Source organism: Oncorhynchus kisutch, linkage group LG21 (genome assembly GCF_002021735.2).
Source record: "Oncorhynchus kisutch isolate 150728-3 linkage group LG21, Okis_V2, whole genome shotgun sequence".
In the NCBI taxonomy this organism is placed as follows: Eukaryota; Metazoa; Chordata; class Actinopteri; order Salmoniformes; family Salmonidae; genus Oncorhynchus; species Oncorhynchus kisutch.
The window spans coordinates 1,086,128-1,158,216 of NC_034194.2; the positions used below are offsets into that span (position 1 = coordinate 1,086,128).

The 72,089-nt window shown below is 43.8% G+C and overlaps 1 long non-coding RNA gene across 2 annotated transcripts; it reads left to right on the top strand.

Moving 5' to 3' along the window:
- The first annotated feature begins 24,426 nt into the window (after window positions 1-24,426).
- LOC109876063 (uncharacterized) lies at window positions 24,427-51,697 on the top strand. Of its 2 annotated transcripts, none has more exons than XR_004204737.1 (4): window positions 24,427-24,733; window positions 25,505-25,616; window positions 25,738-25,794; window positions 50,687-51,697. It is a non-coding gene; the product is annotated as an uncharacterized LOC109876063 (long non-coding RNA). The 2 variants fall into 2 exon arrangements; XR_004204736.1 differs by lacking the exon at window positions 24,427-24,733 and adding an exon at window positions 25,022-25,226.
- Window positions 51,698-72,089: the final 20,392 nt, after the last annotated feature.

The following is a 72,089-nucleotide window of genomic DNA, read 5'->3' on the forward strand; positions in this document are numbered from 1 at the left end:
CAGTGCCATCCGTTTTGTCACTAAAGCACCTTATACTACCCACCACTGCGACTTGTATGCTCTAGTCGGCTGGCCCTCGCTACATATTCGTCGCCAGACCCACTGGCTCCAGGTCATCTACAAGTCTATGCTAGGTAAAGCTCCGCCTTATCTCAGCTCACTGGTCACGATGGCAACACCCATCCGTAGCACGCGCTCCAGCAGGTGTATCTCACTGATCATCCCTAAAGCCAACACCTCATTTGGCCGCCTTTCGTTCCAGTACTCTGCTGCCTGTGACTGGAACGAATTGCAAAAATCGCTGAAGTTGGAGACTTTTATCTCCCTCACCAACTTCAAACATCAGCTATCTGAGCAGCTAACCGATCGCTGCAGCTGTACATAGTCTATTGGTAAATAGTCCACCCTTTTCACCTACCTCATCCCCGTACTGTTTCTATTTATTTACTTTTCTGCTCTTCTGCACACCAATATCTCTACCTGTACATGACCATCTGATCTTTTATCACTCCAGTGTTAATCTGCAAAATTGTAATTATTTGCCTACCTCCTCATGCCTTTTGCACACATTGTATATAGACCCCCCCCTTCGTTTTCTACTGTGTTATTGACTTGTTAATTGTTTACTCCATGTGTAACTCTTTGTTGTATGCTCACACTGCTATGCTTTATCTTGGCCAGGTCGCAGTTGCAAATGAGAACTTGTTCTCAACTAGCCTACCTGGTTAAATAAAGGTGAAATAAATAAAATTAAAAAAATACCTGTATTTGTGGAGTTTCTCCCATTCTTCTCTGCAGATCCTTTCAAGCTCTGTCAGGTTGGATGGGTAGCGTCGCTGCACAGCTACTTTCAGGTCTCTCTAGAGATGTTTTCATCGAGGTCAAGTCCGGGCCCTGGCTGCCACTCCTGCGTTGTCTTGGCTGTGTGCTTAGGGTCGTTGTCCTATTGGAAGGTGAACCTTCACTCCAGTGTGAGGTCATGAGTGCTCTGGAGCAGGTTTTCATCAAGGATCTCTCTGTACTTTACTCTGTTCATTTTTTCCTCGATCCTGACGAGTCTCCCAGTCCCTGCCGCTGAAAAACATCACCACAGCCTGATGCTGCCACCACCATAATTCACAGTAGCGATGGTGCCAGGTTTCCTCCAGACTTGATGCTTGGCATTCAGGCCAAAGGCTTCAATCTTGGTTTCATCAGACCAGAGAATATTGTTTCTCATGGTCTGAGAGTCCTTTAGGTTCCTTTTGGCAAACTCCAAGCGAGCTATCATGTGCATTGTACTGAGGAGTGGGTTCTGTCTGACCACTCTACCATAATGGCCTGATTGGTGGAGTGCTGCAGAGATGGTTGTCCTTCTGTAAGGTTCTCCCACCTCAACAGAGGAACTCTGAAGCTCTGTCAGAGTGCCCATCGAGCTCTCCTGCCTAACCAAGCCCCTTCTTCCCCGATTGCTCCATTTGGCCGAGCAGCGAGCTCTTGGAAGAGTCTTGGTGATTCCAAACTTCTTCCATTTAAGAATGATGGAGGCCTCTGTGTTCTTGGGGACCTTCAATGCTGCAGAAATGTTTTGGTACCCTTCCCCAGATCTTTGCCTCTACACAATCCTGTCTCGGAGCTCTGCGGACAATAAGAGAGAGAGAGAGCGAGAAAGAAAATAAGTGGATGAGGGGCAAAATGATCTCCAATCTATCCACAATCTATTCGTTTTTAACATGAGAATGATTCAAGTAGAACCTTTAAAGAGGTGTCCGCTCTCCCAGGAAGGAAACATTATACCTTAGCACAGATCTAGAGTGACACATGGCGACATCAAAGGAGGGGGAAAGAGTGACAGACAATCCTTTTAAAACTGAAAATTAGCCAGCGTAGGGGTTATGATTTGGCTGTTAATGGGCACCGTTTTCATTGCAGCACAATGTGTGTGTGTGTGTGTGTGTGTGTGTGTGTTTGGAACAGGGTGGAACTAGACAAGCTTTATCAGAATCTACGTTTCAGGGCTACAGTGGCAAATGCTTCTGGGGGACAGACAGGTAGACCAGTGGAGGCTCTTCAGAGGAGAAAGGGGAGGACCATCCTGAGTGAATTTCATAAAAATGTTAATTGTAAAAACACTTAAAAAGTTATCCTTTTCTGATAAAACTATACTAAATATAATCACATCACCAAATAACTGATTAAAACAAACTATTTGGCAATGAAGGTCTACAGTAGCCTCAGCAGCACCCTGTAGGGTAGCACCATGGTGTAGCCGGTAGGACAGCTACTGTAGTTTCTGTCTTCATCTGGGTACATTAACTTCAATACAAACCTAGGATGCTCATGGATCTCACCCCCCTCCATAGACAGAAATTATGACAACTTCCAGAGGAAGTTAATTCAACCTATCAGAGCTCTTGCAGCATGAACATGTTGGACATGTTGCCTACCCAATTAAAGGATCAGAGAATTCATTTAGTACTGAAAACATAAGCTACAGCTAGCTAGCACTGCAATGCATGAAATGTGGTGAGTAGTTGACTCAAAGAGAGAGAAAGACAATAGTTGAACAGTTTTGAATAAATACATTTCTTCCAAAATGAAGGAGATGCAAGAGAGAAATAGAGAGAGAGATTTCGCTTATTTATCTAGCAAATGCTGCTAGTTAGTTTAGCCTACTAAAACACCCTGCTCAAACAGAGGGGATGCTCTGACTATCCAACACACTGGAACTCTTCCAAGTCAAGGTAAGCTTTTGGTTGTATTAATGTATTGCCACCGGGGAACAGTATAAAACGAAATCAATAAACCGACTAAAGTGTCTCCTGTGTAGTCAAGTTGTGGGAGATGGCATTTTTCCACCCCTCTCTCTTTCTCCCTGTCTCTCTGTCTCTCTGTCTTGCTCTTTCTCTCTCTCTCTCTCTCTCTCTCTCTCTCTCTCTCTCTCTCTCTCTCTCTCTCTCTCTCTCTCTCTGGCTATCACAGAAACAAATGACCGTGGTGTACAAATCAGAGACAGAACAGAAAGGGACTTTCGTGCAGGTTGAAGTTAACCCTAGATGCTGATATTGGTTCATTTCCCCCACTAATGTTTAAGGCTGGGATTGGGGGAGGGGAAGCTGCTCCTAGATCTATATCTAAGGGACTGTATCCCGGAGTCTTTCACAGCATCAGTCAGTCAGACACAGATTTACTTCTCTCACATATGATTCACGGTATGTTGCCTTTAAAAACAATTGGGAGATGTTTATAGGATACCGTTTCAAACAGATCCATTTACAACTTTCTTGTCAGAATTGACCTTTTTGTATAGCCATTGCTTAGCGGCAAATAAGCAAGGGACATTCAACTTTGATCCTGTTGTTGCAACTGTTGTCAGATGTGACAGCAAGCAGCATTGATCAAGTTCCAAATTCCAGAACAGAATACACAGCATTCAATCTTCAACATTCAACAGTAAGTTAGCAGCTCGTAATTTTGTACAGTATAATCACCTTTGTAATGGGTTCATTTTCCTGCTTTGTTGAATAAAAAGTTGGCTACAGTTAAACTCAAAACGAATGTCATGATAGCAAGCTAGTTAGCTAGAAATTAAGCAAAATATTGTCTAGAAAGTTGTCTCACTAGATTGACATATCCTAAATAGATTTTGAGACTGATGTTTTAGAACAGGTACCATTGCTATTTAGACCAGGCTGTTGCATGCAGACGTAATTCGTAATGACAAGATTGATAATACAATGTTCATGTTTTAATGCGTGCAAAAGCCAGTAAGATGAAAGGGGACATTTATATTGAGGGGTTGGGAGGGATCTTTAAACACATTGCCGCAATCAATACTCGGTTGGTTGGCGGGAAAAAAACGACAGGCTTTGTTGCCAGCAATGCCTTTTAGATATAAAGAAAAGTAAGCAAAAAGTTCACTGCTTCTCAAATGGTTTGTTGGCCTTACGATTACATGGTCCATACAAATATGTCTCACCATGGGGACTCGATCCCAGGTGGAGTTTCCTCTGGGTAAATATTTAGGATCAGCCTCCCCTCCCCCCTCTGCACACTGCTACTCCTTGAGGCATGAGATTGCAAAGAGGTGGTCTTCTGCCAAGAGTTTACATGTTAAATGACGTGAAAAGTCCTTCCATGAATTATAAATGGTTGGAATTCTGGATGGACTTCCGTCAATAATGTAGAGATCACAGAGAGAATGAATTATTTATTCTAATTCATACACATTCAGTTGTTGTTTTGTGATTTTGCAAATAGTGGCTCTTTCGACAAAGGTTTAACTTGCAATGATTGCAAAATATGCGCATGTTTTACCTAGAGTACCTTAGTAGAATGCAATATAAGACATTATGTACTGTTCCTTCAGAATGTATTCATACCCTCGACTTACTTCACATTTTGTGTTTTACCTAGAGTACCTTAGTAGAATGCAATATAAGACATTATGTACAGTTCCTTCAGAATGTATTCATACCCTCGACTTATTTCACATTTTGTTGTGTTACAATCTGACTTCAAAATGGATAAAATATATATTTTTTCTCATAAGTATTCACACCCTTGAGTTAATTCTTTGTAGAAGCACTTTTGGCAGCGACTACAGTCTTTCTGGGTAAGTCTCTCAGAGCTTTCCACACCTGGATTGTGCAACATGTAACTATTATCCTTGGTTGTTGATAATTTTTGGACAACCATTTTCAGGTCTTGACAGAGATTTTCAAGTAGATTTAAGTCAAACTGTAACTCAGACACTCGGGAACATACACTAACATCTTGTTAAGCAACTACAGCATACATTTGGCATTGTGTGTCACGGCGGTTAAAAGAAGAGGACCAAGGTGCGGCGTGGTTAGCGTACATCTTCTCTTTATTTGGAAAATGACACCGAACAAAACAATAAACACTACAAAAACAAACCGTGACGCTACAGGCTATGTGCCCTAAACAAAGTCCACTTCCCACAAAGAAAGGAGGGAAAAAGGGCAGCCTAAGTATGGTTCTCAATCAGAGACAACGATGGACAGCTGTCCCTGATTGAGAACCCTACCTGGCCAAAACATAGAGATAGAAATCATAGAATACCCACCCCAACTCACGCCCTGACCAAACCAAAATAGAGACATAAAAAGGATCTCTAAGGTCAGGGCGTGACATTTTGTTTTTGGTTATTGTCCTGCTGAAAGGTGAATTCATCTCCCAGTGTCTGTTGGAAAGCAGACTGAACCAGGTTTTCCTCTAGGATTTTGCCTGTGCTTAGCTTCATACAGTTAATTTTTTATCTTGAAAAACTCCCCTGTCCTTAACGATTCCAAGCATACACATAAAAACTAAATTCCACGTTGCCATTATGGGGTATTGTGTGTAGGCCAGTGACAAAAGACATCTACATTTAATCCATTTTAAATTCAGGCTGTAACACAACAACATGTGCAAAAAGTCAAGGGATTTGAATACTTTCTGAAGGCTCTGTATGATCAGGGTGTGTGTGTGTGTGTGTGTTCATGCGCGTGTGTATGTGTTCTCGTTCCGTCGAGGTTATCTAACATCTAACTTGCATATCAAGACAAAATTACTGATACTTCTTAATGGCGAGTGAAGCGAGACCACTCAAGTCCATCGTTCAACATGAAGGGAGGGAGGCATAGTAGGAAAAGGAATATGCAATAATGCTAAAGCTAAATATGCTAAAGTCAGAAACAATATGGAGGCAGAAAGGAATTGCCCCACGCACCCCAAGCATTTATGTTGATCAGTTATCACATTCCTACTATAGTAACCTGTGTGGTTTTGTGTGTGTGTGTTTGTGCGTGTGTGTGTGCTGTGTGAGTGTGTGTGTGCGCATGTGCGTGTACGTGTTTTTGTCTGTGTACATACAAGCATGTATTTGTGTTAGGCCTATGCATAACAGCTCTTGCTACCCTGTCACTCTTCAGCCTATATCTGCTTGAACTCACACACACTCAGTCACATACTCCTCAACCTTCATCGGCCCTCTTCCATTTTGTAACATTCTAGATAAGATAACCTTCCTTGGTTACTTAACCAACCCCTCACCCCCCCCCACCCCCCTGGGTGGCCGCTCATTGACCCCCTTTGACAAAGGATGAAAGTGTCCCATGCGGCGATAGGGGTGGGGGGGGAGAAGAGCTCTGCGTCCCTCCTTCGGGGTCAGATTAGAATACCTAGCAGGCCTTTCTTCACACTAATAGGCATGACCTTTGAACCCCAGCACAAAAAACATCACTTCAGGACCCATGAGCACTCATAGAGCGAGAAGGCCGGAGGGTGAGAGCGTTCCAGTGGGAACGTTAGGAGAGCCGGACCGGGAGCAACTGACAAGAAACAAGAGGAGGAGGAGGAGTAAGAGGAGAAATAAGAAGAAAAGATAGAAGGAGAAAGGAAAAAAGAGATGAGGAGAATAATTTGTATTTTTGCTTTGGAGAAGGCTTGTTGTGAAAAGTTCAAAGGGCTTCTGTCAATATATGGCTTTTCTCTTTCTCTTTCTCATTTGTTCTCTCCTTTTCTCTCCTCCCTCTCTCGCTTTCTGAAAGGTTGGAGACAGAATGCAGGACTACCTGGTGTTTTAGAAACCTGTTTAATTGCTGTGTGTATGTGCCTGCATGTGTGTGTGATTGTGTGTCCATTTCTGTCTTAATGGACTATCTTCCTTTGAAGCCTAGCGAAGCTTACTGTATCTGTTTTCCAATGAGACTGTGCTCTTATATATACCTGAGGAGGGCAAGCGTCCTACGGTTTCTTCTTTTTTTATGACTAATCATTTTGACTTTGTTTGCTCAGAATGTTTGCTCTCACCCGGAAGCAGTCTATATTGTTGTGGGTGAATATAGCGAAGCCCGTCTAAAATGTTCCCAAAATATCACCAACCTGTATCCTGCTCCACAAGAGGATTCAGCGTGCTTGACCATGCATACACAAACATCCCTGACGCGTATGAAATCATTCCCCGCCCCCACTTCGACCAATCAGATCAAATCTTTCTGGTCCTACTCCCCGCCAACAGGCAATAACTCAAGAGACAGCAACCAACACAGAGAGTAGGTGCTGGACAGAGGAGGCAGACTCAGTGCTACAGGATTGATTTTACTGATTAGAATATGTTCAAAGATTCATCCACCCAGGACTCATCCAGGAATATAGGAATATACATTGTCAGTTACAGGCTTCATTAGGAAATGTGTTGATGATGTTGTACCCACAATAATAATCTGGACATACCCCAACCAAAAACCCTGGATGAACAGAGATATCCGTACCATGAGAGCCCGTACTGCAGCATTCAATGTCAGCAGAACGAAGCCTGATGACTCGGTGGCACGCGACGCATACAAGGCAAGCAGGTACGAGCACTACAAATCCATCAGGGACACAAAAAGACAACACAGACTCAAACTTGAATTGATGTTTGACAACTCAGACTCGTGTCGCATGTGGCAAGGACTACAGACTATCACAGACAAAGGCAAATCTAGCTGTGCGGTGCCCACCAGACAAATTCTCTGTTTGCTTTGAGGCAGACAATACCGAGCCATCCAGGAAGACTCTCTCTGCTCCGGATGACCAGGTGATTTCAACTCTCTGAGGCTGACTTGAGGAAAACTCTCAAAAGAGTGATTACTCACAAAGGCGCCGGCCCAGATGTCATTTATGTCTCTTTGTGTGCTGACCAGCTGGTAGGCTTCTTCTCGGACATCTTCAACCTGTCCCTTTCCCAGGCTGTAGTCGCCACCTGCTTTAAGGAGACCACCACCGTCCTAGTGCCCAAGAAAAACAAGGTGACATCTCCAAATGCCTATCACCCTGTCGTGCTCTTCTAGAGGCTGGTCATATCCCACATCAAGGCCAGGCTGCCAGGCACACTGGACCCACTCCAATTTGCATACTGCTCCAACAGATCCACGGAAGATGTCATTTCTATCGTTACTCACATGGCCATAACACATCTGAACAAGAGGAACACTTATGTGAGAATGCTGTTCATTAATTACAGTTCAGCATTCAACACTATTGTTCCCTCCATATCTGAACTAAATGACTATTGCCCCTTAGCACTCACTTCTGTCATCATGAAGTGCTTTGAGAGACTAGTCAAGGATCATGTCACCTCCACCTTACCTGCCACCATAGACCCACTTCAGTTTGCATACCGCCCCAACAGGTCCACAAACAATGCAATCGCCTACACTCTGCGCACTGCCCTATCCCATCTGGACAAGAGGAATACCTATGTAAGAATGCTGTTAATTGACTACAGCTCAGCATTCAACACCATAATACCCTCCGAGCTCATCATTAAGCTTGAGGCCCTGTGCAACTGGGTCCTGGACTTTCTGACGGGCCGGCCCCAGGTGGTGAAGGTAGGAAACAACATCTCCACTTCGCTGACCCTACACACTGGGGCCCTACAAGGGTGCATTCTCAGCCCTCTCCTGTACTCCCTGTTCACCCATGACTGCATGGCCATGCATGCCTCCAACTCAGTAATCAAGCTTGGAGGCAACACAACAATAGTGGGCTTGATGACCAAAAACAACGAGACAGCCTACAGGGAGGAGGTGAGGGCATTCAGAGGGGGGGGGGGGTGTCAGGTAAACAACCTCTCACTCAATGTCAACAAAACAGCAGAGGGAGCAAGTGGACAAAGTACACATTTTAAGTTCCTCGTGTATACATCACGGACAAACTGAAATGGTCCACCCACACAGACAGTGTGGTGAAGAAGGTGCAACAATGCCTCTTCAACCTCAGGAGGCTGAAGAAATTTGGCTTGTCACCTAAAACCCTCACAAACTTTTACAGATGCACAGTTGAGAGCATCCTGTGGGGCTGTATTACCGCCTGGTACAGCAACTGCACCGCCCTCAACCGCAAGGCTCTCCAGAAGGTGGTGCAGTCTGCACAACACATCACTGGGGGCAAACAACGTGCCCTCCAGGACACCTACAGCACCCGATGTCACACAAAGGCCAAAAAGATAATCAAGGACAACAACCACCCGAGCCACTGCCTGTTCACCCCGCTATCATCCAGAAGGCGAGGTCAGTACAGGTGCATCAAAGCTGGGACCGAGAGACTGAAAACAGCTTCTATCTCAAGGCCATCAGACTGTTAAACAGTTGTCACTAACACAGAGAGGCTGCTGCCTACGTACAGACTCAAATCATTGGCCACTTTAATAAATGGATTACTAGTCACTTTAAATAATGGCACTTTAATAATGCTTACATCACTCATATCACATTTATATACAGTATTTTCTACCATCTATTGCACCTTGCCTATGCCACACTGTCATCGCTCATCCATATATTTATATATACATATTATTTTTCCAATTCTTTAGATCTGTGTGTATTAGGTAGTTGTTGTGAAATTGTGAGATTACTTGTTAGATATTACTTCACTGTCGGAACTAGAAGCACAAGCATTTCGCTACACTCGCATTAACATCTGCTAACCATGTGTATGTGACCAATACAATTTGATTTGATTTACATTAGGCCCGGTGTCTTTGTTCCTAGTGCGTCACCTGTGGAGCTGATTAATGCCATTAAGAAAGATTAACAAAGATTAGTCCTCCAAATAACAATACCCTATGTCATTACCCTGAGATTGAAACACTTCATTCAGCTTGGAATGACTCTTTGCTGTTGGACACTTTTCCTTCAAGTATTAAATTGCTCAGGAGCGTGTCCAGTAGGCACCAAATGGAAGAAACTTGAATGAAACGGGCAGGGACTACCTGGACTTGTCCAATGAGAAATACTCATTTTCGTTTTCTGTTGCAAAATGTTTTAGAATGTTTTCCATTACGCGCCCTTAATGACCACGACTCCGGTGTGAGAACTCCACCAGGGAATCTCCCAAAGTGTTATCTGTCTTACAGAGGAAGTGCGTTGCAAGTCCTCAAAATCAACTCTCTGATTAAGAATGTTTAATAAGTCTACATTTTTATCATATTAACATATCCCCCCCTTTCTTAAACCCCTCACCGCCTCACCTCCTCAGGCCCCCTTCCCAAACATGGCCTGGAAGAGTGTTATGTCAAGTACCTCCCATCAGGCTTTGTTCTTGGCTGGTGAAGTGAGTTGAAGCGAGCGGCGATTCCTCATTCTCACCCCCAATCTCCTCTGTTCCCCCCCCCCCCCCCTCATTCCCTCTCTTTCTCTCACTCTCTCTCCCTCCTTCTTACTGTGAAGCCACGCTAATCCACATTGAGAGCAAGACCCCCCTCACTCATCACTGCCTGACTGAGATTTTTCTTCCTTCACCTTTTTTAACTACCTCTCCCTCGCTTCTTTTGGGCCACACACATTTGCTTTTTTCAGGCCTTTTTTTTTACTCCTTCCTCTCCTCCAAAATGTCAAATATTGTTGTCATCTGGTTAATTTCCTTTTCCACTTCCTCTCTCTAACTATGAATGGTCTTCCGGTACCCACCTCTCTCTCCCTAATATTTCTCTCCCTCTATCTCTCTCTCTCTTCTAGTAACCTCTCTCTTTATTATTTTTCTGGTACCTCTCACTCTCTACTCTTTCTCTCTCTCTTCTGGTACTCCTCTAGTTCTCTCGCACTCCCACTCTTCTGGTATCCCTCTCTTAACTCTTTCTCTCTACTCTTTCTCACTTCTAGTAGCTCTCTCTCAACTCGTTTTTCTACTTTCTCTCTTCTGGTACTCCTCTAGTTCTCTCGCACTCCCACTCTTCTGGTATCCCTCTCTTAACTCTTTCTCTCTACTCTTTCTCACTTCTAGTAGCTCTCTCTCAACTCGTTTTTCTACTTTCTCTCTTCTGGTACTCTCTTTCTCTCCCCCATCTCTCTCTTCCTCTATCTATTCCTCTTTTCGTCTGTCTACAGATGTAAGATCTTAATTTGATCACTCTTTTGTTGTTGAGAATTTTCCTTCACGGCAGGAAATGCAAACTTGCAGTGTATTTGAGTTTTGAAAAGGCTTCTAAAGTTTGTAATTTCCACATGCCACCCCTTAAAAAAAGTCCATTCATTATAATCCAAATGTTTACATATTTTGCATTACTCATCTCAAATGTATTCTATTCTGTATTCTATTCTGTATTCTATTCTGTATTCTATTCTGTATTCTGTTTTGTATTCTATTCTGTATTCTATTCTGTATTCTGTTTTGTATTCTATTCTGTATTCTATTCTGTATTCTATTCTGTATTCTGTTTTGTATTCTATTCTGTATTCTATTCTGTATTCTGTTTTGTATTCTATTCTGTATTCTGTTTTGTATTCTATTCTGTATTCTATTCTGTATTCTATTCTGTATTCTGTTTTGTATTCTATTCTGTATTCTATTCTGTATTCTATTCTGTATTCTGTTCTGTATTCTATTCTGTATTCTATTCTGTATTCTATTCTGTATTCTGTTCTGTATTCTATTCTGTATTCTATTCTGTATTCTATTCTGTATTCTATTCTGTATTCTATTCTGTATTCTATTCTGTATTCTGTTCTGTATTCTATTCCATTCTACTGTATTTTAGTCTATGCTGCTCTGACATTGCTCATCCAAAAATGTATATATTCTTTATTCCATTCCTTACTTTAGAGTTGTGTGTATTGTGTGTATTGTTGTGAAATTGTTAAATATTACCTGTTAGATATTACTTCACTGCACAAGCATTTCGCTACACCCGCAATAACATCTGATAAACATGTGTATGTGACCAATAACATATGATTTGATACACATAATAATTCACATTTCCTGTTTCTGCAGGATTATGTTCCTGCTCTATCAAACTGTCTCACATTAAGAGCCTACATCTGTATCGCTGTCTCTCTCTCACTGATAAGATATTGCTCTACCCTCCATAATGTTCCCCCACCTCTCAACTCTCTTCCTCTCTCTCTCTCAGTTTCAAACTGGGCTTGCCTGGTTAATCTTCCCAAGGCGTTCAGTGTGTAACTGGCCCCTCATGCCTCGGAGACAAAGAAGGACTCCCTCATACATCACCCGTCCTCCCCCCATGGTCCATCCATTCCACAGGGCCCCAGTGGAATGCTTTGAAGAAAGGGGGTACACCCCCCTGCCCCAACAAAAAAAGTTCCTCCAAAAGGGAAGCCTGTCAGGGTGGCCCTTTTCTACTCTTTTTCCATCTATCTCTCTCTCTCTAGCCCTTATTCTCCTAGGCTGGGGGCTTTTGTGGGCTCCTGTGTACCCCACTTTACATCCCCCCCACCCTCCCAAACCATTCCCCAAGGCCCTCCAAGCAATGAAAGAGGTGACCTGCCGAAGAATGTTGTTTTGGGGTTTCTTCCTATTCTCGTTGAGGGATTGATTGGTGATGTGGGCCAGGGTGAGTTTCTGTTGCTGCTATCAATGGTGCCACTTGATAACAATTTGGCGGGCGAGACGGCCATTTTTAATCGGGACGTTAATTTATTGCTCAAACCGCTCGCTGTCTTGACTCCCGGCCAAAGGAATGAGTAGGGTGTTGTGTTGTTTTTTGTTCCTGGTATTGTTGGGGAGTGTGGTTAACATTATTAGCGTGTTGCTATAGTGCTTCTCGCTCTTTATAGACCTGTAGTGTCATTGGGCCCTTGGCTATAGAATGCATTAAAGCATGCATTAACTCAGCCTGCATTCTCAAGACCTTCTGAAACAATTAGTTTCAATCAGTAGAAGTGGAAGGTAGTTTCACTGTCCAGTGATCTGAAATGGAAGGAAATACTCTAACGAAAATCAATGAACTGAAACGGTGGCAACCTTCCAAATGAATTCTACAACTTTGCGAACAGATAATCTGACGTAACGCAACAAACAACACAGCTAGACTCAATTAAACTAGTTGTATTTGTGCTATTATATGCTTGAAAAGTTAAATAAACCATACAACTCTATGTACAAGGAATACTTCAACCAAAAACACATTTACTTAAAGAACTGTGCAAATACAAAGTTTGGTAACAGAATGACGATTTGTACTTTTTGTCTGTCTGTGTGATGTCTTTATATCCAACAGTTTTCCATATATACTAAACAAAAATATATATACGACATACAACAATTTTAACAATTTTGCTGGGTTAAAGTTCATATTAGGAAACCAGTCAATTGAAATAAATACATTTGGCCCAAATCTATGGATTTCACATGACTAGATAGTAATGGCGCCAAAGGGGATGGCTGAGGTTTTAAGGGGCACCTGACCAATTGTGCTATTCTGTGTGTTTTTTCACATTGTTTGTAACTTTTTTTGTACATAATGTTTCTGCCATCGTCTCTTATGACCGAAAAGAGCTTCTGGACAGAACAGCGATTACTCACCTCAGACTGGACAAAGATATTTTCTGTCCAGTCTGATTTTTTTTTTTTATGAATCGGGGACGAAAGATTTACGTCTCCTCCCGGACCAGGCCCAAATCCCAGTCCTTCACATGAAGAGGCGACGCCAATACATTAGGCGCAGATCCGGGTGCTTGGTGAGTGCGAGTGGATAACCTGCCTTTACCATCTGTTCTACTGGCGAATGTGCTGTTCACTGAAGAATAAACTAATGAGCTCCGTTTGAGAAACTCCTACCAATGGGACATTAAATACTGTAATATCTTATGTTTCACCAAGTCATGGCTGAATGAGGACATTGATACTATTTGGTTGGGATTTTCGTGCATTGGCAGGACAGAACAGCAACCTGACGAGGGGACGAGGGGTGGTGGTATGTGTCTATTTGTCAACAAAAGCTGGTGCACAAGCTCTATTTTTTATTTTATTGAACCTTTATTTAACTAGGCATGTCAGATGAGAAGAAATTCTTATTTACAATGCCGGCCTATCCCGGCCAAACCCGGATGACGCTGGACCAATTGTGCGCTGCCCTATGGGACTCCCATTTACGGCCGGTTGTGATACAGCCTAGAATCGAACCAGGGTCTGTAGTGACGCCTCTAGCACTGAGGTGCAGTGCCATAGACCGCTACTCCAGCCGGGAGCAATTAAATAATATTAAGGAAGTCTCAAGGTTTTGCTCTCCTGAGGTAGAGTACCCCATGATAAGCTGTAGACCACACTATTTACCCAGAGAGTTTTCATCCATATTTTTCATAGCTGTCTATTTACCACCACAAACCGACAAAGGCACTGAGACCGTACTCAACGAGCTGTATAATGCCATAAGCAAACAAGAGAATGCTCACATAGAAGCGACGCTTTTCACAAGTGCGTTCCAAAAATCAGTAAAGGTCGACCCAGCATGAGATTTTCCACATTTTCCAAATTGTGATTGTTACGGACAGTAAACCCACATTGCCCTCAAACCAAGACACACACTGCCTGCTAATTATCAATAGGCTATATTCCAAGTTATCAATTTGAAATTATTATCTAACAAGTTTATTTTCTAACAGGTGAATTGAGGTCTGTTCCCCCTCTTCATTAATTGACATAGAAGTAGTCCATTTCACTATTGCAGACAATTTGTGTTTGAGGCTTTACTGAACCGGACAAACAAACTTCTCTCATCGATGAGAGCCCTTGCACCTTCCTAGTGTTTCCCCAGATCAAGTATGCAGACATTTTCTCAGTCTAGCACATACTTTTTCCCAATGGCACATGTTTATGGCTGGCGCTCGCATTAACTTCATTGTTGTTTTCCTTACATATAATAACTTTGGACATGTGTGCATTCAAATTAAAGTAAGTGTCGTATTTTCTATATATCGTGTTGTAATTTCTACTGTAGTATACCGTATGTGTGTATCAAGCACAGTGTATTTAATGTTTTATTCACGTTTTCAAGGTCTGGTAACAAATCATGCATTCCGATTCTTGCCTAGATTGTAATGGACACATACACTACACTATACAAAAGTATGTGGACACCCCTTCAAATGAGTAGATTAGGCTATTTCAGCCACACCTACAACAGGTGTATAAAATCAAGCACACGGCCATGCAAACTCCATAGACAAACACTGGCGGGACAATGGCCGTACTGAAGAGCTCATTGACATTCAAAGTGTCATAGGATGCCACCTTTCCAACAAGTCAGTTCGTCAAATTCCTGCCCTGCTAGAGCTGCCCCCGGAAACTGTAAGTGTTTATTGTAAGAGCATGTCACATGTGCAACAAGAGGAAACCAAACTCTAGACCAAATTTACTGTCACTCTCGCTATCCTCAAACTCCCTGTCATAAATCGACCAAGGCGCAGCGTGCATGTAGTTCCACATCTTTTAATGAAAGTGAAACCGAAACAACCAAAAAACAAACAGGTAAACAGCAAAGAACATGACGCGACGGAGGTGCACACAAACACACACAGAAAAATAATTACCCACAAAACACAGATGGGAAAAGGCTACCTTAGTATGGTTCTCAGTCAGAGACAATGATTGACTGCTGCCTCTGATTGGGAACCATACCAGGCCAAACCCATAGAAATGGAAAACATAGAAAAAACACAGAATGCCCACCCCAACTCATGCCCTCACCAAACCAAAATAGAGTCAGGACATGACATTTACTCCACACACAGGGACCGTAAAAAGCTCTCCCTTGCCCTCCATTTGGCAACTCTAACCATAATAATATCCTCCTAATTATTGCTTACATGCAAAAACTCCAGTAGGAAGTACCATTGACTCACTCAATACAGGATTCATCTGATGGCATTGAGGACTATACCACATCAGTCACCGACTTCATCAATAAGTTACTCTACGACGTCGTCCCCACAGTAACCATACGTACATATCCCAACCAGAAGCCATGGATTACAGGCAATGTCCACACTGAGCTAAAGGCTAGAGCTGACACTTTCAAGGAGCGGGACACAAATCTGGAACCTTATAAGAAATCCCGCTCTGCCCTCAGACGAACCATCAAACAGGCAAAGCTTCAATACAGGACTAAGACTGAATCCTACTACACCGGCTTTGACACATCGTCGAATGTGGCAGGGCTTGAAACGTATTATGGATTACAAAGGATAACCCAACCAGTGATGCGAACCTACCAGACAAGCTAAATGCCTTCTATGCTCGCTTTGAGGCAAGCAACACTGAACCATGCATGAGAGCACCAGATGTTCCGGATGACTGTGTGATAAAAGAGTAAGATCTTTAAACAGGTCAACATTCACAAGGCCGCAGGGCCAGACGGATTATCAGGATGCTTACTCGGAGCGTGCGCTGACCAACTGGTAAGTGTCTTCACTGACATGTTCAAAGTCTCCCTGACAGAATCTGTAATAACCAAACTGTTTCAAGCAGACCACCATAGCTCCTGTCCCCAGGAACGCCAAGGTAACCTGCCTAAATGACTACCGCCCTGTAGCACTTACGTCTGTAGCCATGAAGGGCTTTGAAAGGCTGGTCATGGATCACATCAACACCATCATCCCAGAAACTCTAGACACACTACAATTTGCATACCGTTCTAATAGATCCACAGATGACGCAATCTCCATTGTGCTCCACACTGCCCTTACACAAAAGGAACACCTAACTGAGAATGCTGGTTGTTGACTAAAGCTCAGCGTTCAACACCATAGTGTCCTATTAGCTCATCACTAAGCTAAGGACCCTGGGACTGGCCACCTCCCTCTGCAACTGGATCCTGGACTTCCTGAGGGTCTGCCCCCAGGTGGTAAGGGTAGGCAACAACACAGCTGTCACGTTGACCCAAACTGCTACAGACCTATATCTATCCTACCGTGCCTTTCTAAGGTCTTCGAAAGCCAAGTCAACAAACAGATTAGCGATCATTTCGAATCTCACCATACCTTCTCTGCTATGCAATCTGGTTTCAGAGCTGGTCATGGGTGCACCTCAGCCACGCTCAAGGTCCTAAACGATATCTTAACCGCCATCGATAAGAAACATTACTCTGCAGCCGTATTCATTGATCTGGCCAAGGCTTTCGACTCTGTCAATCACCATATCCTCATCGGCAGACTCGACAGCCTTGGTTTCTCAAATGATTGCCTCGCCTGGTTCACCAACTACTTCTCTGATAGAGTTCAGTGTGTCAAATCGGAGGGTCTGCTGTCCGGACCTCTGGCAGTCTCTATGGGGGTGCCACAGGGTTCAATTCTTGGACCGACTCTCTTCTCTGTATACATCAATGAGGTCGCTCTTGCTGCTGGTGAGTCCCTGATCCACCTCTACGCAGACGACACCATTCTGTATACTTCCGGCCCTTCTTTGGACACTGTGTTAATAAATCCTGTTAAGGCTATGGCAGAATACTGCCCCCGTTGGAGAAATGCGTGCCCATAGTAAACTGACAAAAAATCTGTACAAAATTGCTAATATATGCATATAATAAATATTATTGAATAGAAAACACTCTAAAGCTTCTAAAACCATTCGAATTATGTCTCTATGTAAAGCAGAACTCAGGCATCCATTCTTCCAAACTCTTTCTGTCATCAGAAAAGTTGGCCCAACTTTGACGTCATCGCCCCCACCCTTCCCAACCAGCTACAGATCTGGAAACAGTTTCTATCTCTTCAGCGCGATGTCCTCTTTCAATGGGGCGCGTCATTGTGAAGATTGCGCGCTCCCTCACCCTTTGGCGGGGCGAAACCCTCCGGTCACGCAATAATACGTACGCGCGTCTGCAATTTCTCTCTCTTTGTTCCAAGATCCACCAAATGACGTAGGCTTCTCCTTTCGAGCTTATATCTTTTATATATGATTAAAACATGTTTTAGCTCGAATCTGAACTTAGTTTGACCAGTTTAGTCGACATATAATATGTAGTTTTGAAGTTTCGATGCGCAACCCATAGATTTTTGAGTGCTTTTCAGCCGAAATTAGTCTCGTTTGATAACCCAAAGACACACATTTGAAAGGCAAACGCTGGTTTTGGTAAGTATGACTTCTTCCACGACTTCTGATCGAACAACGGCTAAGGTAAGGGAATATTTATGTGCTTATTATGTGTTTCTGTGGACTCCGAAATAGCGAAGCCATATTGCTAATCTATGAGCGCCGTCTCATATTATTGACAAGTGAACGAATTCTGTAACGTTAAAAATAAATGTAACACAGCTGTTTTATTAAGAAGAAGTGTATCTTTCTAACTATATGTAGAACATGTATATTTAGTCAACGTTTATGATGTGTATTTCTGTTATCTGGCAGAGTTATCATAATTTCTTCGGGCATTGTTGTAGCATTTTTTGACCATGACCTTCTATGTAAACCGTGATTTATGGATATAATTTGCATATTATTGAAAAAAACATAAATGAACTGTATAACATGTCCTATTCCTGTCATCTGATGAAGATTTTCAAAATGTCAGTGAATTATTTTTCTTTTAATCCTGCTTTTGTGGTTGCATCTATTGTTCTACAAAATGGCTATGTAAATTAGCCTATCTTTGGTGGTGGTTTGACATAAATATGTGCTATGTTTTCGCCGTAAAACATTTTAGAAATCTGACTTGGTGGCTAGATGAACAAGGTGTTTATCTTTCATTTGAGCTATTGGACTTGTTAATGTGTGGAGGTTAAATATTTCTAAGAATATTTTTGCGTTCTGTGCGCCACTGTGTCAGTTGAGCAGTGGGGGAGGGTACCCCTAGAGGTACGTGTGGGGCCATGTATTAACAACCCTCCAGGCAAGCTTCAATGCCATACAACTCTCCTTCCGTGGCCTCCAATTGCTCTTAAATACAAGTAAAACTAAATGCATGCTCTTCAACCGATCGCTACCTGCACCTACCCGCCTGTCCAACATCACTACTCTGGACGGCTCTGACTTAGAATACGTGGACAACTACAAATACTTAGGTGTCTGGTTAGACTGTAAACTCTCCTTCCAGACCCATATCAAACATCTCCAATCCAAAGTTAAATCTAGAATTGGCTTCCTATTTCGCAACAAAGCATCCTTCACTCATGCTGCCAAACATACCCTTGTAAAACTGACCATCCTACCAATCCTCGACTTTGGCGATGTCATTTACAAAATAGCCTCCAATACCCTACTCAACCAATTGGATGCAGTCTATCACAGTGCAATCCGTTTTATCACCAAAGCCCCATATACTACCCACCATTGTGACCTATACGCTCTCGTTGGCTGGCCCTCGCTTCATACTCGTCGCCAAACCCACTGGCTCCATGTCATCTACAAGACCCTGCTAGGTAAAGTCCCCCCTTATCTCAGCTCGCTGGTCACCATAGCATCTCCCACCTGTAGCACACGCTCCAGCAGGTATATCTCTCTAGTCACCCCCAAAACCAATTCTTTCTTTGGCCGCCTCTCCTTCCAGTTCTCTGCTGCCAATGACTGGAACGAACTACAAAAATCTCTGAAACTGGAAACACTTATCTCCCTCACTAGCTTTAAGCACCAACTGTCAGAGCAGCTCACAGATTACTGCACCTGTACATAGCCCACCTATAATTTAGCCCAAACAACTACCTCTTTCCCAACTGTATTCAATTTTTATTTATTTATTTATTTTGCTCCTTTGCACCCCATTATTTTTATTTCTACTTTGCACATTCTTCCATTGCAAAACTACCATTCCAGTATTTTACTTGCTATATTGTATTTACTTTGCCATCATGGCCTTTTTTTGCCTTTACCTCCCTTCTCACCTCATTTGCTCACATTGTATATAGACTTGTTTATACTGCATTATTGACTGTATGTTTGTTTTTACTCCATGTGTAACTCTGTGTCGTTTTATCTGTCGAACTGCTTTGCTTTATCTTGGCCAGGTCGCAATTGTAAATGAGAACTTGTTCTCAACTTGCCTACCTGGTTAAATAAAGGTAAAATAAATAAATAAATAAAAACAAGGGGGTGCCTCAGGGTGGAGTGCTTAGTTCCCTCCTGTACTCCCTGTTCACCCACAACTGCGTGGCCAACACACGACTCCAACACCATTATTAAGTTTGCAGACTACCCAACGGTGGTAGGCCTGATCACTGACAACAATGAGACAGCCTACAGGGAGGAGGTCAGAGACCTGACAGTGTGGTGCCAGGACAACAACCTCTTTCTCAACTTGTGCAAGACAAAACATCTGATCATGGACTACAGGAAAACGGGAGCCGAGCACGCCCCCATTCACAGCAAAAGGGCTGTAGTGGAGCGGGTCGAGAGCTTCAAGTTCCTTGGAGTCCACATGACTAAGAAATGATCATGGTCCAAACACACCAAGACAGTCGTAAAGAGGGCATGACAACACCTATTCCCCCTCAGGAGATTGAAAAGATTTGGGATAGGTCCTCAGATCCTCAAAACGTTCTACAGCTGCTCCATTGAGAGCATCCTGACTGGTTGCATCACCGCTTGGCGTGGCAACTGCTCTGCATCCGACTGCACGGTGTTACAGAGGGTATTGTGTACGACCCAGTACTTCACTGGGGCCAAGCTTTCTGCCATCCAGGAACTCTATACCAGGCGGTGTCAGAGGAAGGTCCTAAAAATTGTCAAAGACCCCACCCACCCAATTCATAGACTGTTTTCTCTGCTGCCGCACGGCCAGTGGTAACGGAGAGTCAAGTCTAAGTCCAATAGGCTCCTCAACGACTTCTACCCCCAAGCCATTGGACTGCTGAACAGTTAGTCAAACGGCTGCCTGGACTATTTGCATTGATCTCCTTTTTTACGCTGCTGTGACAAATGCAATTTGATTCGAAATGAATACAGATATGCATCTGTTGGTCACAGATACCTTTTAAAACAAGTAGGGGCTTGGATCAGAAACATCTCCTTCACATAGAGTTGATCAGACAGTTGATTGTGTCCTGTGGAATTTTGTTCCACTCTTCCATCACCGTGAAAAGTGAATGGAACTGGAACATGCTGTTGTATACATTAAGCCAGAGCATGGCAACCATGCTCAATGGGTGACCTGTCTGATGACTATGCAGGAAGAACTTGGACATTTTCAGCTTCCAGGAATTATGTGCAGATCCTTGCGACATGGGGCTGTGCATTATCATGCTGAAACATGAGGTGATGGCGACGGATGAATGGCACAACGATGGGCCTCAGGATCACGTCACTGTATCTCTGCATTCAAATTGCCATCGAAAAAATGCAATTGTCTTTGTTGTCCGTAGTTTATGCCTGCTCATACCATAACCCCACCGCCTCCATAGGGCACTCTGTTCCCAACGTTGACATCAGCAAACTGCTCACACCACACAACGCCATACATGTGGTCTGCAGTGTCTCTGGTGGACATTCAGGCAGGCAGCATGCCAATTGCACGCCCCCTCAAAACTTTGTGTTGTCTGACAGAATTGTACATTATAGAGTGGCCTTTTATTGTCCCCAGCACAAGGTAAACCTGTGTAATGATCACGCTGTTTAATCAGCTTCCTGATATGTCACACCTGTCAGGTGCATGAATTATCTCGTCAAAGGAGAAATGCTCACTAACAGGGATGTAAGCAAATGTGCGCACAAAATTTGAGAGAAATAAGCTTTTGTTCAACATTTCTGGTATAATTTATATCAGCTCATGAAACATTGGAGCAACACTTTACGTGTTGCTTTTATATATTTGTTCAGTATAGCTGGAATCAAAAGTTGAACTGCAGATCAATGTAATGTTCTGTGTCTGTGCTATAAGCAAATCAACGCTTGAACCTGGCCATCACGGTCATCTAATCATCCCCAGCTTCCAATTGGCTCAGTCATCCCCTGTAACTATTCCCCAGGTCATTGCTGTAAATGAGAAACTTACCTGATAAAATAAGTATTTGGAGGACAAATATCTTCGTTTTTTTGCAGCTTTTTCGCTACATATACGTACATACAGTGCCTTGCGAAAGTATTCGGCCCCCTTGAACTTTGCGACCTTTTGCCACATTTCAGGCTTCAAACATAAACATATAAAACTGTATTTTTTTGTGAAGAATCAACAACAAGTGGGACACAATCATGAAGTGGAACAACATTTATTGGATATTTCAAACTTTTTTAACAAATCAAAAACTGAAAAATTGGGCGTGCAAAATTATTCAGCCCCTTTACTTTCAGTGCAGCAAACTCTCTCCAGAAGTTCAGTGAGGATCTCTGAATGATCCAATGTTGACCTAAATGACTAATGATGATAAATACAATCCACCTGTGTGTAATCAAGTCTCCGTATAAATGCACCTGCACTGTGATAGTCTCAGAGGTCTGTTAAATGTTACATTAACATTTTAGAAATATGTACGTTACATTAACATTTTATATATATATATATGTTACATTAACATTTTACATATTACATAAAAATGTACCTACACATTTGACATACATGGTACTTTTATACAAAGTAGTCACATAAAATAATACATTACCAAACATAAACTCTTAAATCCCACCCCTCAGCCACTCTCAGCCCATCCCACCTATCACTATAGACCTCAGCTCTTTAATCCCACCCCTCAGCCACTCTCAGCCCATCCCACCTATCACTATAGACCTCAGCTCTTTAATCCCACCCCTCAGCCACTCTCAGCCCATCCCACCTATCACTATAGACCTCAGCTCTTTAATCCCACCCCTCAGCCACTCTCAGCCCATCCCACCTATCACTATAGACCTCAGCTCTTTAATCCCACCCCTCAGCCACTCTCAGCCCATCCCACCTATCACCATAGATCACCCTCATTGGGTTTCTATGTGCCATATATTTTTCAACTGTGCTGTGATGTTTTACAAAATGTTTGAATCTTTCTCATCGTATACTATCCACAGATTGTGAGCTAAAAATGAAAACCTTTCCTATGAGTATTATTTAATTATTTATTGACTTCGTTATTGTTATTCATTATTCACTGATTATTTATTCCTCGTGTCACTATTACATTTTTCCTCTTTGTCTTTAACTCTGCAAATCTGGAAGAAGGATCCGTAAGTGAGCATTTCACTGTCGTCTACACCTGCTGTTTATGAAACATGTGACAAATACAATTATATTTTATTGATTTGATTTGAAGATAGCAGTAGCCTAAATATGAATTATTTCATAGAACAAAATACACAGACTATTATGTGACTAAAATGGCTAAAGAAAAAGACTGTCCAGAGTTTTAGTCGACTGATAAAAACTAAATCTAACGAAGGATGAAATGACTAAAATGGGACTAAGACTAAAATATATTTTAAGACTAAAACTAAGACTAAAATGAAATCTAAAATAGCTACCAAAATGAACATGAACAGATGAGGGGCCTGAGGTGGCGCCTCATCTGGATGGCCCCCTGAAAACAAGGGCCCACGTTCATGCGTCCGTTCAGATCCATCACGGGTTTGGGTTTTGGGGGAAGCGGGGCGGTGGGGGAGCAGAAAGGAGGGGATAGCAGAGGTCTTTGTCCCGCGGACACGCATTCTTTCAGCCCCTATTGTGCGCCACGCCGCAAACATTTAAGGATTTTTAAAAGGCCTGTTCGCACAATTCCTTTTGTCAGCGACCCTCTTTGCAGAAAAGTAGGGGATGGAGTCGAGGGCTAGAGAGGAGGGGGAGGCAATGTTTCTCAATGATAAAAAAATAAGAAAAATATATTGGGATGGGAATCAAAAGGAGGAAGAAAATGGTAAAAAGGGGTAAAAAAATATATTTTTTAATTACATGGGGTGGCCATATTGTAAATAATATCCTTAGGCATCCCTGCATACAGGACTCTGTAAGGAATGTGTATAAAAAGCCTTGCTTTTCTTTTTGTCTTTGAGGGTGAATTATTGTCCAGACAATCACATATTCTCATAGATATCGAGAATAATAAATGGTAGGCATTACAAAATATCCAACAAAAAAAAAACACTGTGTTATCAAAGAGGACTATATTCCTTGTTTCTGTACATTTCTGTGAACTGGACATAGCCTTGGTCGGAGAATGTGTGTGTTTTGACTATGATGACTCGTTGTGTGTCATCTGTGTGTGTGTGTGTGTGTGTGTGTGTGTGTGTGTGTGTGTGTGTGTGTGTGTGTGTGTGTGTGTGTGTGTGTGTGTGTGTGTGTGTACGTGAGTGTTTATGCATGCCTGTGTCTGTGTGTGCGTGATCTGGCATTGTTACATAAGTTTTCCAACCCGGCCATTATGCGTACTAATGAGGAACCCTTGGAGAGCAAATACGTTTCAAGAGGATCGGTGTGAGGTAATTACTTTAATTGATATTGAAATACAGTAGACCAAAACACACACACAAACCAACACAGGGTTAATCAAGTGTTTTGTTCTGACAGTTTAAAGGGATCCTTTGGGATTTTGGCAATGAGTCCCTTTATCTACTTCCCCAAAGTTAGCATTGGTTCACGAAACTAGCCACAAGAGACTTATAATATGGTATCGACAAGTTCATCTGACTAAGGGGAAGTAGATAAAGTGTCTCCATGCCAAAATTCTGAATTATCCCTTTAAAACAATTTGGTATTAATTGCTTGTGTGTGTGCGCCTGCCTGCCTGCCTGCCTGCCTATGTGTGTGTGTGTGTGTGTGTGTGTTGACATCTCCAGCAATATCAAACACTTTCCCACGGGTGCACACACACACAGTGAAAATTCCATCGCTTTTTCCCAAGCACCAGACAACAGACTAAATTAAGCCCCCATATATTAACTTGATTGATTGACATGTGTAATTGGTTGATTGATTGACTAGCTGATAGCATGGCTGAGCAATTCAGGAACGCCTTAAGGCAGTGGTTCCCAACCCCAGTCCTCGAGTACCCGGACAAGCACACCTGATTCAGCTTGTCAACTAATCATCGGGCTCTCAATGAGTTGCAGTGGAAATATGGTAAGTATACAAAAATAAACTGTATTTTAGAGCTGGATTGCTGTAAGGGACAGTATGCTGTTGCATACTGTTTACTTGGACATGAACCTCATTTTAGGGTGCCACGTAGAACCCTTTGATTTATTCCTGTAGGGCATGGGTGTCAAACTCATTCCACGGACGGCCGAGTGTCTGCAGGTTTTAGTTTTTTCCATTATATTAAGACCTAGACAATCAGGTGAGGGGAGATCCTTACTAATTAGTGACCTTAATTAATCAATTATGTGCAAGGGTGGAGCGAAACCCTGCAGACACTCGGCCCTCTGTGGAATGAGTTTGACACGTGCCTTAGGCAGGGTTTCCTAAAGGTTTTGCACGTTTTAGTTTTTTGCTCTAGCATTCCACAGCTGATACAAATAACCAACTCATCGTCAAGCTTTGATTATTTGTGCAAAAACCAAAACATGTACCCAGGGGGCCCCAGGACCGAGTTAGAGAAACCCTGCCTTAGCGGGTCAGTGAGTCTGAGGGGTTGTGTGTGTTTTGGTCCAGGATTGATTCCATAAAGGACCTAAATTAAGTCCTCTCCAAAGCTATCTGCTTTCCTGTGTGTGTGTTTGTGGCACCTCATTGCATATGACTGAGTTACCTCCCCAGGAGATGGCAACAGGCTAATCTGATAGCATGTGGAAGATACTTAAGGACTCTTTTAGTCCTTTAAAACACATTGTTTCTTCCTGGTGAGATGCACGACCTGTGGAGACACCAATGCATTCTTGTGTTTCCTCTAAGGAGAAAATCTGGGTAGAAACAAAAGACACTGACCATCAATGACCATCGCAATGTGGGGCTATTGTTGCTCATGCAATGACCCACAGAGATGCAAGAGTCAGTTAGAACTAAGGTAGAAGGTCCCTTTTCACTGTAACACATTACTTGGTCTTGTGAATGTTGAAATAACGTCTTTTGGTGTCATTTTCAACGTTCTTAAAACATTCTTTCAACACCATGTCTCTCTCTTTCAGGTTGTGGGATCGTAACTCTGAGACAAGGAATCTGAATGAAGAAATGAGGCATACAAGGTAGGAAATCACATTTATTTAAAGCTTAGGGTTGCTATGGGTTGCTCAGGCAGATGGCTCAAGAGTGACTTTAAAATTGCACGTCTATCAATGTACTGAGGATGTTGGGAATTGCCTACAAGACTGGCCACTAGGGGTAACAGTGAGCGCTATTACCTTAAAGTAGGCTAGGGTGTTGCAGACAGGCATAATCCCATGACTGGATCAGAAGGTTACTTGTTTGATCCCACACTTTTATTTACATATTTTATTATTTCTTTCCCTATCCCAAACCTTAACCATTCATAATGTGCCTAAACGTTTTGTTTTTACCCTATCCAAAACCTTATCCCTTAACCTTCTAAATTTGACATTTGAGACAACTTTGAAATTTGACCGTTGGAGAAACAGAACGATACTGAGCAGGAGGAGTCAACTCAGGGTGTCAAAAACACTTCTAAATTAGACGTTTAGAGAATTGTAGATCAAATTCTTCAGTGACTGTGAGAGCTTGATGGGGTTACTTTGAGTAGAGCCAATGAGATTCAAATGAAAAGAATCAGCATTCTTTGAAAACGAGTCATCCGTATAAAAGTACACTTCAAAATGACCATCATAAGATAGAATAGGAAACTTGTCGTGAAATGTTTGTGCAAATTGTTCAAACAAAAACATGTATTTGTCTCTTGAGGTGATTTCTTACAGATGATATTGACAGAAGCAGATATACTTTGATCTGCGCTATCCTTTTAACTTCGTAGATTGTTAACTACCTTGTAGAATTCAGCAAGTATGTGTCACCTGCACAGGCATGTTGTAATGAAAGTCTATTTGGATCAGGCATGGAGAAGCAAGGAAAGCTCAGTCGTTTACACTGGCAGGATGAAGACATTCTCACAAAGACAGGGGTCAAGTGTGTCTGACATGCGCACACACACACACGCACACATTCACGCGCAGCGTCTTCGACTAAATCCCTTTTAATAATTTCCCGCTTCTTTTACTACCAGACCTCAACACCACCTCAACCCCCTCTATCCCCTTTTCTCTCCTCTTCTCAGCTGTTCCTTTGCATATGCTTCTGTTTTGTGTTGAGAAAGAGGGAGCTGCCCCCTTTTCACCGGCTACCCACAGGAAGTCACTCACTTCCTCATTATCGGCACATCAAACGGGGTTGTTGCGGAGACCCAGACCGTAAATCCAGCCCTCTACAGCCATACTGCAATACCACAGCAACAGCTGCTTCTAATTGATGTTGTATGTTCAAACTGCTAACACATGACTATGCCCCCCCCTCCCCAATCCAACTCAACCAACAACACACTATATACAGTGCCTTGCGAAAGTATTCGGCCCCCTTGAACTTTGCGAACTTTTGCCACATTTTCAGGCTTCAAAGATAAAGATATAAAACGCCCAATTTTTCAGTTTTTGATTTGTTAAAAAAGTTTGAAATATCCAATAAATGTCGTTCCACTTCATGATTGTGTCCCACTTGTTGTTGATTCTTCACAAAAAAATACAGTTTAATATCTTTATGTTTGAAGCCTGAAATGTGGCAAAAGGTCGCAAAGTTCAAGGGGGCCGAATACTTTCGCAAGGCACTGTACCATACTTCAAGGATACCCAAATACATTCAGCCATTGGCCGATTTCTATTTTTTTTTTTTCTTTTTTTTCCTGGAGCGAATGGTTGGGGGGCCAGAACATAATTACAAATAATTTGTAGACTCCAAATTGACCGCAAGAATCCCAAACAGATATGGAATAATTTCAAACCTTGATTATATATTGGGATACGATCACATACAGTATGTCTCTCTATGAGTGGGAATACTTGGGAACCGATTTACTCAATTAAAATCAGTAATCTAACAATTCCAAAACTACTACCTTATACACACAAGTGTAGAGGGATCCAAAGTGTTGTAGCCTGGCTCACAGTAGCACGTTCACTTGACCTAGTGGGAGAAGGGATAAGGTCAGAGGGATGGGGGGAGAGATTTGCAGGTATACCCCTCAGAGGGATGGGGGAGAGATTTGCAGGTATACCCCTCAGAGGGATGGGGGATGGGGGATTTGCAGGTATACCCCTCAGAGGGATGGGGGATGGGGGATTTGCAGGTATACCCCTCAGAGGGATGGGGGGAGAGATTTGCAGGTATACCCCTCAGAGGGATGGGGGGAGAGATTTGCAGGTATACCCCTCAGAGGGATGGGGGGAGAGATTTGCAGGTATACCCCTCAGAGGGATGGGGGGAGAGATTTGCAGGTATACCCCTCAGAGGGATGGGGGGAGAGATTTGCAGGTATACCCCTCAGAGGGATGGGGGGAGAGATTTGCAGGTATACCCCTCAGAGGGATGGGGGATGGGGGGAGAGATTTGCAGGTATACCCCTCAGAGGGATGGGGGGAGAGATTTGCAGGTATACCCCTCAGAGGGATGGGGGGAGAGATTTGCAGGTATACCCCTCAGAGGGATGGGGGGAGAGATTTGCAGGTATACCCCTCAGAGGGATGGGGGGAGAGATTTGCAGGTATACCCCTCAGAGGGATGGGGGGAGAGATTTGCAGGTATACCCCTTTTATTTATATAAGTTGGCAACTGGCAAATTAGGAAGGTAGGTTGGTGTTGTTAAACCATGGAGGCTGTTTGCATTTCAAATTAGGAAGGTAGGTTGGTGTTGTTAAACCATGGAGGCTGTTTGCATTTCAAATTAGGAAGGTAGGTTGGTGTTGTTAAACCATGGAGGCTGTTTGCATTTCAAATTAGGAAGGTAGGTTGGTGTTGTTAAACCATGGAGGCTGTTTGCATTTCAAATTAGGAAGGTAGGTTGGTGTTGTTAAACCATGGAGGCTGTTTGCATTTCAAATTAGGAAGGTAGGTTGGTGTTGTTAAACCATGGAGGCTGTTTGCATTTCAAATTAGGAAGGTAGGTTGGTGTTGTTAAACCATGGAGGCTGTTTGCATTTCAAATTAGGAAGGTAGGTTGGTGTTGTTAAACCATGGAGGCTGTTTGCATTTCAAATTAGGAAGGTAGGTTGGTGTTGTTAAACCATGGAGGCTGTTTGCATTTCAAATTAGGAAGGTAGGTTGGTGTTGTTAAACCATGGAGGCTGTTTGCATTTCAAATTAGGAAGGTAGGTTGGTGTTGTTAAACCATGGAGGCTGTTTGCATTTCAAATTAGGAAGGTAGGTTGGTGTTGTTAAACCATGGAGGCTGTTTGCATTTCAAATTAGGAAGGTAGGTTGGTGTTGTTAAACCATGGAGGCTGTTTGCATTTCAAATTAGGAAGGTAGGTTGGTGTTGTTAAACCATGGAGGCTGTTTGCATTTCAAATTAGGAAGGTAGGTTGGTGTTGTTAAACCATGGAGGCTGTTTGCATTTCAAATTAGGAAGGTAGGTTGGTGTTGTTAAACCATGGAGGCTGTTTGCATTTCAAATTAGGAAGGTAGGTTGGTGTTGTTAAACCATGGAGGCTGTTTGCATTTCAAATTAGGAAGGTAGGTTGGTGTTGTTAAACCATGGAGGCTGTTTGCATTTCAAATTAGGAAGGTAGGTTGGTGTTGTTAAACCATGGAGGCTGTTTGCATTTCAAATTAGGAAGGTAGGTTGGTGTTGTTAAACCATGGAGGCTGTTTGCATTTCAAATTAGGAAGGTAGGTTGGTGTTGTTAAACCATGGAGGCTGTTTGCATTTCAAATTAGGAAGGTAGGTTGGTGTTGTTAAACCATGGAGGCTGTTTGCATTTCAAATTAGGAAGGTAGGTTGGTGTTGTTAAACCATGGAGGCTGTTTGCATTTCAAATTAGGAAGGTAGGTTGGTGTTGTTAAACCATGGAGGCTGTTTGCATTTCAAATTAGGAAGGTAGGTTGGTGTTGTTAAACCATGGAGGCTGTTTGCATTTCAAATTAGGAAGGTAGGTTGGTGTTGTTAAACCATGGAGGCTGTTTGCATTTCAAATTAGGAAGGTAGGTTGGTGTTGTTAAACCATGGAGGCTGTTTGCATTTCAAATTAGGAAGGTAGGTTGGTGTTGTTAAACCATGGAGGCTGTTTGCATTTCAAATTAGGAAGGTAGGTTGGTGTTGTTAAACCATGGAGGCTGTTTGCATTTCAAATTAGGAAGGTAGGTTGGTGTTGTTAAACCATGGAGGCTGTTTGCATTTCAAATTAGGAAGGTAGGTTGGTGTTGTTAAACCATGGAGGCTGTTTGCATTTCAAATTAGGAAGGTAGGTTGGTGTTGTTAAACCATGGAGGCTGTTTGCATTTCAAATTAGGAAGGTAGGTTGGTGTTGTTAAACCATGGAGGCTGTTTGCATTTCAAATTAGGAAGGTAGGTTGGTGTTGTTAAACCATGGAGGCTGTTTGCATTTCAAATTAGGAAGGTAGGTTGGTGTTGTTAAACCATGGAGGCTGTTTGCATTTCAAATTAGGAAGGTAGGTTGGTGTTGTTAAACCATGGAGGCTGTTTGCATTTCAAATTAGGAAGGTAGGTTGGTGTTGTTAAACCATGGAGGCTGTTTGCATTTCAAATTAGGAAGGTAGGTTGGTGTTGTTAAACCATGGAGGCTGTTTGCATTTCAAATTAGGAAGGTAGGTTGGTGTTGTTAAACCATGGAGGCTGTTTGCATTTCAAATTAGGAAGGTAGGTTGGTGTTGTTAAACCATGGAGGCTGTTTGCATTTCAAATTAGGAAGGTAGGTTGGTGTTGTTAAACCATGGAGGCTGTTTGCATTTCAAATTAGGAAGGTAGGTTGGTGTTGTTAAACCATGGAGGCTGTTTGCATTTCAAATTAGGAAGGTAGGTTGGTGTTGTTAAACCATGGAGGCTGTTTGCATTTCAAATTAGGAAGGTAGGTTGGTGTTGTTAAACCATGGAGGCTGTTTGCATTTCAAATTAGGAAGGTAGGTTGGTGTTGTTAAACCATGGAGGCTGTTTGCATTTCAAATTAGGAAGGTAGGTTGGTGTTGTTAAACCATGGAGGCTGTTTGCATTTCAAATTAGGAAGGTAGGTTGGTGTTGTTAAACCATGGAGGCTGTTTGCATTTCAAATTAGGAAGGTAGGTTGGTGTTGTTAAACCATGGAGGCTGTTTGCATTTCAAATTAGGAAGGTAGGTTGGTGTTGTTAAACCATGGAGGCTGTTTGCATTTCAAATTAGGAAGGTAGGTTGGTGTTGTTAAACCATGGAGGCTGTTTGCATTTCAAATTAGGAAGGTAGGTTGGTGTTGTTAAACCATGGAGGCTGTTTGCATTTCAAATTAGGAAGGTAGGTTGGTGTTGTTAAACCATGGAGGCTGTTTGCATTTCAAATTAGGAAGGTAGGTTGGTGTTGTTAAACCATGGAGGCTGTTTGCATTTCAAATTAGGAAGGTAGGTTGGTGTTGTTAAACCATGGAGGCTGTTTGCATTTCAAATTAGGAAGGTAGGTTGGTGTTGTTAAACCATGGAGGCTGTTTGCATTTCAAATTAGGAAGGTAGGTTGGTGTTGTTAAACCATGGAGGCTGTTTGCATTTCAAATTAGGAAGGTAGGTTGGTGTTGTTAAACCATGGAGGCTGTTTGCATTTCAAATTAGGAAGGTAGGTTGGTGTTGTTAAACCATGGAGGCTGTTTGCATTTCAAATTAGGAAGGTAGGTTGGTGTTGTTAAACCATGGAGGCTGTTTGCATTTCAAATTAGGAAGGTAGGTTGGTGTTGTTAAACCATGGAGGCTGTTTGCATTTCAAATTAGGAAGGTAGGTTGGTGTTGTTAAACCATGGAGGCTGTTTGCATTTCAAATTAGGAAGGTAGGTTGGTGTTGTTAAACCATGGAGGCTGTTTGCATTTCAAATTAGGAAGGTAGGTTGGTGTTGTTAAACCATGGAGGCTGTTTGCATTTCAAATTAGGAAGGTAGGTTGGTGTTGTTAAACCATGGAGGCTGTTTGCATTTCAAATTAGGAAGGTAGGTTGGTGTTGTTAAACCATGGAGGCTGTTTGCATTTCAAATTAGGAAGGTAGGTTGGTGTTGTTAAACCATGGAGGCTGTTTGCATTTCAAATTAGGAAGGTAGGTTGGTGTTGTTAAACCATGGAGGCTGTTTGCATTTCAAATTAGGAAGGTAGGTTGGTGTTGTTAAACCATGGAGGCTGTTTGCATTTCAAATTAGGAAGGTAGGTTGGTGTTGTTAAACCATGGAGGCTGTTTGCATTTCAAATTAGGAAGGTAGGTTGGTGTTGTTAAACCATGGAGGCTGTTTGCATTTCAAATTAGGAAGGTAGGTTGGTGTTGTTAAACCATGGAGGCTGTTTGCATTTCAAATTAGGAAGGTAGGTTGGTGTTGTTAAACCATGGAGGCTGTTTGCATTTCAAATTAGGAAGGTAGGTTGGTGTTGTTAAACCATGGAGGCTGTTTGCATTTCAAATTAGGAAGGTAGGTTGGTGTTGTTAAACCATGGAGGCTGTTTGCATTTCAAATTAGGAAGGTAGGTTGGTGTTGTTAAACCATGGAGGCTGTTTGCATTTCAAATTAGGAAGGTAGGTTGGTGTTGTTAAACCATGGAGGCTGTTTGCATTTCAAATTAGGAAGGTAGGTTGGTGTTGTTAAACCATGGAGGCTGTTTGCATTTCAAATTAGGAAGGTAGGTTGGTGTTGTTAAACCATGGAGGCTGTTTGCATTTCAAATTAGGAAGGTAGGTTGGTGTTGTTAAACCATGGAGGCTGTTTGCATTTCAAATTAGGAAGGTAGGTTGGTGTTGTTAAACCATGGAGGCTGTTTGCATTTCAAATTAGGAAGGTAGGTTGGTGTTGTTAAACCATGGAGGCTGTTTGCATTTCAAATTAGGAAGGTAGGTTGGTGTTGTTAAACCATGGAGGCTGTTTGCATTTCAAATTAGGAAGGTAGGTTGGTGTTGTTAAACCATGGAGGCTGTTTGCATTTCAAATTAGGAAGGTAGGTTGGTGTTGTTAAACCATGGAGGCTGTTTGCATTTCAAATTAGGAAGGTAGGTTGGTGTTGTTAAACCATGGAGGCTGTTTGCATTTCAAATTAGGAAGGTAGGTTGGTGTTGTTAAACCATGGAGGCTGTTTGCATTTCAAATTAGGAAGGTAGGTTGGTGTTGTTAAACCATGGAGGCTGTTTGCATTTCAAATTAGGAAGGTAGGTTGGTGTTGTTAAACCATGGAGGCTGTTTGCATTTCAAATTAGGAAGGTAGGTTGGTGTTGTTAAACCATGGAGGCTGTTTGCATTTCAAATTAGGAAGGTAGGTTGGTGTTGTTAAACCATGGAGGCTGTTTGCATTTCAAATTAGGAAGGTAGGTTGGTGTTGTTAAACCATGGAGGCTGTTTGCATTTCAAATTAGGAAGGTAGGTTGGTGTTGTTAAACCATGGAGGCTGTTTGCATTTCAAATTAGGGAAGTGTTAAACAATGGCAGTGTTATTGAATTTACCTGCAAAAAGCAGTGAACCATTCACAGCAGAGAACCAGATATCTGTGTGTGAGAGAGAGAGAGAGAGAGAGAGAGACAAACAGACAGCCAGACAGATGGAGTGAAAGATAAAGAGAGTAAAAGAAAGAGAGAGTAAAAGAGAGAGAGAGACCCATTGCATACCAAGACGTTTAGCCAGCAACTTTACCGTGCTGGTAACAAAACCTGTACTTTTTCCCCCCACCAACCGAGGTAGTCATGAATGCGGGAAAGTTCTGTCTACAGCTTAGTAAGAAACATAGCCATAATGGTGTACTCACCCACAGAGAGAGAAAGGTCAGGAACAGATGAGCTCCCACATTTTTCAGAATGTTAAAAAAAGAAGCTAGATTTAGAGTTAGATAAACTTGGATTTTTTTGGGGGCAGGGGCACATACAGGATGCTACCCTCAACACTCCAAACCTACAACCTGATTTTTGACTATTATTCCCAAGCTGTACAGAAAATTCTATGACAAACAGAAACCATCCAACCTGGAACTGAGTGAGTAATGTCTAGTCTGAAGCTCTTTTATTTTCAAAAGGCAAGGAGAAAATACATTCCAATGATATATTTTACTTTATAAGGACTGAATACTAAGTTAATTAAGGCACACAGCTGCATGTGAGCTCTCACCTTTTTCAACATGATTTTCACAATAGATAGTTTTGGAGTTAGATCAACTTTTTATTTTTCGGCAGGTTTTACGCAGGATGCTACCCTCCATAGCATAACCTCCAGGATGCTACCCTCCATAGCATAACCTCCAGGATGCTACCCTCCATAGCATAACCTCCAGGATGCTACCCTCCATAGCATAACCTCCAGGATGCTACCCTCCATAGCATAACCTCCAGGATGCTACCCTCCATAGCATAACCTCCAGGATGCTACCCTCCATAGCATAACCTCCAGGATGCTACCCTCCATAGCATAACCTCCAGGATGCTACCCTCCATAGCATAACCTCCAGGATGCTACCCTCCATAGCATAACCTCCAGGATGCTACCCTCCATAGCATAACCTCCAGGATGCTACCCTCCATAGCATAACCTCCAGGATGCTACCCTCCATAGCATAACCTCCAGGATGCTACCCTCCATAGCATAACCTCCAGGATGCTACCCTCCATAGCATAACCTCCAGGATGCTACCCTCCATAGCATAACCTCCAGGATGCTACCCTCCATAGCATAACCTCCAGGATGCTACCCTCCATAGCATAACCTCCAGGATGCTACCCTCCATAGCATAACCTCCAGGATGCTACCCTCCATAGCATAACCTCCAGGATGCTACCCTCCATAGCATAACCTCCAGGATGCTACCCTCCATAGCATAACCTCCAGGATGCTACCCTCCATAGCATAACCTTATCTCCAGATCAAAACTCCAAACCTGCAACCAAATTTTGGACAGACCAGATAAAATGTCAATTACCACTGAGGTGTGAAGCGAAAGGTGTCGAAGCCTTTGAGCCCAACACATGGCCAGGGTGTCTCACAGGCTACCCCTCCCAAATCGAGAAGCCTTGAAGCACCCTCATGCTGTTCAGGGCCATCCACTGGCATTTTTCTACAAGAAATCTGCTTCCAGAAATAAAGCTTCTCCCAAGTGGGACACCTACTCCCGCTTCACTGCTGCTTGGATTCCACCTGGCGATCTGTTCACCCGTCTGCCCTGACTTGTCTCCGCCTGTCTGGTACAGGTACCCCCACCACACTCATCCCCTCTCTACAGAGCTTTTGCTCGCCTCCAGCACACAGGCAATGTTGGGGCAAGTGTCGCTGAACAATGGCTAGCCCCAAGTTGTTATTTTTTTTCCCTGTGCATTTTGCCATTTGCCTCATGACTGCTGCATGCTTTGTTGACTATGAACTTTCTTGTTTACCCAACCGTGGGACAGACTGCTTGTTCTCACACTCGGGACTCTGACTCACTATTTGTTACACAGACTTTTGGCCACCCCCATCCTGTTTCAACCACCTCTGATGAAATTGCTGTATAATATGATCCTGTTGCCATCGAATGCACATTCACATGGCATAAATCAACACTGCAGAGCTCTCCCTGTCCTCTGCCGTGCCTTGATTGTATTACTGTTGATGATATCTGGAGATGTGCATGTACACCCTGGCCCATCTACTGTTGATGATATCTGGAGATGTGCATGTACACCCTCGCCCATCTACTGTTGCTAGTCCAATTCTGACTTGCTCTGATATCTGCTTCACTGATTTCTGTTCTCATAAAACCTGGGTTTTCTGCATGTTAACATTAGAAGCTTATTACCTAAAATGGATCAATTGAAAGTGTGGGTTCACAGCTCCAATTCAGATGTGTTGGTCATTACTGAGAAGTGGTTAAGGAAGAGTGTTTTGAATACTGATGTTAACATTTTTCGGCAAGACAGATCTTCCAAAGGTGGGTGAGTGGCAATCTTTACCAAGGATCACCTTCAGTGCTCGGTTGTCTCCACCAAGTCTCTCCAAACAATTCAATTTTTCTGGTTTTAAGCGTTGGGACTCCCTAAATCTTTCTCAAAATATTACCAATCCCACAAGGTATGACTCCAAACACCCAGAAAAGTTACTCTCCTCGATGTTATCCTCACAAATAATCTTGATAGGCACCAGTCTGGTGTTTTCTGTAATGACCTTAGTGATCACGGTTTTACAGCCTGTGTTCGTAATGGCTGCTCAGTGAAAAGTCCTGTCCTGACTTGTCATAGACACTTGCTAAAAAACTTCAATGAGCAAGCCTACCTTCATGACCTGGCCTCTGTAAATTGTTAAAGAATCAGCTTGATCCCCTCTGTCGAAGAAGCTTGGACCTTCTATTTTGATATCTTCAGGGATATTGTTAACAAACACACCCCCATAATGAAAATGAGAATTAAAAACAGGTTCAGCCCCTGCACACACACACACTCAGGCTGACTGGCTTTCAGTCAGGCAAATGAGAAATAAGTGCACTCCGGCTATCCCGGAAGGCCAAAGTTCGTTACTTTAAGGAGCAGTTCTTTCTCTGTGGGTCTAACACCAAGAAGTTCTGGAAAATGTTTCAAGATCTGGAGAATAAACCCTCCTCCTCACAGCTGCCCATGTCCCTTAAAGTTGATGATGTGGTTGTTACTGACAAGAAGCTCATGGCTGAGATCTTTAATCACCACTTCATTAAGTCAGGATACCTATTTGACTCAGCCATGCCTCCACATCCAACATTCTATCGTAATCGCTCCTCTTTCACCCCAGCTGCCAAACTAACCCCGATTCAGATGACCATCCTACCCATGCTAGATTATGGAGACGTAATTTATAGATCAGCAGGTAAGGGTGCTCTCGAGGGGCTAGATGTTCTTTACCATTCGGCCATCAGGTTTGCCACCAACACTTTGCCACATCAGATTTGCCACATCACTGCACTCTATACTCTTCTGTAAACTGGTCATCTCTGACCCAATGGTTGTTGCTTATTTATAAAAACACTCTTAGGCCTCACTCCCCCCTATCTGAGATATCTACTGCAGCCCTCATCCTCCACATACAACACCCATTCTGCCGGTCACATTCTGTTTAAGGTCCCCAAAGCACACACATTCTCAGTCTCAAGTTCAGTAAGAGTCAATGTCACTTGTGACGTTAATTTGCATTATAAACCTAAAAAGAGATAGATGGGATGAATCCAACTTCAACAGTCACCGAGACATATTCCGCTGACTCCTGACTCCTGACTCCTACGGGAGAGGAGTGATTTCAGTACCTGGCACAGCCATGCAAATTGTGGCCCTTAGAAAGTGAATAAGGCTATTGATTCTAATGGCCCCCTTGTTTCAGAAGCCGAGGCTGGGAGGTGTGTGTGGCTGGGTGTGTCGACTGAAGTTTACTATGATCAGCTTCAAACACAATCAAAGAGAAAGTAAGAGGTGGGAGGGTATTTTATGAACAGGTTAGTCGTAACGTTGTATTGTAACCGGTGACGGTGGAAGGATGTTGGCGTGCAGACACCGCGACATTCTCTTTGATGTGGAGGGGCTTTATATTGTGGGCTGACTCTCATGAGTGTGTATGTGTGTGTCTGTGTGTGTCGTTAAATGGCCTGACGTACAATTAAAGATATATGGTCATAGACAGGCGTGTGGTTTGGCTACATTAGCAAATTGAGTTTAAGAGGGTGGCTGTGTAAAAGCTGCCTAGTAAATACTATTCATACCAGACGGATGTGTGCAATGAATTAGCTATCGTTCGAAAGGAAATTATAAAAGGTGGACTCCACAGTCTACACACTACAATCTATGCTCCCATGTGGTTTACAAGTGATCATTTGAAAGGGACATTTTTGGGACATTTCAAAAGCATGTAAAGTGGAAATCCTTTATAGGCTATAAAGTCTATATCCCCCCCCCATTCCCTCTTCTCTCTCTCTCTCTCTTTTCACACACACACACACACAACTGACCAATCTGTTCCAATCACTGATCTCAGATTAACTAAACCTGAATGAGAAAACGTTACAATTTGTCACCTCTGGGCACCAATACTATAGGGTGATTGGGTGAGAGGGTAGGGCTGGCCAGGAGGAGGTAAGGGTTGTGTAGGGGGGCTGGTATTTAGAAAGTTATTGAAACAGGAAATTCCTGAAACACTTTGGGAGGCGTGGGGCTTGGCCAACCCCCTATAGGCCCAACCCCAGCACCTCCCGCCACCTCTGTCCTCGCCCCCTGGCCGGGCTCAAAAGTGGGCTCACTCTATGGCCCTTAGTCCGCATATGCAGGGGGATGGGGACGAGGACAATAGACTAGATTTTGCCAACAATGAGGGGAATTTAGTCTGCCACAAACCCCTGTCTAGTGACTGTTGGTAGGTGGAGGAGAGACATGGAGGGGGGTAGAGCTCTGGGCTTGGTGAAGGGACATCAATGGAATGAGCTGGGCTATACAGAGAAGGGTCAGTGGCTTGACAAAAAGCTAAGCTTACCTATGGGCAGGGTCAAGGGTCAGAGAAAGGAGCCATTGACACAGAGATCACTGCTGTAAAACAGAGGAGTATTGGGGGTTGGGGAAGAGTGACAGGACATAGGGACAGCACACAATGGGTTGGTATCAGAGGGCTAATTTAGAGCCAGAGTACAATGTTCTGAGGACCATCATGTTTCAAGGAAATGAGGGTTGCGAAATGTGTTACTGTGTCTGTACGTGCTTGTAGACTGCATATCTGAACACCACCATTACCAAACCTCTCCACCCTACAATATACTACATTCCGTATCAAAATGCATAAAATAAACCAATCCTACCTTAGACACAAGAAAGCCATACGTATAGCTCTATTTACGGAATCTAAAATGGTGCTGGAGGGAATAGCAGCTGCTTTACGGGATTATTATGTATTTATTTTATTTCACCTTTATTTAACCAGGTAGGCTAGTTGAGAACACCTTTATTTAACCAGGTAGGCTAGTTGAGAACACCTTTATTTAACCAGGTAGGCTAGTTGAGAACACCTTTATTTAACCAGGAAGGCCAGTTGAGAACAAGTTCTCATTTACAACTGCGACCTGGCCAAGATAAAGCAAAGCAGTGCGGCAAAAACAACAACAGAGTTACACATAAACGCACAGTCAATAACACAATCTATGTACAGTGTACAGTGTGTGCAAATGTAGAAGAGTAGAGGTAAGTCAATAAATAGGCGACATAATGACAATTTAGCATTAACACTGGAGTGATAGCTGTGCAGATGATGTGCAAGTAGAGATACTGAGGTGCAAAAGAACAAGAGGATAAGTAACAATATGAGGATGCGGTAGTTGGGTGGGCTATTTATAGATTGGCTGTGTACAGGTACAGTGATCGGTAAGCTACTCAACAGCTGATGTTTAAAGTTAGAGGGAGATATAAGACTCCAGCTACAGCGAAATTTTTTTCCCCCCATTTTTTTTCATGTTTTTTTTTCAATTCGTTCCAGTCATTGGCAACAGAGAACTGGAAGGAAAGGCGGCCAAAGGAAGTGTTGCCTTTGGGGATTACCAGTGCAATATACAGTTGAATTTGGAAGTTTACATACAACTTACATTTACACTCAGTTTTTCACAATTGCTGACACTTAATCCTAGTAAAAATTCCCTGTTTTAGGTCAGTTAGGGTCAACACTTTATTTTAAGAATGTGAAATGTCAGAATAATAGAGAGAATGATTTATTTCAGCTTTTATTTCAGTCATCGCATTCACAGTGGGTGAGAAGTTTACATACACCCAATTAGTATTTGGTAGCATTACCTTTTAAATTGTTTAACTTGGGTCAAACGTTTCGTGTAGCCTTCCACAAGCTTCCCACAATAAGTTGGGTGAATTTTGGCCCATTCATCCTGACAGAGCTGGTGTAACTGACTCAGGTTTGTAGGCCTCCATGCTCACACATGCTTTTTCAGTTCTGCCCACAAATGGTCTATAAGATTGAGGTTAGGGCTATGTGATGCCACTCCAATACCTTGACTTTGTTGTCCTTAATCCATTTTGTCAAAACGTTGGACGTACGCTTGGGGTCATTGTCCATTTGGAAGACCCATTTGTGACCAAGCTTTAACTTCCTGACTGTCTTGAGATGTTGCTTCAATATATCCACATAATTGTCCGTCCTCATGATGCCATCTATTTTGTGAAGTGCACAAGTCCCTCCTGCAGCAAAGCACCCCCACAACATGATTCTGCCACCCCCGTGCTTCACGGTTGGGATGGTGTTCTTCAACTTGCAAGCCTACAACCTTTTTCCTTCAAACATAACAATGGTCGTTATGGCAAAACAGTTCCATTTTTGTTTCAACAGACCAGAGGACATTTCTCCAAAAAGTATGATCTCTGTACCTGTGTGCAGTTGCAAACCGTAGTACGGCATTTTTATGACAGTTTTGGAGCAGTGGCTTCTTCCTTGCTGAGCGGTCTTTCAGGTTACGTCGATTATAGGACTCGTTTTTACTGCGGATATAGATATTTTTGTACCTGTTTACTCCAGCATCTTCACAGGGTCCTTTTGCTGTTGTCCTGTGATTTCTTTAAATATTTTTTTTAACCTTTTCGCACCAAAGTACGTTCATCTAGGAGAGGGAACACGTCTCCTTCCTGAGCGGTATGACGGCTGCGTGATCCCATGGTGTTTAAACTGGCATACTATTGTTTGTACAGATGAACGTGGTGCCTTCAGGCATTTGGAAATTGCTCCCAAGGTTGAACCAGACTTGTGGAGGCCTACATTTTTTTTCTGAGGTCTTGTCTGATTTCTTTAGATTTTCCCATGATGTCAAGCAAAGAGGCACTGATTATTTCAAGGCCTACCTTCAAACATCCACAGCTACACCTCCAATTGACTCAAATTATGTCAATTAGCCTATCATAAGCTTCTAAAGCCATTGTAACGACGTTCGTCTGTTGAAGGAGAGTCGGACCAAAATGCAGCGTGGTGGTTACTCATGTTCTTTAATGAAAAAATAGCGATACATGAAATAACTAAATAAATACAAAAACAACAATGAAACGTGAACCTAATTACAGCCTATCTGGTGAACACTACACAGAGACAGGAACAATCACCCACAAACACACAGTGAAACCCAGGCTACCTAAATATGGTTCCCAATCAGAGACAACGAGAATCACCTGACTCTGATTGAGAACCGCCTCAGGCAGCCAAGCCTATGCTAGACACACCCCTAATCAGCCACAATCCCAATGCGACAACACAATAAACCCATGTCACACCCTGGCCTGAACAAATAATTAAAGATAACACAAAATACTAAGACCAAGGCGTGACAGCCATGACATCATTTTCTGGAATTTTCCAAGCTGTTTAATGGCACAGTCAACTTAATGTATGTAAACTTCTGACCCACTGGAATTGTTATAAAGTGAAATAATATGTCTGTAAACAATTGTAACCGACTTGCAAAAACTATAGATTGTTAAATATATAGTGGAGTGGTTGAAAAATGAGTTTTAATGACTCCAACTAAAGTTTGTGAACTTCTGACTTTTACTGTACCAGCTTTAGTGATACTAAACATTTGTGCCATTTTGTGTTTTTTTTTTTGCGCTGGTCTAAACTTTTTTTGTACTAACCCATGGGTGGTAAAGGACTAACCCATCGGTGGTAAAGGACATACTGCTCATTTCGGGCCAGGCCCAAATCCAGACACTCGAAAAAGTAAGAGGTGGTGTTATAAACCGCCTCTACCCTCCGTTCTATATGCGAACGTGTACCCACTGGAGAATAAACTGGACGAGCTCCTTTCGAGACTATCCTATTAATGTGATCTGAAGAACTGCAACTACTCCTATCGTTCTCTGAGTCGTGGCTGAAAAAGGACATAGATAATATAAAGCTAGCTTGTTTTTCTATATGCAGGACAAAACGTCAGCTTCAGGCAAATTCTATATGCAGGACAAAACGTCAGCTTCAGGCAAATTCTATATGCAGGACAAAACGTCAGCTTCAGGCAAATTCTATATGCAGGACAAAACGTCAGCTTCAGGCAAATTCTATATGCAGGACAAAACGTCAGCTTCAGGCAAATTCTATATGCAGGACAAAACGTCAGCTTCAGGCAAATTCTATATGCAGGACAAAACGTCAGCTTCAGGCAAATTCTATATGCAGGACAAAACGTCAGCTTCAGGCAAATTCTATATGCAGGACAAAACGTCAGCTTCAGGCAAATTCAAGGGGGGTGGTGTTTGTCTCTTTTGTTAACAACAAAAATGTCTAATATTAAAGAAGTCTCATGGTTTTGCTCGCCTGATTTTAGAATACCTCCTGATAAGCTGTATACCATACTATTTATCAAGAAAGTTTTCATCTATATTTTTTATTGATAGCTGTCTATTTACCACCACAAACCAATGCTGGCACTAAGACGGTATTCAATGACCCGTATAGGGCGATAAGCAAACAAGAAAATGCTTACCCAGAGGTGGCACTCCTAGTGATATTAATGCAGGAAAACTGAAATCTGTCTTATTTAATTCCTACCAGCATGTCAGCTTTGCAACTAGAGGGGAAAAAAACATGGATCACCTTTACTCCACACTCCAAAATACTCAAATACAAAGCTCTCCTTCGCCCTCCATTTGACAAATCTGACTATAACTCTATCTTTCTGATTCCTGCTTTCAAGCAAAAACTCAAACAAGAAGTCCGAGTGATCCGATGAAGGGGATGCTAAACTACAGGACTGGAACATGTTTCGGGATTCATCCGATGACATTGAGGAGTTTACCAAACCAAATTACATTTTATTTGTCACAAGCGCCGAATACAACAGGTGTAGACCTTACAGATAATTGCTTACTTACAAGCCCTTAATCAACATTGCGGTTTTAAGATATATATGTTTTTAAGTAAGAGATAAGAGTAGCAAATAATAACAATAGCGGGGCTATATACAGGGGGAACCAGTACAGTGGCAATGTGCGGGGGCACAGGTGTTGAGGTAATTGAGGAAATATGTTCATGTAGGTGGAGATATTAAAGTGATGATGCATAGATGATAACAGAGAGTAGCAGTATGTCAGGCGGTGGGTGTAGCTAGTGCATGAAGTCAGGCGCCGGAGAGCAGAGATGAGTGAACATCGCTTTAGAAAAGAGCACATGTAACAGTACCAATGTGCGAACAATAACGGTTACCACAAAACATGGGTGAAAACAGCACCCGGGCAAAACCAGCCAGAAATGTACCCACCTGAACAATAAAGAATCACACACAAAGACATGGGGGAATCAGAATCATACATGACCAGTAATTGGGAAATGAAAACCAGGTGTGTGGGAAACAAAGACAAAACCAATGGAAAATTAAAAAGTGGATAGGCGATGACTAGAAGACCGACGACGTCGACCGCCGAGTGCCAGCCAAACAAGGAGAGGAACAGGCTTCGGCGGAAGTTGTGATAGTATCCCCCCTTGACTCACGGCTCCGGCAGCGCGCCGACGCTGGCCTCCGGGACGACCCGGAGGGCGAGGCGCAGGGCGGTCCGGACGGAGACGGTGGAACTCAGCATTGAAGGGTCCAACACGTCCTCCACCAGCATCTCTCCTCCAGACCGTAGCCATCCCACTCCACGAGGTACTGATGGCCCCTTGCCCGGTGCCTTGAGTCCAGTATAGATCGAACTGGATACGCTGGGGCACCCTCGATGTCCAGAGGGGGCGAAGGAACCTCCCGCACCTCAGACTCCTGGAGCGGACCAACCACCACCGGCCTGAGGAGAGACACATGGAACGAGGGGTTAATACGGTAATCGGGCGGAAGCTGTAACCTCAGTCTCCTCAGGACTTTGAATGGCCCCACAGACCGCGGACCCAGCTTCCGACAGGGCAGGCGGAGGGGCAGGTTTCAGGTCGAGAGCCAGACCCGGTCCCCCGGTGCGAACACCGGGGCCTCACTGCGGTGACGGTCTGCGCTGGATTTCTGGCGCAGCACGGCCCACTGAAGGTGAACATGAGCGGCGTCCCATGTCTCCTCCGTGCGCCTGAACCAGTCTTCCACCGCATGAGCCTCTTCTGGCTCTGATGACAAGGCGCCAGAACCGGCTGGTACCCAAAGTATGCACTGGAAAGGGGAGAGGTTAGTGGAGGAGTGGCGGAGCGAGTTCTGGGCCATCTCTGCCCAGTGCACGAACGCTGCCAAACGTGCTGGCAATAGACCTCAGAAACCTACCCACATCCTGGTTCACTCTCTCCACCTGGCCATTACTCTAAGGCTGACCGAGACCCCCAGACGTTCCATGAACGCCCTCCAGACCCTCAATGTGAACTGGGGACCCAGATCAGACACTATATCCTTGGACACCACTTAGTGCCGGAAGACGTGTGTAAACAAGGCCTCCGCAGTCTGTAGGGCCGTAGGGATACCGGGCAAAGGAAGGAGACGACAGGACTTAGAAAAACAATCCACAATGACCAGGATCGTGGTGTTACCCTCTGAGGGAGAAAGATGCGACCACGGACGTTGTGGAACAGGTAAGGGTTGTAACTTACCTCTGGGCAGGTGCCTAGGAGCCTTGCACTGGGCGCACAACGAGCAGGAGGAAACAAACCCTCACGTCCTTAGCCAAAGTGGGCCACCAGTACGTCCCACTAAGACAGCCCACTGTCCAACCGATACCAGGATGACAGGAGGAGGGTGACTTGTGGGCCCAATAGATCAGCCGGTCGCGGACAGCAGACGGAACGTACAGACGCCCAGCTGGACACTGGAGGGGAGCCTGATCAATGTCCGAGTCCAGATCCCACATGTCCGGCGCTGCCAGGCAGGAGGCCGGGAGTATGGGATTATGATCCATGAGCCGCTCCTCTGTGTCATACAGCAGGGACAGTGCGTCTGCCTTCACATTTTGGGAACCTGGTCTGTAGGACAGGGTAAACACAAAACGGGTTAAAAAAAACATGTCCCACCTTGCCTGACGAGGATTCAGTCTCCTCGCTGCCCGGATGTACTCTAGGTTGCAGTGGTCAGTCCAGATGAGAAAAGGGTGTTTAGCCCCCTCAAGCCAATGTCTCCACACCTTCAAGGCTTTCACCACAGCAACTCCCAGTCCCCCACATCATAGTTCCGCTCCGCCGGGCTGAGTTTCTTCGAGAAGAAAGCACAGGGGCAGAGCTTTGGTGCCGTGCCCGAGCGCTGAGAGAGCATGGCTCCTATCCCAGCCTTGGATGCGTCCACCTCCACTATGAATGCCAAAGAAGGATCCAGATGGGCCAGCACGGGTGCTGAGGTAAACAGAGCCCTTAGGTGACCAAAAGCCCTGTCTGCCTCAGCCGACCACTGCAAATGTACAGGACCCCCTTCAGAAGTGAGGTAATGGGAGCCGCCACCTGGCCAAAACCCTGGATAAACCTCTGGTAGTAATTGGAAAACCCTAAAAACCGCTGCACTTCCTTTACCATGGTGGAAGTCGGCCAATTACACACGGCTGAAATGCGGTCACTCTCCATCTCCACCCTTGAGGTGGAAATGCGGTGCCCTAGGAAGGAGATGGCCTGCTGGAAGAACAGGCATTTCTCAGCCTTGACGTACAGGTCATGCTCCAACAATCGCCCAAGCACCCTGGGCACCAGGGACACATGCTCGGTGCGTGTAGCGGAGTATATCAGAATGTCATCAATACACACCACTACACCCTGCACTTGCAGGTCTCTGAAAATCTCATCTACAAAGGCTTGGAAAACTGATTAAGCATTAATCAACCCGTATGGCATGACGAGTTACTCCTAATGCCATGAGGTTGTACTGAACGCCGTCTTCCACTCGTCTCCCTCCCGGATACGCACCAGGTTGTACACGCTCCTGAGATCTAGATTCGTGAAGAAGCGTGCCCCGTGCATTGACTCAATCGCCGTGGTGATGAGAGGTAGCGGGTAACTGTACCTCACCGTGATTTGATTTAGGCCTCGATATTCAATACATAAACTCGAGGAGGCAGGTGAAGTGGAGAACTGTTGCCACGCAAAAGTGGGATCATGACAGACTAACCAGGGTAGGCCTAGCACTATGGGAAACGCAGGAGAATCAACAAGGAAGAGACTGATTCTCTCCTTATGACCCTCCTGCGTCACCATTGGCGTGAACTGGGAATGGCATATCCACTGGAACAAGGGGGATCCCTAATCTATGGGCAAATGATCTGTCAATGAAATTCCCAGCTGCGCCTGAATCGACGAGCGCCTTATGCGGGGAAAACTCAGGAAAAGTAATGTTCAAAAACATGTGGGTAACAGAGAGCTCTGGGTGAGCATGGTGTCGGCTCACCTGGGGTAATGTGAGAGTGCCCTACCTGCTGCCTCGACTCCCAGAGGAACCTCCCCAGCACCGACCGGCAGTGTGCCCTCTGCGGCCACAGATGGTGCATGAAATGGAACCTCCTCCGGTCTCCCTAAGTGCAGCATCTCCCAGCTCCATGGGCGTCGGAGCGGTGGTGCTGGGGGATGGAACCGACAGACCCCGATCTGGACCTCCACGGGAAGCCAGCAGGATATCCAACCGAATGGACAGGTCCACCAGCTGATCGAAAGTGAGGGTGGTGTCCCTGCAGGCCAACTCCCGACAGATGTCCTCGCGCGAACTGCAACGATAGTAGTCGATCAGGGCCCCGTCGTTCCAACCCACATCAGCGGCCAGGGTCCAGAAGTCCAGAACGAACTCCTGGGCTCTCCTTGTCCCCTGCCTCAGGTGGAAGAGACGTTCACCCGACACTCTACCCTCGGGTGGATGGTCCAAGATGGCCCGGAAGTGGAGGGTGAAATCTTCAAAGTGGTCCAGTGCCACATCTCCTTCTCCCCACATGGCGTTAGCCCACTCCAGTTCTTTCCCCGAGAGGAACAAGATGAGGGCGGACACCCTCTATCTGTCCGAAGGCGCCGGGTGGACGGTTGCTAGGTAGAGCTCCAACTGTAATAGGAAAACCTGACATTAGGCATCCCATCATACTCCCTAGGGAGGGCCAGACGAATCCCACTGGGACCGGGTGAAATAGGGGCGGGTACTGGAGACCTTGGTTGCGCTGGCAGAGGTGCTGGAGGCCCTCCCTTTCTCTCCCAGCGATCCATAGTCTGTAGGACGCGATTCATGGTGGCGTCGCAGGTCGACGCTCGGTGGTCGACCGTCACCCGAACAAGGAGAGGAACGGATGGGTAGCCATTTGTCTAGCTGTTCAGGAGTCTTATCGCTTGGGGGTAGAAGTTGTTTAGAATCCTCTTGGACCTAGACTTGGCGCTCCAGTACCGCCTTCCGTGCTGTATCAGAGATAACAATCTCTGACTAGGGTGGCTGGAGTTTTTAAAAATGTTAGGGCCTTCCTCTGACACTCCCTTGGCACCAGTGATGTACTGGGCCGTTCGCACTACCCTCTATATTGCCTTGCGGTCGGAGGCCGAGCAGTTGCCATACCAGGCAGCGATGCACCCCGTTAGGATGCTCTCGGTGGTGCAACTGTAAAACCTTTTGAGTATATGAGAACCCATGCCAAAAATGTTTAATCCCCTGAGGGGGAAGAGGTTTTGTTGTGCCCCCTTCTTGACTGTCTTTGTGTGCTTGCACCATGTTATCAATCAGCAGCTTCAATAATAAGTGCATCTGCGATGTCGTCCACACGGTGACCGTATGTACATATCCCAACCAGAAGCCATGGATTTACAGGAAACATCTGTACTGAGCTAAAGTCTAGAGCTGCCGCTTTCAAGGAGCTGGACACTAATCCAGCTGCACCCTCCGACGAACCATCAATAAGGCAAAGTGTCAATACAGGTCTAAGCTATATTTCTACAACACTGACACTCCTCGGATGTGGCAGGGTTTGCAGAGATTACAAAGGGAAATCCAGCTGCGAGCTTCCCAGTGATGCGAGCCTGCTAGACTGGCAAAATGCTTTCTATGCTCGCTTAGAGGGCACCAGCTGTTCCGGACGACTGTGTGATCACGCTATCTGTAGGTCGCAGGGCCAGATGGATTACCAGGACACAAATTCAGAGCATTCGCTGACCAGCTGGCAGGTGTCTTCACTGATATTTTAAACCTGTCCCTGACCGAGTCTGTAATACCTACATGTTTCAAGCAGATCACCATAGTCCCTAAGCACAAGAATGCCAAAGTAACCTGTCTAAATTACTATTGTCCCATAACATCTTTCGCAGGTAGCCCAGAAGTTCAGAGCATTGAGTAAGTAACTGGAAGGTTGCTGGTTCGAATCCTCAAGCCGACAATGTAAAAAATATGCCACAGGCATATAGGAGAGGAGGAGCTAGATTCACATGAGGGGTTCATGGCTCTGCTTAAATGTATCTTCGATCATCCCCCTGAGGGCAGAGAGTTGGGTGAGCGTCTATTCCAATTACAGCAGGGGGACCAGATGGCTGCCGAGTACATACTCCACCTCCCGGACAGATGTGTGGATGGAACAAGCCAAAGGAGGTCTGTGCGAGGATGTCCAGACGGAAAAAGCCTGTCCAGACTACCGGCTCTCCTTGGAGGCACTCATTGCGATGGCCATTTATCTGGATAATCTACTTCTGGAGCGTTGGTACTCTTATCGCTTTTCTCCCTCCCTCAGTGAAAACTCTGAATCAGAACCTGAAAAAATTGAGGTAGGGGTCACACACCTCCCTGTGGCGGTACGATGCAGACGGAGACAGCTAGGCCTCTGTCTGTATTGTGGTCATGCAGGGAACCAGCTCCAGTGGTGTCCGGCACTTCCTAATATGGGATCCACAAGAGCAGAGGGACGATCACATGATCTTCCACCTCCTGGGGCAGGAGTAAGTATTCCCTCTTCGTCACTTTCTGCTAAATTATTTTTGATGTCATCACACTAGTTCACTGTCCCTCATGTACTGTGTCTACAGCTTTAATGGATTCCAGTGAAGTGGGGAACTTTATTGACCAGACCCTTGCCTCCTCTCTTAACATCATCTCATACCCTCTCTCCTCTCCTTTCCAGGTTCAAGCTCTCGATAGCCAGTAGGATCTGAAACCATTACACACATCACACAACCACTCACCCTCACCGTGGAGTCCATTCATCAGGAGAATATCTCCTTCTTCATTACCAGTGCACCAGTTCACAAGATCATCCTCTGCCTCCCTTACACCACCATCTCATGGTCGAGGTGGCAGTTGCCCTTCAGCCCAACATCCCAGAGGTATACCAGGACCTGCGGGAGGTATTCTCCAAGACCCGCACCACCTGTCTTCCTCCTCATCGCCGCTGGGACTGTGCCATCAACCTGCTTGCAGGTTCAGCACCTCAGTGCAGACGCATCTACCCTCTGTCAGCGGCTGAGACCGAGGCCATCTGCACGTCCACTTCTCCTGCAATGGCTGGTTTCTTCTTCATGGCCAAGAAGGATGGAGGGTTACGTCCATGCATTGATTACAGAGGAATCAATGAAATCAGCACAAAGTATTGGTACCCTCTCCCATTGGTGCCGGCAGCAATCAAGCAGCTCCGAGGGGCCCGGTTCTTTACTAAACTGGACCTGCGGAGTGCTTACAATCTCATCCAGGAATGGGATGAATGGAATACTACATTTAGCATGATGTTTGGTCACTACGAGTACTTGGTGATGCAATTTTGCTTAGCCAACACTCCTTCAGTGTTCCAGGCATTTGTTAAATAGGTGTTCAGCGACATGCTCAGACTCCAGGTGGCTGTGTATATAGATGACATCCTGGTCTAGTCAGCTACCCTGGAGGATCACATCGCTCAAGATCGAGCAGTCCTGGAACGCCTTCTGGCTAACCACCTCTTCGTCAAGGTTGAGAAGTATTAATTTCATCAGAGGGCTGTCTCCTTCTTAGATGACCAAATCAGCCCGCATAGAGTGAGGATGGACGACAAGAAGGTAGATGCGGTCAGATCATTGCTAGTCCCAACCACCATAAAGGGGTTACAATGATTTTTGGGGTTTGCAAACTTCTACCGCCGTTTCATCAGGAACTTCAGCTCCATCGCCGCTCCTCTCACCTCTCTCCTTAAGTGTGGTCCACGTAGGTTGGTGGTGATGAGGCCTTCTGTCTACTCAAGGGACATTTCACCTCCACCCCATTGCTCAAACGTCCAGGTGGACGTGGGAGCAGTTACTTCTCAACAACAGGGTAACCCAGAGAAATTGTATCCCTGTGCATATTACTCTAAGAAACTGTCCCTTGCAGAGAGGAATTACGACACCATGATTGTGAGCTCCTGGCGGTGAAGTTGGCATTAGAGGAGTGGAGACACTGGCTGGAGGGAGCCAAGGAACCATTTGTCATCCTCACCGACCATTGGAACCTGGAGTACATACGGACAGTGAGGAGGCTGAATCCAAGCAAGGTGGGCCCTTATCTTCCAGAGGTTTGACTTCACGCTGACCTATCACACAGGTTCAAAGAACACCAAGGCCCATTCCCTGTTCCGACTCTACGATTAGGGAGAGGGTCCTGTCCAGAATGCACCTATCATCCCATCCTCCCGAGTCATGGCCCCTGTGGTCTGGGACATAGATGTGGACATTCGCCAGGCTCTGGAGAGGGAGCCCACACCCACTAACTGTCCTCCCAAGCACATCTACATTCCTACGGGGATAAGGGACAAGCTACTGACCTGAGCACAGACAGCTGTCGTCGCTGGACATCCAGGCATTCCTTGCACTACAGAATCCATCTGTGAGAAATAATGTTGGCCTACCTTGGAACAGGATGTCACTCGCTACATCAACTCCTACTCCATATGTGCCCAAACCAAATCCCCCCAGAATGCTCCAGTAGGGAAACTCCTTCCCATGCCTCAGCATCCCTGGTCCCGTCTATCCATTTACTTTGTTATGATCTCCCCTCCTCTGATTGTTTTACCACCATTTTGGTGGATGTGGATAGATTTTTAAAATCCTGTCATTTTAATCCCTCTTTCTGGTCTCCATACTGCTCTCCAGGTCGCTGAGGCACTATTCCAGCAGGTCTTCCAGCATTATGGCCTTCCGGAGGACGTCGCCTTCAACCGTGGCCCCCAATTCACATCACGGGTATGGAGAGCCTTTATGAAGAAGCTCCGTGGAGCCCGGTCCAGACCAAAGCTCCTGTGGTTGATGAGTGGTTCCAGCATGCAGAAGAAGTGTGGAGCAATGCTCAGACTCCAGCGCGCCGTCGACTGTCAAAAGGAGTGGGCAGAACCCAACCGCAGTGCGACCCTGTGTCTGGCTTTCTACCAGGAACCCCCCACTCCTCCCACCCTGCAAGAAGCTGAGCCTCTGATTTGTGGGTCCATTCAAGGTTCTCCGGAGGGTCAACGAGGTGACATATAGGTTACAGCTTCCAAGTGACTAGCGTATCTCACCTTCTTTTCAAGTCTCTCTTCTCACGCCGGTGGTTCCTGGTCTCCTAGCTGATGCTGTACACCACGACACCCCTCCACCCCCCCCCCGGACATCAAGGAGAGTCCAGTCTATGCCGTCACATCCCAACTGGACTCCCGACGTCGTGAGGGTCGGCTCCAGTACCTGGTGGACTTGGAGGGGTATGGCCAAGAGGAGCGTAGTTGGGTTCCACCTTCGCCGTCCGGACCGGCCCATTTCTTGTTCTTGGGGTCATCCCTCTGGTCTGCGTCATCCTGCGGCTGGGGCCACACGTCAGAGAGGGGGGGGAGGGGGGGTGTACTGTCACGTCTTCTCCTGCTCCTCCCCTCCGGTGTTTGACGTTGCCGGTATACTGACCACCGGTTCTGGGATCCACCATTATGCTCACCTGGCATCAATCTTTACGAGCACCTGCACTTCATCATGAGGCACACCTGGACTCCATTACCTCACTTATAACCTTCCCTATATCTGGCACTCCCTTAGGTTCCTTCCCCAGTCAGTATTGATCCTGTGTTTATGCAAAGACGATATTGTTACGTTGTCTCGTTCCATGTTTGTTGTTTTATTAAACGTTTCACCTACACCTGCTTCTAGATTCAGAGTCTTCGTTACAGCGACAGTGTGTGGGTTGATGGTTCAATTGGTATATGTGGAGAGTGCAAGAGATCTCTCACATTTATTGCAGTGGGACATGAAAGCAAGATCTTGAGCCACAGGTGTGCGTCTGTCCACACAGACACACATACACACAATTCAGCACCTGAAGAATCATTAAGCGATTGCGTTACCCATCAACAGGTGATGTCCGTCTCCCATCGCTTTACTCCCTTTCATTCATGATTTACAAGCTATTATTCTCTTCTTCTCTCCAAACTTGTGCTGTTCTTTTGAAGGCAACCTGTCCCAAACCTATTGTACCTGCACACACATACACGCACACACAAGCCCATGAATGCACACAGATGGATACACACACATGGGCACACACACACACCATTCACAAACAAGCGCACACACTCCGAGCCTATTGTACCGTTTCATCTTTCAAGTCTTAAGCCTTAGATGAGATGACACAGAGAGTGCTTGGTTAGGGAAGCTTTTCTTTAACAGGGCCGGCAATGGAGGATCGTGTTTCTGACATGTCTTTTATAGAGTCTGGTTGGACTGGTGTTTTGGGGGGGATAGAGTTTCTTGAAATCTTGCACAGCCTCATCACCTGCTGATTGAATAACGTTGGGTTGGGGGATGATCCGAGCGGAAAGGATTTATTTTCTTTATTTTTGTTTGTGTGTACTTTGAATAAGGCAGTAACCCTGTTAAAATGAAGAGTTATTTAAAAAAATACCTCTGAATAATACAGAAAGCATTCAGCAGACCTGAATCGGGTCTACAGCATAATTGACACATACCTAAGAATGAACTGACTGAGTGACTGAGATCTATTCACCCCTCACCCAGAGCCGGATTACTGAATGGGCAAGCAGGGTCCCCAGATCGCATATGACAGCAAAATTAGCTTTAAAAATGCAACATTTTCTCTGTCTCATGGCAAAATGTGAACAAAAGCATGAGATGAGCTATAAAACAGCAAAATAAATTAATGCCCCATGGCAAAAAGACTGGAATTGCAGGAGATTAGCTTTAAAACTACAATATTTTCTCTTAGCCTCATGACAAAATGTGTTGAAATGCAGTAAGTTAGCTGATTTTCATTATATTTTTATCGTAAAATTGGGGCCCCTGAGGTTGGCCACAAATGTGGTAATGCAGTAGTCCGGCCCTGCCCTCACCAGAAACACATATTCACACACACTCATCCATGACTGACTTATTCTATTTTAGTCCCTGGTAGCATCACGTAAAAACATGAAATCAGCTGTGATCTCCTTATTACCTCCAGTGTAAACATCCATGGTGGTTGACATTGTTACTGAGCTAAAATATCTTAGCCTACTGCCGCCGAAGCATCAACCAGGTGGGTGCTAGACTTTTGGTAGTTGATGACCCAGCCTACCTACAGAGGAGTGTATGACAAGGTGCCCATGAAGAGTCCCTGGTCTGTCTATTGAACTGACACTTTTCCCTCCCTGTACCATCAGCGCTCCCCCGCTACTGCCTTCCTGAACTACCTCAAAACCCTACCAGCTGAAGAAGACCATCCCAGTCAAGACATAAGCCTGCATTAGTTTACTTTTTCTGTTTAGAACATCTTTCAGATTATCTTTGTAATGTAAGTGCTATATTATTTGTAGTATTATTATTATTACTATTGTTTCTCTGTGTGTGTTTGTTCTTCATACCCTAATTTAGAGTTTTGCTTAGCTTCCCCTGAGACTGGTCCATTACAGGCCTGTCGTGTCTCTCTGATGGATCAGTGACTTTCAAACTGGAGCTTCCTTGCCTCCTCGTCTTCCTCCTCCTCATTTCCTCATATCCATCTAGCCACCATCGCTTATGTGAATCTCTCTTCTTCGACAGATGTTGAGTCAGACTTTTGTGTGGAATCTAAGTTACTGTACGCTGCTAATTATAATAATGATACAAACCTTGCTGGGCGGATTGGGTTAAAGTTTTTTGGACAGCAATCAGCAAGCTTGCTGGATTACACCCAAGGTTAATTGCCATGGAATTACATTGGGGTGATCATTTCTTGATCTTTCTGCAGGGGTAATGGTATTGAGACATGGCTGCCTTGATTTTCATAAATGGTTGAGTGACTGCATCTCGGGAAGCCTACGGACAGTAACCAGTGCAGACGGCACAAACTCAGCCGACACATTGATTTCTGTAATTGGTGGAGGAGTTGTGGGTGCGGATACAATCCACCGGTGCATTGGTCATTGCCAAATAAATGTCTAGACCAGACAGGGCATTCAAGTTCCATGATTTGACCCCCCTCCTCCATCCTTCCCCCACTTTTTGCCAACCTTCTCAAATCCAATACCCTTGAAGTACATTGATTCAAAGTTCAGTAGAATCGTTGAGAACCAGGCTTCCTTGAAACGAGAATCCGGGGCAAGTTCATGGCAGAAAAATAGCTAAATAGGGGGCGGAGACCCGGTGTAAATCAGTGACGCCTCGCAACACATCAAACCAATCAAATGCCTTACTTGGGCGGAACTCTAATAGTACTCTCTTGATTAGTGTTGTAGGTGCAACAGTGCTTGAGGATGGCCGGGAAATCACCGATTTAAAACCCCAGCAAAACATGTTGATGTATGTCAATTTTGTGTAAAGAGCATAGGCGGCACGTCCAAAAGACAAGGGGAAGCTAAGCTTTCCTAAGTAAATTTAAATTAAATTGCCAAAGTTATATAACCTAATTAGCCTACTTTTGTCTATACAGAAAAAAATGTAATCATTCAAAATACACTTCTAAAGCGTGATTTGTCCACAGGATCATGAGCTTCTTGAAAAAAAAGTGAACTGTTTTAAATCTCATTGCCTACAGTCAGAAGGAAAGGCAGCATGCACAGTTTGGCCAGCGAATACCAAATAGATGATTGTTGAGTTGTGACTGTCAGTGAAAAGCACAGACGCCCAACCAGGCATATTGCAACATTTCAAGGGTTGCATGGATAATGAGAATAGCAAAGGTGAAATTAGAACGCCTTGTCTGTTGCTTCTAGTGCTTCCGAATGGAGCAGAGCAGATATTGCCTGTTATTTCTGAGGGATTGGCATATAGCATTTTAATCATGTTAATGAATTTGTAGCCAATTCTCATATGTTCCAAGACAGACCAGAGATCTGACCATTCTAGTCTATCAAAAGATTTTTCTGCATCAAGAGATAAGAGATCAAGAGTATTATCAAGAGATAATACATCATTTTTGTCACCTACATAAAATGTACTGTATTACATTTAGATTTTTTGGGTCACTGGCCTACACACAATACCCCATAATGTCAAAGTTAAATGTTTTTCTACATTTTTACTAATTCATTACAAATGAGAAGTTGAAATGTCTTGAGTCAATAAGTATTCAACCCCTACAGTATGTTATGGCAAGCCTAAATAAATTGTGTGCAACAAGTCACATAATAAGTTGCATAGACTAACTCTGTGTGCAATAATAGTGTTTAACAAGATTTTGAATGACTACTTCATCTCTGTACCCGACACATACAATTATCTGTAACGTCCTGCAGTCACGCAGTGAATTCAAACACATATTATAGAGTTCATTGGCTGTGATAGAAGAAAACTGAAGATGGATCAACAATATTGTAGTTATTCCACAATACTAACCTGCTTGACAGAGTGTCCTGAACACAAAGTGTTATGTTTGGGGCAAGTCCAACACAACATATCACGGAGTACCACTCCTCATATTTTAAAGTATTGTGGTGGCTGTATATGCTCGTCATCAGCAAGGACTAGAGCATTTCTTTATGATAAAAATGAACAGAATAGAGCTAAATTCAGGGGAAATTCTGTTTCAATCTGCTTTCCAACAGACACCTTTCAGCAGGACCGTAACCTAAAATACATGGCCATATATACACTGCTTACCAAGATGACACTGAATGTCCCTGGGTGGCCTAATTACAGTTTTGACTTAAATCTGTGGATAGACTTGAAAATGACTGTCTAGCAATGATCATCAACCAACTTCACCTTGAATAACTTTTAAAAGAACTCGATGGTAATTGTACATGAAGTAAAATTGGTGCGACTTACTTTAACTCTTGCTAAAATAATTTTTGTGGTAGTGGTAGAAGATTTAAAAGTGTTACTTTACTATTTAAAGCAAAGGAGTTACATATAGTCAAAGTTAAATGTAGTAGAATAATAATAGTAATAATATAATAGAATAATTGGTCTGATTACTTTGATAGACTACTGGGTCTATGAAAGGTTATTTAGGTTATTGTCCTGCTTAAATGGGAATTTGTTTCCCAGTGTCTTGGAAAGCAGAATGAAACTGGTTTTCCTCTTGGATTTTGCCTGTGCTTTGTTTTATTCTGTTTATTTTTATCCAAACAAACTCCATAATCCTTGCAGATGAAAATCATACCCATAACATGATGCAGCCACCACCATGCTTGAAAATATGAAGAGTGGTACTCAGTTATATGTTGTGTTGGATTTGCCTGAAACTTAATGCTTTGTATTCAGAACATAAAGTGAATTACTTTACCACATATTTTGCAGTTTTACTTTAGTGCCATATTGTAAACAGGATACATGTTTGGGAAATTTTTTATTCTGTACAGGCTTCCTTGTTTTCACTCTGTCATTTATTTTAGCGTTATGGAGTAACTACAATGTCATTGATCCATCCTCCAGTTTCTCCTATCACAGCCATTAAACCCTGTAACTGTTTTAAAAGTCACCATTGACCTCATAGTGAAATCTCTGAGGGGTTTCCTTCCACTCCGGCAACTGAGTTATGAAGGACACCTGTATCTTTGTAGTGGCTGGGTGTATTGATACACCATACAAAGTGTAATTAATAACTTCATCATGATCAAAGGGATATTCAATATCTTATTATATTATTTTACCCATCTACCAATATGTGACTTTTTTTGCAAGGCATTGCTAAATGCCTCCCTGGAATTTGTGGTTGAATCTGTGTTTGAAATCACTGCTTGACTGAGAGACCTTACAGATATTTGTGTGGAGTACAGAGTGCGGCAGGTAGCCTAGTGGTTAGAGCGTTGGGCCAGCAACCAAAAGGTTGCTAGATCAAATCCCTGAGCTGACAAGTTAAAAATCTATCATTCTGCCTCTGAACAAGGCACCTAACCCACTAGGCTGTCATTGTAAATCAGCATTTGTTCTTAACGGACTTGCCTAGTTAAATTTTTAAAATGAGGTAGTGATTCAAAGGTCATGTTCTACACTATTATTGCACACAGAGTGAGTCCTTTCCACTTATTACGGGACTTGTTATGCACATTTTTACTCTTAAACACATTTAGGCTTGGCATAAACAAAGGTAATTAGTACTTTTTGACTAAAGATATTTCAGCTTTTATATTCTTTAATTAGTTTGTTAAAAATTCTAAAAACTAAATTCCAAGTTGACAGTAAATCTCAATGAAATCAATTTTAATTTCAGGCTATAGCACACCAAATGTGGAAAAAGTAAAGAGGTGTGAATAATTTCTGAAGGAACTGTTATAGTTGACAAGAATTTAAAGAATTTGAAGTTAGGATTGCCTGAACATGTGAAAGATTTATTTATTTATTTATTTTACCTTTATTTAACCAGGTAGGCAAGTTGAGAACAAGTTCTCATTTACAATTGCGACCTGGCCAAGATAAAGCAAAGCAGTTCGACAGATAAAACGACACAGAGTTACACATGGAGTAAAAACAAACATACAGTCAATAATGCAGTATAAACAAGTCTATATACAATGTGAGCAAATGAGGTGAGAAGGGAGGTAAAGGCAAAAAAGGCCATGATGGCAAAGTAAATACAATATAGCAAGTAAAATACTGGAATGGTAGTTTTGCAATGGAAGAATGTGCAAAGTAGAAATAAAAATAATGGGGTGCAAAGGAGCGAAATAAATAAATAAATAAATTAAAATTAAATACAGTTGGGAAAGAGGTAGTTGTTTGGGCTAAATTATAGGTGGGCTATGTACAGCTGCAGTAATCTGTGAGCTGCTCTGACAGTTGGTGCTTAAAGCTAGTGAGGGAGATAAGTGTTTCCAGTTTCAGAGATTTTTGTAGTTCGTTCCAGTCATCGGCAGCAGAGAACTGGAAGGAGAGGCGGCCAAAGAAAGAATTGGTTTTGGGGGTGACTAGAGAGATATACCTGCTGGAGCGTGTGCTACAGGTGGGAGATGCTATGGTGACCAGCGAGCTGAGATAAGGGGGGACTTTACCTAGCAGGGTCTTGTAGATGACATGGAGCCAGTGGGTTTGGCGACGAGTATGAAGCGAGGGCCAGCCAACGAGAGCGTACAGGTCGCAATGGTGGGTAGTATATGGGGCTTTGGTGATAAAACGGATTGCACTGTGATAGACTGCATCCAATTTGTTGAGTAGGGTATTGGAGGCTATTTTGTAAATGACATCGCCAAAGTCGAGGATTGGTAGGATGGTCAGTTTTACAAGGGTATGTTTGGCAGCATGAGTGAAGGATGCTTTGTTGCGAAATAGGAAGCCAATTCTAGATTTAACTTTGGATTGGAGATGTTTGATATGGGTCTGGAAGGAGAGTTTACAGTCTAACCAGACACCTAAGTATTTGTAGTTGTCCACGTATTCTAAGTCAGAGCCGTCCAGAGTAGTGATGTTGGACAGGCGGGTAGGTGCAGGTAGCGATCGGTTGAAGAGCATGCATTTAGTTTTACTTGTATTTAAGAGCAATTGGAGGCCACGGAAGGAGAGTTGTATGGCATTCAAGCTTGCCTGGAGGGTTGTTAACACAGTGTCCAAAGAAGGGCCGGAAGTATACAGAATGGTGTCGTCTGCGTAGAGGTGGATCAGGGACTCACCAGCAGCAAGAGCGACCTCATTGATGTATACAGAGAAGAGAGTCGGTCCAAGAATTGAACCCTGTGGCACCCCCATAGAGACTGCCAGAGGTCCGGACAGCAGACCCTCCGATTTGACACACTGAACTCTATCAGAGATGTAGTTGGTGAACCAGGCGAGGCAATCATTTGAGAAACCAAGGCTGTCGAGTCTGCCGATGAGGATATGGTGATTGACAGAGTCGAAAGCCTTGGCCAGATCAATGAATACGGCTGCACAGTAATGTTTCTTATCGATGGCAGTTAAGATATCGTTTAGGACCTTGAGCGTGGCTGAGGTGCACCCATGACCAGCTCTGAAACCAGATTGCATAGCAGAGAAGGTATGGTGAGATTCGAAATGGTCGGTAATCTGTTTGTTGACTTGGCTTTCGAAGACCTTAGAAAGGCACGGTAGGATAGATATAGGTCTGTAGCAGTTTGGGTCAAGAGTGTCCCCCCCTTTGAAGAGGGGGATGACCGCAGCTGCTTTCCAATCTTTGGGAATCTCAGACGACACGAAAGAGAGGTTGAACAGGCTAGTAATAGGGGTGGCAACAATTTCGGCAGATAATTTTAGAAAGAAAGGGTCCAGATTGTCTAGCCCGGCTGATTTGTAGGGGTCCAGATTTTACAGCTCTTTCAGAACATCAGCTGAATGGATTTGGGAGAAGGAGAAATGGGGAAGGCTTGGGCGAGTTGCTGTTGGGGGTGCAGTGCTGTTGTCCGGGGTAGGAGTAGCCAGGTGGAAAGCATAGGAGGAAAATGCTTATTGAAATTCTCAATTATGGTGGATTTATCAGTGGTGACAGTGTTTCCTATCTTCAGTGCAGTGGGCAGCTGGGAGGAGGTGTTCTTATTCTCCGTGGACTTTACAGTGTCCCAGAACTTTTTTGAGTTAGTGTTGCAGGAAGCAAATTTCTGCTTGAAAAAGCTAGCCTTGGCTTTTCTAACTGCCTGTGTATAATGGTTTCTAGCTTCCCTGAACAGCTGCATATCACGGGGGCTGGTCGATGCTAATGCAGAACGCCATAGGATGTTTTTGTGTTGGTTAAGGGCAGTCAGGTCTGGGGAGAACCAAGGGCTATATCTGTTCCTGGTTCTAAATTTCTTGAATGGGGCATGTTTATTTAAGATGGTTAGGAAGGCATTTAAAAAAAATATCCAGGCATCCTCTACTGACGGGATGAGATCAATATCCTTCCAGGATACCCCGGCCAGGTCGATTAGAAAGGCCTGCTCGCAGAAGTGTTTCAGGGAGCGTTTTACAGTGATGAGTGGAGGTCGTTTGACCGCTGACCCATTACGGATGCAGGCAATGAGGCAGTGATCGCTGAGATCTTGGTTGAAGACAGCAGAGGTGTATTTAGAGGGGAAGTTGGTTAGGATGATATCTATGAGGGTGCCCGTGTTTAAGGCTTTGGGGAGGTACCTGGTAGGTTCATTGATAATTTGTGTGAGATTGAGGGCATCAAGTTTAGATTGTAGGATGGCTGGGGTGTTAAGCATGTTCCAGTTTAGGTCGCCTAGCAGCACGAACTCTGAAGATAGATGGGGGGCAATCAGTTCACATATGGTGTCCAGAGCACAGCTGGGGGCAGAGGGTGGTCTATAGCAGGCGGCAACAGTGAGAGACTTGTTTTTAGAGAGGTGGATTTTTAAAAGTAGAAGTTCAAATTGTTTGGGTACAGACCTGGATAGTAGGACAGAACTCTGCAGGCTATCTTTGCAGTAGATTGCAACACCGCCCCCTTTGGCAGTTCTATCTTGTCTGAAAATGTTGTAGTTTGGAATTAAAATGTCTGAATTTTTGGTGGTCTTCCTAAGCCAGGATTCAGACACAGCTAGAACATCCGGGTTGGCAGAGTGTGCTAAAGCAGTGAATAGAACAAACTTAGGGAGGAGGCTTCTAATGTTAACATGCATGAAACCAAGGCTATTACGGTTACAGAAGTCGTCAAAAGAGAGCGCCTGGGGAATAGGAATGGAGCTAGGCACTGCAGGGCCTGGATTCACCTCTACATCGCCAGAGGAACATAGGAGGAGTAGAATAAGGGTACGGCTAAAAGCTATGAGAATTGGTCGTCTAGAACGTCTGGAACATAGAGTAAAAGGAGGTTTCTGGGGGCGATAAAATAGCATCAAGGTATAATGTACAGACAAATGTATGGTAGGATGTGAATACAGTGGAGGTAAACCTAGGTATTGAGTGATGAAGAGAGAGATATTGTCTCTAGAAACATCGTTGAAACCAGGAGATGTCATTGCATGTGTGGGTGGTGGAACTAATAGGTTGGATAAGGTATAGTGAGCAGGACTAGAGGCTCTACAGTGAAATAAGCCAATAAACACTAACCAGAATGGCTCCGCGAAGGCAGTAAAACGGGTCCGGATAGGTGACTGCAGCCCAGGTGTGATTGATGGAACTCAGGAGTGATTGACGGAGCTTGCTAGCTCCGGAATAATTGATGTTTGCTCCGGAATCGACGAAGGCCGATAGTCACACGGATAGCAGCTAGCTAGCTGTGAGATCCGGGTATGAATGTCCAGAGAGCAGTCGAAATCCAGGGACATGGAGAGAAAAATTGGTCCGGTATGTTCCGTTCAGAGCCGCGCTTCGCCGTACAGAACTGGCGATAGATTTTCGAGCTAAAGGATAGCTGATGACCACAAACCGTGGTTAGCTGAATACTAACGATTTGCCAGTAAAGGAGCTAACTAGCTTCTGAACTAGCTTCTGGATTAGCTTCTGGCTAGTTTCAGGCTAGCTTCTTGGAGTTTCTGGCTAGCTTCTTGGAGGATTACAGATCTGAGGTAAATAATACTTTTTTATAAATATACATTGGTGAGGCGGGTTGCAGGAGAGTGTTTTGAAGAAGAAATAAAAATAAAATGTATGTGAAAAAGTTGTAAATATATATATACAGGACACGACAAGACGAGGACAAAAGACGTTTGAACTGCTATGCCACCTTGGTATTAAGATGGAGGTATAGTCAGCTGTATTAGTGGTGGTGATTGGTTATAGTGAGTGAAAAAGTAGGTAGATGAAAAGATTGACTGATTTATTGGTTGATAGGATAGGACAGCCTGAACATGTGAATGTTGGTTTGGTGTCTATAGTGGTGGTTCAATAATTACAATGATTGTTTTGGGGTATTACAGTAAATGCTAATTTATGCTCATTTAAGTAGTTATCATATATAGTGCGGACCAGAGCTAGACAAGAGCTAGTGTGAACCAATGCTAGCTATGCCCAGGACCAGAGCTTGAACCGAGCTAGTGCAGACCAGAGCAGCAGTTGTGGTCAAGTAGTTGTGGTCATCAGTTGTGTAGTTGTGTTGTGGGTTCTTTGGGCCCCACAGTATGGACCTGGTCAGTACTTGTGGTCAGCACTTGTGGTCAGTAGTTGTGTGGTTGTGGTAAGTAGTTGTGGTCAGCAGTTGTGTTATAGTCATTAGTTGTGTTGTTCAGTAGTTTTGTGATCAGCTCCTGTGTAGTTGTAGTCAGTAGGTTTGGTCAATAGCGGTGGTCAGTAGTTTGGGTAAGTATTTGCGTGGTTCATTAATTGTGGTCAATAGCGGTGGTCAGTAGGTCAATGGTTTTGGTAAGTACACTGAATAATAATATGAAAGAAACATGGACTTCACATGACAGGGAACGCAGATATGCATCTGTTGGTCACAGATACCTTTAAAACAAGTAAAGGCGTGGATCAGAAAATCAGTCAGTATCTGGTGTGACCATAATTTGCCTCATGCAGCGCGACACATCTCCTTCATATAGAGTTGATCAGGCTGTTTATTATGGCCTGTGGAATGTAGCCCCACTGCTCTTCAATGGCTGTGTGAAGTTGCTGGATATTGGCAGGAACTGGAACACACTGTCGTACACGTCGATCCAGAGAATCCCAAACATCAATGGATGACATGTCTGATGAATATGCAGGCCATGGACGAACTGGGACATTTTCATCTTCCAGGAATTATGTACAGATCCTTGCGATATGGGGCTGTGCATTATCATGTTGAAACATGAGGTGATGGTGGCGGATGAATGGCACGACAATGGGCGTCAGGATCTCATCACGGTATCTCTGTGCATTCAAATAGCCATAAATAGAATGCAATTGTGTTCATTGTCCGTAGTTTATGCCTGCCCATAGCATAATCCCACCGCCACAATAGGGCACTCGCCCACACAATGCAATACACGCTGTCTACCATCTGCCTGCTACAGTTGAAACTGGGATTAATCCATGAAGAGCACACTTCTACAGCATGCCAGTGGCCATCGAAGTTGTGCACTTGCCCACTGAAGTTAATTACGATGCTGAACTGCATTCAGGTCAAGACCCTGGTGAGGACAATGAGTAAGCAGCTTCTCTGAGATGGTGTCTGACAGCTTATGCAGAAATTATTCGGTTATGCAAATCCACAGTTCCATCAGTTGTCCAGGTGGCTCGTCTCAGACGATCCCACAGGTGAAGAAGCCGGATGTGGGCTGGCATGGTTACAGGTGGTCTGCAGTTGTGATGCCGGTTGGATGTACTGCCAAATTCTCTAGAACAATGTTGGATATGGAAATGAGCATTCAATTCTCTAGCAACAGCTCTGGTGGCTATTTCTGCAGTCTGCAAGCCAATTGCATGCTCCCTCAAAACTTCAGACATCTGTGGCATTGTGTTTTGTGACAAAACTGCACATTTTACAGTGGCCTTTTATTGTCCCCAGCACAAGGTGCACCTGTTTAATGATCATGCTGTTTAATCAGCTTCTTCATATTCCACACCTGTCAGGTGGATGGATTATCTTGTGAAATACAATTATTTGTGAACACAATTTGAGAGAAATAAGCTTTTTGTGCATATGGAAAACACTTTACATGTTGTGTTTATATTTTTATTCAGTATAGTTGTGTGTTCAGTGATTATGGTTAGTAGTTGTGTGGTTGTGGTAGGTAGTCGTGGTAAGTAGTGGTCTATAGTTGTGGTCAGTAGTTGTGCGGTTGTGGTCAGTAGTTGTGGTGAGTCGTTGGTCATTAGTGGTCTGTATTTGTGGTCAGTAGTTGCGCATTGTGGTCAGTAGTTGCGGTCAGTAGCCGTGGTCAGTAGTTGTGGTCAGTTGCTGTGGGCGGTGTTTGTGTGGCTGTGGTCGGTAGTTGTGGTCAGTGGTTATGTGGTTGTGGTCAGTAGTTATTGTCAGTGGTTGTGTGGCTGTGGTCAGTAGTTGTGGTCAGTAGTAGCATGGTTGTGGTCAGTAGTTGTGGTCAGTAGTGGCCTTTATTTGTGGTCAGTAGTTGCATGGTTGTGGTCAGTATTGTGGTCAGTATTTGTGTAGCTGTGGTCAGTAGCTGTGGTCAAATCAAATCAAAATCAATGGTTGTGGTCAGGTTGTGGTCAGTAGTTGTGTTCAGTAGTGGCCTTTATTTGTGGTCAGTAGTTGCATGGTTGTGGTCAGTAGTTGTGTGGTTGTGGCCTGTAGTTGTGGTCAGTAGTGGTCTGTAGTTGTGGTCAGTATTTGTGTGGCTGTGGTCAGTATTTGTGAGGTTGTGGTCAGTCGTTTCTCTCAGTAGCTGATTATGATCAAGGAATGTTCATGAGAATGGAATTCTAAATGCAAATGTTGAATTACTTTGTAAAATGAATGGATTCACATAGTACATGGCACGAAGCTTAAATTAAAAGGCAATACTGACACTAACAAAGCATTATTCTGAGCATGATACGAGAGAGAAAGAGAGCGAAAGAATACATTGCTTGTGCCGTGGCCCTTAGCTCATGGGAGAGGGAAAGAGAAAGAAAGAGAGAGAGAGTATCTCACCACAGCAGGTCAGGAACATACAGAGAACGAGACAATGAATGTAAGACCCTTTATAACATCCGAGTTGTATGGATTCAAAATCTGAGTTGCTGACCAATAGTATTACTGTAAAGTTAACAATGGGGGTTGGAGGGATAATACTGAGAATGCTGAATTCCAAAGACAACACAGAGGGAATTCTTGCATATAGTTGATAAGAAGTTGATAAGAAGAGTCTCTTCGGGGGCTGGGTCGCCCTTCACAGCAGTTGTGGTTAGTAGCTATGTGGTTCAGTAGTTGTGTGGTCAGTAGTTGTTGTTGTGGTCAGTAGTTGTGTGGTTGTGGTCAGTAGTTGTGTGGTTGTGGTTAGGGCAGTTTTATGGTGACCATATTACCATCACACCGGCGGTCACGAGTCATGACATCAGTCAAATTCCATGTGACCGTTTAGTCATGGTAATTAGACATTTCCAAGCTCTGATACTGCTGATGGTCATTAGTAGCCTACCAAACTTGCTAACTGTCTGATATTCAGCACTCTATTGTCCCTCTAATCACTCTGACATCAATGCAAATGTAATCGAAAACCTAATTTAAACACATCATGAAAGCCCATAAGCTCATGTTGCGCAACATTTCTATAGGCTATGCAATTGCGTTAGAAAAAGGAGTGATGGCCTCTATTAAAAAGAGGAGGATCCCAACAGCTTTCTATAGGCTAGGCCTGCTATATTTATTCTCAACTTCCCTAATATTAATCACAATACTTCTCCTTACAACAGGAGTACAGCCTACCTGGCTGGCATGAAAACTAACAAAGAGAAAAGCGTCCTCCATTCGCTATTTAAGTGCATAGATGACATGTATTTTTTCCCCTGCCCCTGTTTCGAGACAGGTGCATGATAATGGTCCATTCTAAATCAATACACATTTCACACATACAGTGCATTCGGAAAGCATTCAGACCCCTTCCCTTTTTACACATTTTATTATGTTACAGCCTTATTCTAAAATGGATTCAATAAGAAAAATCCTCTTCAATCTACACACAATACTCCATAATGACAAAGTGAAAATAGATTTCTATAAATATTTGCTTATGTATTAGCAATAAAGAACAGCAATACTTTATTTACATCAGTACCCTTTGCTATGAGAATCTAAATTTAGCTCAGGTGCCTCCATTTTCCATTGATCATCCTTGAGATGATTCTAGAACTTGATTGGAGTCCACCTGTGGTAAATTAAATTGATTGAACATGATTTGGAAAGGCACACACATCTATATAAGGTCCCACAGTTGACAGTGCATGTCAGAGTAAAAAACAAGCCAATAGGTCAAAGGAGTTGTCATTAGAGCTCTAAGACATGATTCTGTCGAGACACAGATCTGGGGAAGGGTACCCAAATATGGTCTGAATCATGAAGAGACCCAAGAACATAGTGGCCTCCATCATCAAGTTGGTCCACGATGGCGTAGCAGTAAGTCGTCCTGTCGTGTCGTGTCCCTGTATATTTTGTTTATATTTTGTTTATTTTTCGTTTTTTTACATATTTTTCGTTTTTTTACATATTTTTCGTTTTTTTACATATTTTTCGTTTTTTACATAGCTATCCCTTTAAAAACATTTTGCTAAACCTAAGCTTCCAAATACGCTGGATCTTCACAACTAGCTATCTATCTAAACCGCAACCCCGGATGATTACCCCTGGCTAGCGTTTCCACCCACTTAGCTTGAAGCTAGCCCGGCCTGCGCTACCACCGTAGCATACTCCTGAGCTACAATACCCGGGCCCACGACCGGTCTATCGATGTCACCGCATGAAGAGGAATAAACAGACTCACCCCATCGCGACGTCCCCCAAAGGCTAACTCTCTAGCCCTCGCTATCTCCCTGCTTGCTAATTCGGCCTGCTAACTGCTAGCATGTCCAGCTCCGGTCCGCTAACTGCTACCTTGTCTAGCCCGGGCCTACAAACTGTTAGCTTGTTAGCACAGGCCTGCTAACCGCCTGAATCGCCGCGTCCCAAACGCCCACCGGACCCATACTTACTTTCTATCTCTTTTGACTTTTAATTTGTTTATACCTTCCGGAAACCTGCCTCACCCAATGTGATACGGAATCGCTATTATTTTTTATTTATTTTTAGAACACACTCAAGAACCTCCAGAAGCTAACCAGCTAACTAGCTACAAGCTATTTAGTCATTGTTCGTTTTTTTTTACCTGGATAACACTCGCCAGTCCAGCTTCCCTTCCCCATCCACCGCTGCCCCCTGGACACTGATCTCTTGGCTACATAGCTGATGCACGCTGGACTGTCCATAAATCACGGTACTCCATTCTGCTTGTTTGTTTTATCTGTTGGCCCCGTTGCCTAGTCTACGCCATTTTACCTGCTGTTGTTGTGCTAGCTGATTAGCTGTTGTCTCACCTACTGTTTTAGCTAGCTTTCCCAATTCAACACCTGTGATTACTGTATGCCTCGCTGTATGTCTCTCTCAAATGTCAATATGCCTTGTATACTGTTGTTCAGGTTAGTTATCATTGTTTTAGTTCACAATGGAGCCCCTAGTTCCACTCTTCATACCCCTGATAACTCCTTTGTCCCACCTCCCACACATGCGGTGACCTCACCCATTACTACCAGCATGTCCAGAGATACAACCTCTCATCATCACCCAGTGCCTGGGCTTACCTCCGCTGTACCCGCACCCCACCATACCCCTGTCTGCGCATTATGCCCTGAATATATTCTACCATGCCCAGAAACCTGCTCCTCTTATTCTCTGTCCCCAACGCTCTAGGCGACCAGTTTTGATAGCCTTTAGCCGCACCCTCATACTACTCCTTCTCTGTTCCGCGGGTGATGTGGAGGTAAACCCAGGCCCTGCATGTCCCCAGGCACCCTCATTTGTTGACTTCTGTGATCGAAAAAGCCTTGGTTTCATGCATGTCAACATCAGAAGCCTCCTCCCTAAGTTTGACTTACTCACTGCTTTAGCACACTCTGCTAACCCTGATGTCCTTGCTGTGTCTGAATCCTGGCTCAGGAAGGCCACCAAAAATTCAGAGATTTCCATACCCAGCTATAACATCTTCCGTCAAGATAGAACTGCCAAAGGGGGAGGAGTTGCAGTTTACTGCAGAGATAGCCTGCAAAGTAATGTCATACTTTCCAGGTCCATACCCAAACAGTTCGAACTACTAATTTTGAAAATTACTCTCTCCAGAAATAAGTCTCTCACGGTTGCCGCCTGCTACCGACCCCCCTCAGCTCCCAGCTGTGCCCCGGACACCATTTGTGAATTGATCGCCCCCCATCTAGCTTCAGAGTTTGTTCTGTTAGGTGACCTAAACTGGGATATGCTTAACACCCCGCCAGTCCTACAATCTAAGCTAGATGCCCTCAATCTCACACAAATCATCAAGGAACCCACCAGGTACAACCCTAACTCTGTAAACAAGGGCACCCTCATAGACGTGGTGAGGTGGTCACTCTGACAGAGCTCCAGAGATCCTCTTTGTAGAGGGGAAAACCTTCCAGAAGGACAACCATCTCTGCAGCACTCAACCAATCAGGCCTTAATGGTAGAGTGGCCTGACGGAAGCCACTCCTCAGTAAAAGGCACATGACACCCAGCTTGGAGTTTAAAAGAATCTCAGACCATGAGAAACAAGATTCTCTGGTCTGATGAAACCAAGATTGAACTCTTCTGCCTGAATGCCATGAGTAACTCGGCCAATATCATACCTACGGTGAAGCATGACGGTGGCAGCATCATGCTGTGGAGATATCTTTCAGAGGCAGGAACGGGGACACTAGTCAGGATCGAGGCAAAAATGAGCAGAGCATAGTACAGAGAGATCCTTGATGAAAACCTGCTCCAGAGTGCTCAAGACCTCCGGCTGGGGCTACGGTTCACCTTCCAACAGAACAACGACCCTAAGCACACAGCCAAAACAACGCATGAGTGGCTTCAGGACAAGCCTCTGAATGTCCTTGAGTGCCCCAGCCAGAGCCCGGACTTGAACCAGATCGAACATCTCTGGAGAGACCTGAAAACAGCTGCTCATCGACGCTCCTCATTCAACCTGACAAAGCCTGAGAGGATCTGCAGAGAAGAATGGAAGAAACTCCCCAACCACAGGTGTCCCAGATTGTAGCATCATACCCAAGAAAACTCCGGTGCTTCAACAAAGTACTGAGTAAAGTGTCGGAATACTTATGTCATTTTTCATTTTGGGGATTTTTATAATTTTGCAAACATTTCTAAAAACCTGTTTTCGCTTTGTCATTATGGGGTATTGTGTGTAGATTGATAGGGGGGAAATGATTTAATCAATTTTAGAATAAGGCTGTAAAGAAACTAAATGTGGAAAAAGTGAAGGGTTCTGAATACTTTCTGAAAGCACAGTTTTACTAATGTTAGAATGTTTCTTCCACTCTGACATTACAGAATATTTGAGGTAGATAGATCCTTGTCAAAAAATGGCAATTAAATACATTTTAATCCCACTTCGTAGCACAACAAAATGTGGAAAAGGTCAAGGGGTGTGAATACTTTCTAAACACACTGTAATAGTCTGAGGTAATCTGAAGATAAACACTTTTTTTACAAACCCGCTTTGGTCCGTGTGGACCAATTTGCGTAAGTCTCGAGACAGGACGACAACATTTTAGAGAACTTTTGAATTTCTGTGTTCATCAAAAGATAGGTGGCTGAGGGAAATTTTGGTCAAGGACTAATAAAAGCCCAGTGTACTAATTTGTATATAAAAATACAAATACATTTCTTCCTAACAAGTTAGATTAAAGTCAACTAACCTTATAAGCTACTTACCTATAACTATCTAGCTAGCTGCTAACTACTTAAATGTCTCTCTCGATTATAAAGACAACTAAATGTTAATGAAAACATTATATTGTTGACCTAAAAGGTTAGCTGTGTTAGCCCAGTTGCTAGTTTTACCCAGGGTCAGTGATAAATAGAGCCGCCTTGTACTGTCTATCTATAGGAACAATTGCAATAATTTTGCAAGCAACATTGCTAAAATGAAATAAAATGTACCTCAACATTTACCTGTAATGCTCATCTCCTGTAGCTTAATTGTCATCTCCTTATTTTGATACTGTACCTAAATTACAAGGGTTGGATTTGTAATAAACAATTGTATATGTCAGCACTTAAAAGGCATGTACAGAATCTGCTATAAGATCTGCCTCATATACATTGTCTACTGGTATCATTTTAAATTGAGAACATACATGTGTGAGTTTAGCTATTCTCTGCTTCAGATGACAGATGCCCATAAGACCAGTAATGCCATCATACTGTAGGCCTATGGCTGCATTGACGATAAATGATCCATGTGATAAGCTGCAAAATGGATTCACATGGCTAATATACTGAGAGAGAGTAACAATGAAATAAAACAACCAGGCAAAAAGGAGATGTTAATTTGAGAATACAACACAGAAACACAGACATAATTAATCAGCATTGACATTTAGTTCATTTGAATTACAACTAAAACAACCTTAAACACTTCACTTCAAGGAATCAACAATTCATCATTCATCACTACAAAACATACAAATAAGGTAACTTCTATGTAAATATTAGACATCTTAGTCTAAACAACAACAGAAAACCGAGTATTAACAAGTCATATTTTATTACTAAAGTAGCATTTTTACAGAACAAAAAAAAACTCCATACCAGCATTGGCAAACCTGATCCCCGATCAACTGTCTGAGCAGACTTCTACTCCAGCCTAGCATTAGCACACTCGATTATCAACTCATTATGTTTGATAAATTGAATCGGGTGTGTTATTGATGGGCTGAAACAGATCCCTGCATACCCAACAGACCCCCAGCAGGGTTGGCCTGGTCCAATTGTAAAAGGGTTATACATTGTATGTGATGTTTAACTGCCTTTCTTTATACAACATTTGCTAACATAGGTAGGCCTACACATATAACTCATGGCATATAGGATATACCCTTAGTCTCTTGGGACCTCTCAATCTGAAAATAGGCTTTCACAGCTTTCCATAGCTGAGGACAGAAAGCATCACCAAGAAGCAGTCTTCATTATACAGGCAGTTAACCCACTGTTCCCAGGCCGTCATTGAAAATAAGAATGTGTTCTTAACTGACTTGCCTGGTTAAATAAAGGTAAAAAAAAAAAAAAAAAAAAAAAAAATACAAGCACTCAATATTATGTTGATATTACCTCTCTGTCCTCAGTTTTCCCCTCTAGGGACTGGTATTGGAGAATCTTTTCATAAATCCCTCCCACAAAATTACCTTTCCTATCCCACTACAGTAGCCTACACTCTCCCTTTACTGACAGCTTGAGCTGCAATTTCACCCTTTTGCTAGCTAATAGGAAGGTAGCTAGCAGCTCAGATGACTTAGCCTACAAAGTTGCCTATTGTAGCTAGCTAGCTAATAACATGTATGTATTTACTTACTTGAATAGGTTCTTCCATTGACTTTTTTTGTGTCCTTACAAAAATAAAATGATGGGCAATCTTCACTGTTTTTGGTGGTAGCAAAGCACAGCCAGCAGCCAAAGGAGACAAGGACAAAAAGTATGCTTGTAACCAGAGCGGTATAGAACGCGTTATGATGTTTAACTTTACCAGCGTAATCCACTTTCAATTTCAATAAATATGAATCGCAGGCTGTCGGCCACGCTTGATAACTTCAGAATTAGCACTTGAATCTAGCATAGGCAACAACTACAGGGCCGGATATTATCAACTTCCATTCAAGCAGAGTCTCACAAGTAGTGAACTGTTAGAGTGTGTTAGAGTGTACTCCCTGAAAGGTCAGTTTGGCCTTTCCCCCCCTAATGGTTGATGTGAGTCTTTGGGTATTAGTACCTCTTGGAGACCGCGTAGTCAGTGTTCTTCATTGAACTGTTTCTCTCCTTGTCTCCTTTCCTTAATCTGCGCTGATAAAAAAAAGACCTGGACCGGTGACAGCAAATACCATGTGTAGGCATTCACTTTATAGCTTTCAACTTTCCTTTGGGGACAGATGAAGGAAAGAAGATGAGGAAAGGAAAGGTACAGTTATGAATATAACTACTATTCCCTGAAGGAGGGAACGAGGTATAACATATTATGGGAAGTCAACAACCAATCATATTCACCTGAATAAAATTGAAAACAGTCCCAAACGGCCAATGGATGCCGAGCCCGCCTTTGGAAGCCCCGCCTTCCTGGCTACAATAATCACATTCAATTCCTAAATTCAGTACCACTTGCTCTTTAGCGAGCCCAAACCCCCTGATGGCGCAAGGCCAAAATATGTTATACCTTGTTCCCTCCTTCAGGGAACAGTAGTTATAGTCATAACTGTACATTCCCTTCCCTTTCAGTCAGTCACTTGGTATAACATACTATGGGGACATACAATCACACCCCAAGCCGGCTCAGAGGGTACCAAAGTAGGAGGCCTACGGTAGCCCAAGCATACACAGGGTCCTCTGGCTCCAAAGAAGGGGTTACAGAAGCCACCTTTTTCACTAATACTTACCCGAAATGCCTGAACTGTCAGTACCTCAGGAGGCCTGAAATGTCAGAGCCCCTTATAGGGAACCAGAACCTGCTGCAACTTGGCTAAGCGCACTGACTCGCTGCCACTGCAGCCCAAGTACATAGACTTCCAAGAACAAAAC